The following is a 72,089-nucleotide window of genomic DNA, read 5'->3' as shown; positions in this document are numbered from 1 at the left end:
GCCTAATTCTGCTTCAATAACAGGAACTTAGGAATTTAATTGGCTCGGATGGACAGATGGGATGGATAGCCTTGCTCTATGCTCAAAGTGTCTTTGATTCTATATTTGTATATGTTAAATATATTCAACCAATAACCTTTAAAGATTTTAAGCCAATTTCCACAAAATCGCAAATGCAAAAACAAAAAAAGTCTGGATTCAGAAAATAATCAATCGTTTTGTTTAAAAAAATGGAAGATCTAAAATAAGCAAGTGAAGCTAATGTGCAATTAGATGTGCGTAACAGCTATCCCTAGTAATCTGAGATGTTTTTTTATTGTGCCACGTATGTGTTTCCATGGTGTTCTGGAGACTTTGGGTCAGTTAGAAAAATTTCCGCAAGGGATCATTCTTATGGCTCGAATTATTGGAAGCAAAGATCTTTTTTATTTGCAGCAGGGGTGTGAAATGATCTCACCTTTGTTTTCCCTATGGTGATGGAGACCTCAAAACAATATCGCTTCTCACCAAAGGTCCTTACCAGTTTAAATGATGGCATCTTTTTATATCTCCAAGTGCACAAATTAATTTGTTAGGAAATCGTTGCCTTTGGATTATATTTAGGCGATGCCATTTAGAAAATGAAACAGCTCGTTGTTTAATTAATCACCGGTAAATAACACAGTTTACATATATTTTTGTACCCTGTATCTTTTTCTAATTATATAAAATCATTAATAATTCAGAATAAAAATGTTATGTATTTTGACACTTTTATTTTTGAGGTGACTAACACTTTTCATTTGTGGGGCTTTGACTTTATTGGTAACTTCTGATACTAAACTGCTTCATAAATAATATTCCCTCGTCCAATAGCCTGCTGGGTTTTATTTTCTCAATTTCGTTGAGCTTAGTTTCGAAGTACAGCATGGAAACAGGTCCTTCGGCCCACTGAGTCCGTGTTGACCTCACACTAGCACAATTTACTATTTTTACCAAAGCCAATTAACCTACTAACCCACGCGCCTTTGGAGTGTGGGAGGAATCTGGAGCACGAGGGGGAAATCCATGTGGTCTCAGGGAGAATGTACAAAATCCATACAGACAGTACCCGTACTCAAGATTGAACCCAGGTCTCTGCCTGCCTCCTAGTGACCAACACTCAGGAAAGTCTGACAAGTCTAATCATTTTCTTTTCCCCCAGTTAGTTTAGAAGAGCATGAAGCTAAGAGCAGCACAAAGCACCCACAAATCATGTGATTTTTAATATATTGATTTAATTGATTTATTAATTTCCAAACAGGGCCTGGAATGGCCCAGAGATACAAGAGACAGCAGATGCTCGAATATGAGTCTCAACTGAAACATCAAACATCCCTTTGCTTCCGAGAATGCTATTTCTCAGTGGGTTAACACTGTGTTCTTCCAACAAAAAAAGAGACACAAAATGCAGAAGTAACTCCGTGGTTTGGCAACATCTCTGCAGAACATAGATACGTAACATTTAGGGTCAGGGAGATAGACACAAAATACTGGAGTAACTCAGCGGGTCAGGCAGCATCTCTGGAGAAAACGGATGGGTGATGTTTCAGACTGCTGGACCACAAACCGCAACAAAACATCGGCACGGTGGCGGCACGGTGGCTCAGTGGTAGAGTTGCTGCCTTACAGCGAATGTAGCGCCGGAGACTCAGGTTCGATCCCGACTACGGACGCCGTCTGTATGGAGTTTGTACGTTCTCCCCGTGACCTGCGTGGGTTTTCTCCGAGATCTTCGGTTTCCTCCCACACTTCAAAGACGTACAGGTATGTAGGTTAATTGACTGGGTAAATGTAAAAATTGTCCCTAGTGTGTGTAAGATAGTGTTAATGTGCGGGGATCGTTGGGCGGCGCGGACTCGGTGGGCCGAAGGGCCTGTTTCCGCGCTGTATCTCTAAATCTAAATCTAAAAAAACGCTGGAAGAATTTAAGTTTGAAGAAGGATCCCGACCTGAAACGTCACCCATCCATTTTCTCCAGAGAGCTGCCTGACCTGCTGGGATACTCCAGCACTTTGTGTCTGGCTTTGGTGAAACCAATTTCTGCAATTCCTTTCTATACATTTAGGGTCAGGCCATTTATTCAGGCTTAAATTCTTTCAGCGGGTTGTTATTTGCTGCAGAAATGGCGCATTTGCCCCAATGCGTCTGCTTTGCTTTTGAGTAAACACCATTATAAATCTTGTGCCTCAACATCTACATTGCTATCAATTTGAGCATAGAACATAACATAGTAGTGCTGGAACAGGCCCTTTAACCCATGAAATCTGTGCTGTCCACAATGCCAATCTAAACTAATCCCAAATGGGCAGCATCTCCAGAGAACATGGATAGGTGATGTTTCAGATCGAGACTCTTCTTCAGATTATCATCTCAACCCGAAAAAGGCATCTATCTATGTTCTCCAGAGAGGCTGCATGACCTACTGAGTTACTCTAGCATTTTATGTTCTTTTGTGTATTAACCAGCATCTGCAGTTCTTTTTTCCACATAAACTAATCACATATACCTCTATATGGTCCATATCCCTCCTTGCTCCTTCATCTGGCTGTGTAAATGCGTCTTAAGCATTGTTTTCACATCTACTTCCACAACTTCCCTCGACAGTGCATTTCCGGCACCTACCACAACACTGGGGCCTGGGAGGAGACTGAAGCACCCAGAGGAGACCCACGTGGTCACAGGGAGAAAATGCAAACTGCACATTGACAACATTAGTCGTCAGTGCTGGCATATATCTACTGCATATATCTACTGCACATGTCTCTGCATTGGCCTTTAAGCCAGAAATGTATAGAACCACAGCTGATAAGCTGCAAACAAAAAGGTAGGCAACGGTTGTATAGAAATAGATTAGTGCACAGATAAGCATATATATCACAAGAGATAAAGGCAGGAAGGTGAATGAGCAGATAGAGAGATAAATGGAAGACTAAGTACATTATAATCATCGTTCATATCTGTGATGTAGAATCTCTGTTTTAAATGCTCCTTCTGTGAAACAAGAATCACAAGTGGTTTTCTTTCAATGTTTTTTCAACATCAATGGCTCTATGGTTCAATGGTGCTTTATCATCACATATGCTAACGCACAGTAAAATTCTTTTCTTACATTCAGGATGGCACAGTGGTGCAGAGAAGGTGTTGCTGCCTTACGGCGCCAGAGATGCTGGTTCGATCCTGACTACGGGTGCTGTCTATATGGAGTTTTGTAGGGTCATAGGGACTGGCTGAGAGAGTTCGAACCCTCGGATTGGCTAGCGATGTCACGGGGTGTGCCAGCGCGGGAGGGACAACCAGTCTAGTGTTGAACTCCGTCTGATGAAGACATTTTGTTGGTTGTCTACAGTTTTGGGTGTTGCGATTGTCACGGAGGTTTTCCCATGCAATAAACTCTGTCTGCAACACACATCCGCTTCCAGACTCGCCACATTGGTGACCCCGACGTGATCAACGATCACAAGAACATGTCGCAAGAAGGAGCGAGCAGCGGGCAGCCGAACGTGGTCGGCGTTCACCTGCCCCCGTTCTGGGCCCACCAACCGCACCTATGGTTCGTGCAGGCAGAGGCCCAGTTTCACCTCAAGAAAGTCTCGGAGGACCAAGATAAGTTCCACCACTTGGTAAGCTGCCTACAGCCCGAGGTGGCCGCGCGGGTGGGACGGTACCAGACCAGCCCCCCCCAAACTGAGAAATACGAGGGGCTCAAGAAGCTCCTGCTGAGGACTTTTGGTTTTAGCCAAAACCAGCGGGCTCTGAAGCTCCTGCATTTACCAGAGCTGGGGGATCGGCTACCGTCTGTCCTGATGACCGAAATGCTAACCTTGATCGGCGAGCACCAACCTTGCATGATGTTCGAAGCGGCATTCCGGGAGAAATTGCCCCGGGACGTCAGGTTAGTTTTGGCGGACGTGTCCTTCGAAGACCCGGTGGCGTTCGCGGAGAAGGCTGACGCGCTTGTAACGGAGGACTCCACGGGAGACGACTCGGTAAATTGGATTTCAGGGCCTAGGAGCGACCGGCCGCGCGGCCAAGATGGCGGCGCATCGGCCGCCATTTTACAAAAAGCCCGCCAAGACGGAGCTGTAGCGCCCGCCATTTTGCAGCGGGCCCAAGCAACAGAGCCGCACAGTTCCACAAGCGGTGGGGCGGTGAAGCCCGAAATTGCAGGCTTGTACCTTTTCGGGAAATGCCTCGGCCGATCGAATATAGAGGCAGTCTCGATCGTCACGGATCGAGGTACCAGCACCGTTTTCCTGGTCGATACGGGAGCGGTCGTTAGCATCGTGCCTCCCTACGGCCGCGAAGTTCGAGCAGGTAGGAAAGGTCCGTCCCTCATTGCGGTCAACGGCAGTCCCATCCGCACCTACGGCAAGAGGGCCATGTCCCTGTCCTTCGGGTCCGAGACCTACCATTGGGATTTCATCGTTGCCGACGTGGGCCAGGCCATCCTGGGCGCAGATTTCCTCTGGGCTTTTTCGTTTGTCGCAGACGTCCGCGGGAAGGGCCTGCAACCCTCGGCTAGCAGCGTGGAGCCTGCTACTCCTCCACCTGCCACCCTACCCTGCCCGTCGATCCGGGCCATCACCACGGCTCCCGATCAGTTCGCTGCGGTCCTCGCCAACTTCCCGGAGCTCCTCATACAACGGTTCGATGCCCCTTCCGCTAAGCACGGTGTCGTCCACTTCATCCCTACCGAGGGGCCGCCTGTTTTCACCCGGGCTCGGCGCCTGCCTCCCGACAAGTTGGTCATGGCTCGGGAGGAGTTCCTGAATTTGGAACGGCTGGGGATTGTTCGTCCTTCAGACAGCCCGTGGGCCTCCCCCTTGCATATGGTCTCCAAAGCATCTGGGGGGTGGAGACCATGTGGGGATTACTGGCGTCTTAACGCTGCCACCCGACCTGACCGCTATCCGATCCCTCACATACAGGACTTCTCAGCCAGCCTCGAGGGCGCTACGGTGTTCTCGAAGATTGATTTGGTGCGGGGATATCATCAGATTCCCGTCCACCCACCGGACATTCCCAAGACGGCTACGATTACTCCGTTTGGTTTGTTTGAGTGGTTACGCATGCCGTTCGGTCTCAAAAACGCGGCTCAGGCATTCCAACGTCTCATGGATCATGTGGGTCGCGGGTTGTCTTTTGTGTTTATTTAACTCGATGACATCCTGGTTGCTAGTCGTTCGGTCCCAGAGCACCTGGTCCACCTTCGCACTGTGTTCCAGAGGCTGCTGGACCACGGCCTGATCCTCCACCTGTCCAAATGCCAGTTCGGCCTGTCCTTGGTGGATTTCCTGGGTCACCGGGTCACACCGGCCGGTGCTACTCCCTTGCCCGCCAAGGTGGATGCCGTCTGCTCTTTTCCCCACCCTACCACCATCAAGGGCTTGCAAGAATTCGTGGGCATGGTGAATTTTTATCACCGGTTCGTGCCTGCGGCAGCTCGGATCATGCGCCCCCTTTTTCAATGCCTCGCGGGTAATCCCGCTGAGTTGGTCTGGTCCGCAGCTGCAGAGGCGGCCTTTGATGCGGTCAAGCTGGCCCTCGCCAACGCCACCATGCTCGTGCACCCCCGCTCCTCTGCCCCCACGGCCCTGACGGTGGACGCCTCAGCCGTGGCGGTGGGTGGGGTCTTAGAGCAACAGGTCAATGGTCACTGGCAGCCTCTGGCATTTTTCAGCCGGCAGCTTACGTGACCTGAGCTGAACTACAGTGCCTTCGACAGGGAGCTCCTGTCCCTCTATTTAGCTGTTCGTCATTTTCGCTATTTTTTGGGGGGCCGTGTTTTTGTTGCCTATAAGGATCACAAGCCCCTCACGTTTGCTTTTTCTAAGGTTTCTGATCCGTGGTCGGCCCGCCAGCAACGGCACCTCACCCTCATTTGGTTGCCCATTTCGGCGTCCCGGCCATCATCACTACCGACCGGGGCGCCCAGTTCACCTCGTCCCTGTGGGTCGCGCTTGCGCAGCTGTATGGGTCTCGCATGCAGCAGACTACCGCCTATCATCCCCAGGCTAACGGGATGGTAGAACGCTTCCACCGACAGCTGAAGACATCCCTCTGTGCCCGCCTGACCGGCCCTGACTGGGCTGACCAGCTGCCTTGGGTCCTCCTCGGTATTCGCACGGCCCCTAAGTCCAATCTGGGTGCTTCCTTGGCGGAACTCGTCTATGGTTCGCCCCTGCGGGTGCCGGGTGACATTTTTCCTCCATCCTCCGCCCTGCCGTCTTCCGTGCCGTCAGTTTTGGCTTCTCTCCGGGCCCGGGTAGGTTCCCTGGCCCCAGTCCCGGCCTCCCGTCACGGGAGTACCGCAGCGCGTGTACCGGCGGACTTGCATGACTGCGAGTTCGTTTTCCTCCAGTGGGATTCCCACCGCCCCCCTCTGCAGCCGGTCTACCAGGGCCCGTTCCAGGTGCTGAAAAGAGGGACGGTCACCTTCACTTTGCAAGTGGGCACCCGACAGGAGCTGGTCTCTGTCTCCCGGCTTAAACCTGCCCACTTGGACCAGGACCGTCCCGTTCTGGTGAGTCAACCTCCTCGCCCGGGCCGCCCTCTGGCCGGCCCACCTGGCTTCACAGCTGCGCCTCTTCTCCCACCGCTCGGCCCTCCGCGGCCCCAGGTCGTGTTTCCTCTGCCCCCTCCAGCTGCGCCCCCATCGCCTCCTCCTGCAGAGCCCTCCCTGCCTTCCCTTCCAGCGGCGCCCCCATCGCCTCCAGCTGCAGGGCCCTCCCCGCCTCCTTCGTCGCCGGGGGTACAGGCCTCCCCTCTCCGTACTCGTTCAGGTCGGGCGGTCCGGCTGCCCATTCGGTACCGTACCGAGGGTTCTGGGGGGGGGGGGGGGGGGGTCATGTAGGGACATAGGGATTGGCTGGGAGAGTTCGAACCCTCGGATTGGCCAGCGATGTCATGGGGTGTGCCAATGCGGGAGGGACAACCAGTCTAGTGTTGAACTCCGTCTGATGAAGACGTTTTGTTGGTTGTCTACAGTTTTGGGTGTTGCGATTGTCACGGAGTTATGCCCATGCAATAAACTCTGTCTGCAACACACATCCGCTTCCAGACTCGCCACAGTTTGTACGTTCTCCCTGTGACCGCGTGGGTTTTCTCTGGGTGCTCCAGTTTCCTCCCCCACTCGAAAGACTACAAGGTTGACTTTGGTACAATTGTAAATTGTCCCCAGTGTGTAGAATAGTGCTAGTGTATTGCTGGTTGGTGCAGACGCGGTGGGCTAAAGGGCCTGTTTCCGCGCTGTATGTCTAAAATCTGAAGGTCAGTAAAGTATTTCCATACCTAAGCCCAACCTCCGATTAGCAAAGTGTACAGAAATAGTCCACTGAGACCGCATGCGAGAGGCAGCAGGTTTTGCTGCCATTTTCAGCATCTGGACGGTGCAGGTCTTACAAGCAGTGCACAATCCAGGCAAGCCCCAGGCTGCTGGAGGGCCTCCAGCCATCACCTTATAAAGAAATATAAATATAAATTTATAAATAAGAAAAGAAAATCAAGTTATACAAAACTAAATTTTTCACACTATCTCCAAAGATTCATTCCCCGATTAAATTTCAGTCATTTGGCTGAATGTTTTCTTTATCGAAGTGCAGAAAGTTGTGCAGTCTAGCAGAGTTCCAATCTCTGTCATTCTCTGTAAGGTGCTGACAGTAACTGATTTCAATTTGAGTTTGACACTCCTGTCATTCACCAGCACTATCCTACACACTAGGGCCAATTTTACAAATGTTTCACCAAAGCCAATTAACTTACAAACCTGCACGTCTTTGGAGTGTGGGAGGAAACCGGAGCACCTGGAGAAAACTCACTTGGTCACAGGGAGAACGTCCAAACTCTGTACAGACAGCACCCATAGTCAGGATCGAACCCAGGTGTCTGGGGCAACTCTACCGCTGTACAACTGTGCCGCCGTTGCTCGACAGTGCCGCACTTATGCACTCCTTACACACTCAGGAATGTTTGGCCAAATTCTGCTCTAACTCCATTTACAAATTTGCAAATTGCATTGGTGCAGTGGGCTGGATCTCAAACAATGACGAGATAAGAGTTCCAGAGAGTTGGCTTTAAGGCAACAACCTCTCCCTTAATGTAGACACAAGGAACTGTATTGCTGGTTTGCAACAAAAAAAAGACACAAAGTGCTGGGGTAACTCTGCAGGTCAAGCAGCATCTTTGCAGAACATGGATGGGTGTCGTTTCGGGTCAGGAACCTGGCAAACACTGTTCAGACTGCCAAACCCTAGCGAAAGGAGCTAGTCACCAGCAGGGTGGCAGACACGCTCCTGTCTGTGTTAGTGGTGCTGAGGTGGAGACGGTTGAAAATGTCACCAGCTATTTGTTTGGGTCCAACATCATTGATCCTACGGCCAGGAAACCACGTTAAAGCCTCTACACGTTCAAAAGGTGAATGAAACTCCATTGACTCTTGCCAATTTCCCACAGACACACTGTAGAAAGCATCCCATCCACATGCCCCACTGCACGGTATGGCATCTACACTGGTCGACATTACAAGAAAGGGCAGAGAGTTGTGAATGTCTCTGGCTGCTTCAGTTTCCTCCCACATTCCAATGAAGTACAGGTTTGTAAGTTAATTGGGTTCGGTAAAACAAATTGTGAATTGTCCCTAGTGTGTAGGATAGTGCTGGTGTACAGGGTGGTGATCGCTGGTCGGTGTGGACTCTTACACTGCTGGTCGGTGTAGACTCTTACACTGCTGGTCGGTGTGGACTCTTACACTGCTGGTCGGTGTGGACTCTTACACTGCTGGTCGGTGTAGACTCTTACACTGCTGGTTGGTGTAGACTCTTACACTGCTGGTTGGTGTAGACTCTTACACTGCTGGTCAGTATGGACTCTTACACTGCTGGTCAGTATGGACTCTTACACTGCTGGTCGGTGTGGACTCTTACACTGCTGGTCGGTGTGGACTCTTACACTGCTGGTCGGTGTGGACTCTTACACTGCTGGTCGGTGTGGACTCTTACACTGCTGGTCAGTATGGACTCTTACACTGCTGGTCGGTGTGGACTCTTACACTGCTGGTCGGTGTGGACTCTTACACTGCTGGTCGGTGTGGACTCTTACACTGCTGGTCGTTGTGGGCTCTTACACTGCTGGTCAGTGTGGACTCAGTCGCGAATGTAACTTTAGTTTAGTTTAGAAACAAAGAACTGCAGATGCTGGTTTACACCAAAGATAGACGCAAAGTGCTGGAGTAACTCAGTGGGTCTGACAGCATCTATGGAGAACAAGGATGGGTGACTTTTCAGGTTCTTCAGATTTTTTCAGTCTGAAGAAGGGTCCTTACCCAAAACATCACCCATCCATTTTCTCCAGAGATGCTGCCTGACCCGCTCAGTTACTCCAGCATTGTGTTTATCTTTAGTTTAGTTTACTTTAATACTGTAACGTGTACTGAGGTACAGTGAAAACATTTTTGTTGCATGCTATCTAGTCAATGAAAAGACTATACATGATTACAATCAAGCCATCCACAGTGTGCAGATAAAGGATAATGGGTACAACATTTAGTGCAAGATGAAGTTCAATGAAGTCCGATTAAAGTCAAAGGTCAAAGGTCTGCAAAAGAGATAGATGGGAAGTCAGGACTGTTCTCTAGTTGGTGAGATGACAGTTCTGTTGCTTGATAACAGCTGGGAGACTGTCCTCAGCCTTTCTCTCAATCTTGCCTCCCCCACCATTGGCTCTGCCTACTCTCGGGAAAGCAGCCAACATAATCAAGGACCACTCATATCCTAGTCAATCCCTCTTCTCCCCACTTCTGTCGGGCAGAAGATATAAAAGCTTACAGGCACATACCACCAGATACAAGATCTGCTTCTTCCCCACTGTTTTCAGTCTTATGAACAGTACACTCATAAACTCAGGATGAATTCCTGATCTTCCAATCTACCTTATTATAGCTGTAGCACTTTTTTTATCTGCACTTTCTCTGTAGATGTAAAACTATATTCTACATTCTGTTTCCTTTTTTTCCTTTGCACTACCTTTATTGTTCTCATGTGTGGCATGATTTGTTTGGATTCCGCATTGTTTTTCACAGTTTCTTGATACATGTGACAATAATAAACTAATACCAATATTAAGATTCCAGCATCTGCAGGCTCCTGTGCCGCTTGGTTTGTGAATCAAATAAGATCTTAAGAGGTACATAGATCAGAGAACAGTACAGCACAGGAATAGGCTCATCGACCAACAAAGTCCCCGCCAAGTTAAATGATGCCAAGTCAAACAGGTCTCCACTGCCTGCACATGATCCATATCCCTCCATCCCCTGCATTTCCATGTGCCTATTTAAAAACTTCTTAAGTGACACTATCGTGCAGGGAGTGCAGCGTAGGTTCACTAGGTTAATTCCCAGAATGCCAGAACTTTATGACAAGAGGAGTTGAGTATAGGAGCAAAGAGGTCCTTCTGCAGTTGTACAGGGCCCTCGTGAGACCACACCTGGAGTACTGCGTGCAGTTTTGGTCTCCAAATTTGAGGAAGGCCATTCTTGCTATTGAAGGAGTGCAGCATAGGTTCACTAGGTCCCGGAATGGCGGGACTGTCGTATGTTGAAAGACTGGAGCGACTCGGCTTGTATACACTGGAATTTAGAAGGATGAGAGGGGATCTTATTGAAACATATAAGATTATTAAGGGATTGGACAGGCTAGAGGCAGGAAACATGTTCCCAATGTTGGGGGAGTCCAGAACCAGGGGCCACAGTTTAAGAATAAGGGTAGGTCATTTAGAACGGAGATGAGGAGAAACTTTTTCAGATAGTTGGAAATCTGTGGAATTCTCTGCCTCAGAAAGCAATGGAGGCCAATTCTCTGGATGCTTTCAAGAGAACGTTAGATGGAGCTCTTAATGACATCGGAGTCAAGGGGTATGGGGAGAGGGCAGGAATGGGGTACTGATTGTGGATGATCAGCCATGATCACATTGAATGGCAGTGCTGGCTCAAAGGGCCGAATGGCCTACTCCTGCACATATTGTCTATTGTCTAATGTATCTGCTTCCACCACCACCCCTGGCAGGGCGATCTAGGCCCCCACCAACGTCTCTGTGAGAAACCTTTCCCCGCACTTCTCTTTTAAACTGTGCCTCCTCTCACCTGAAAGCTACGCCCTCTAGTCTTCGATATTTTCACCCTGGGGGAAAAAGTTTTCCGGCTCTCTAAGCAATCAGTGCTTCTCATCATTTTATATACTTCTATCAGGTCTCCCTTCAACCTTTGGCATTCCAGAGAAAACAATGCAAGTTTGTCTAACCTCTCATTAACAAGAGAGAGTCAAGAGTGTTGGGGTCATATGTCCTGAAATGGAACAATGAAATTCTTACCAGCGGCAGCAGAACAGATATATGAACACAGTACTCTGTAACACCTTGTGATGTCTTGAGAGGTCGGAAGCTTTTCTCTTGAAGGTTGGGAGGTGTGGGTGCCGGAAATGAAGACAGAAAAGTTCTTGTTTTCAAACTTAAATTCCATATATTTAGTCTTTTCCAAAAACAGGTAAACTTAATTGTTTGCAGACAGGTACGCAAAACCAAAACAGGTAGTTAAATCAAAACTGTAGCTTGCTGCCTTCTTACAAAATATAACTCAAACACCTCTACCTCTCTCTCTCTCTCTCTCTCTCTCTCTCTCTCTCTCTCTCTCTCTCTCTCTCTCTCTCTCTCTCTCTCTCTCTCTCTCTCTCTCTCCCTCTCTCCCTCTCTCCCTCTCTCCCTCTCTCCCTCTCTCCCTCTCTCCCTCTCTCCCTCTCTCCCTCTCTCCCTCTCTCCCTCTCTCCCTCTCTCCCTCTCTCCCTCTCTCCCTCTCTCCCTCTCTCCCTCTCTCCCTCTCTCCCTCTCCCCCTCCTCCCTCCCTCCCTCCCTCCCTCCCTCCCTCCCTCCCTCCCTCCCTCCCTCCCTCCCTCCCTCCCTCCCTCCCTCCCCGCTCCAGTCGTTGTCTCTCTCTTTATATACACTGCTTCCCTTCCCTTTTAGCTCTCTCACTGAGACAATCAGCTCATCTGGTTCAGCTGGGCAGCAATCAGTGTCAGCAGCAATCAGTGTCAGCAGCAATCAGTGTCAGCAGCAATCAGTGTCATCAGCAATCAGTGTCAGCAGCAATCAGTGTCAGCAGCAATCAGTGTCAGCAGCAATCAGTGTCAGCAGGGCAGGCAGCCCTGCTGACTATGGGTTTTGGAGTCTTTTGCTGGCAGCCATGATGGTTTGTAGTCCTTGTTGCATCCACCGGGAGGAAATGTATCTCCCCTCTATGACTCTACCTCTCATGATATCACAACCTATAATAAACAACAACAAACAATCAGTATATCTCATATTGTCATATTGATTTAAAGTGAGGGGGGAAAGATTTAAGAACCTGAGGGGTAATTTTTTCACACAAAGGGTGGTGTGTGTATGGAACGAGGCGCCAGAGGAGGTTGTTGAGACAGTTACTATCGCAAACTATAAGAAACATTTAGACAGGTACATGGATAGGACAGGTTTAGAGGGATATTGGCCTAACACAGGCAGGAGGAACTAGTGTAGATGGGACATGTTGGCCGGTGGGAGCAAGTTGGGCCGAAGGACCTGTTTCCATGCTGCTTGACACTATGACTATATTAAAAAAACAGACAAATAAATTGCAAATGGACAATAAGCTGATACCATCTGACCCTAGTAAAAATAGTGGTGATTACGAACCCCTGCTGTCTTTGATCTTCTCAAGGCAAGATCCACTTGTGTGGGAGGTGTTGTCAAAGAGACCTCATCCCGATAGTTGTTACAGTTCTTACTCACCACCTGCCCACTCCCATTCTTAATTTGTCCGCAGAAGGATTTATTGACTAAATACTCATATAACAGAACATCCACGACACATCGGAACAATAAATCCGATTATTTTTCTCAAGGTTTGGATAACCTTAAAGTAGGCTGCACCAGTTTGTTTTGGCTATAATTTGATTTTAGAAATTAAATGTCAGCTTATCGCTGGCTCCTTATCACCATTTTTCTGAAGTAATACTGCTACGTTAAAAGACCAAAAGTGCTGGGGTAATTCAGTGGGTCATGCAGCATGTTTTTCCCCTGTCTTCCCTCTGTACGCCCATTTCTCCCTTCCTGTATCGTCTTTCCGCTGAGTGGATAACATGCAACAAAAAGCTTTTCACTGTACCTCAGTACTCGTGACAATAAACTAAACCTAACTAAACTACACTAACGTAAACAACACTGAATGAAACTATAAATTAAAGATGGACAATAAATGCTGGCTTTGCTAAAGATGTCCATATCTTTGCCACAATGATTGCTTTAGACTCGATACTTTAGATTTTAGACTTTAGAGATACAGTGCGGAAACAGGCCCTTTTGTCCACCGAGTCTGTGCCGACCAGCGATCACCCTCTACACTAACCTACGCACTCTGGGGACTATTTTAGAACCTACAGAAGCCAATTAACTTACAAACCTGCACATTTTTGGGGTGTGGGAGGAAACTGGAGCACCCAGAGAAAACCCACACGGTCACAGAGAGAATGTACAAACTCTGTACAGACAGCACCCGGAGTCAGGGTCAAGCCCGGGTCTCTGGCACTGTTTGGCAGCAACTCTACCGCTGCGCCACTGTGCCGCACGACTGTGATGTTGTGATGCCCCTATGGTTCAACAGCACACCAAAACTCATTGATCATTTGTTTAGGGGGCAGCTACCAATAGAACCAATCCCCTCTACCAGTTTGAGACATTGAACCAAGGCACCAGTCTGGTGTTTGTCAAATTCAGTGAAGTTTAATATAAATTCAATCCCCTGCACAGAGTTTGTTTCGCCTGGTGTCTATTTGCACACACTGCACATTTTTATACACACTTGGTTCCCTGTAGTTATTGGATTTTTAATTAGCTGCCATGATTCCCATAGGAAATTTGAGTTGAAAGAAAGATGTATTTTATTTATCTGTTTAACTTGCGAGTATTAATGTAGAACTTCCAATTATCATGAAAGTCCTGGGTATTATCAATGGGGAATATATTGTTGCTTATTGGCTTTAGAAAACCTTTGATGGCCGCATTTGGAGTCTGTGTGCGGTTCTGATCGCTTCATTACAGGAAGGACATGGAGGCTTTGGGGAAGGGTGCAAAAGAGGTTTACCAGGATGTAGAAGCAAGGAACAGCAGATGCTATTTTACCTAGGAAAGACACAAAGTGCTGGAGTAACTCAGCGGATCAGGCAGCACCTCTGGAGAACATTTCGGGAGAGGACCCTTCTTCAGACTGATTCACATCAGATGACGACAGAGCGAGAAGAAAGTTGGAAGAGGGGAGAGGCAGAACCAATCATGGTGGGTAATAGGTGGACGCACGCAGGTGAGGGGAGTTTTTGATTGGCAGATAGTTGGAACAAAGGTCGGAGACAGGATTGAAGAGTTGCAAATTGTAAAGCCAGAGGAAAGTTGCAGGGTGGGGGCTGGCTGGTGGAGGGGGGGGGGGTGAAATAGATGGGGCCAGGAGGGCCACAGAGGAAGGATGAAAGGGGAGATAAGGTGGGAAGGGGCGTGGGAAAGAAAGGGGGAGGGTTCTGAGGTGGTTAGTTGGAGGTTACCTGAAATTGGAGAATTCAATGCTCACTGTGTATACCTTCACAGTGGAGGCTACAGCAACTTGTAAAGAGACTTTAATTGCATTCTCTACTTTCACACTGGTAGGTTAAAAGTCCTCCAGGGTATCTGGCAGTGTGTAATAAATAATGGTCAGGATAGCCAACTCCATATCCCAAAAAGGAATCAAAATCATACCATCCTTTTAGTTTAGTTCTGAGATACAGCGCTGAAATAGGCCCTTCGGCCCAGCGAGTCCACGCCGACCAGCGATCCTCGCACACTAACACTATCCTACACACTTGGGACAATTTGCCAAAGTCAATTTACCTACAAACCTGCATGTCTTTGTAGTGTGGGAGGAAACCGGAGCTCCCGGAGAAAACCCACACGGTCACAGGGAGATTGCACAAACTCCGTACAGACAATACCCGTAGTCAGGATTGATTCCGGGTCTCCGGCGCTGTAAGGCAGCAACTCTACTGCTGCGCCACCGTGCCGAGAAACTTTAATTATGTTTTCTACTTTCACAAGTGAGTTGAACTTTCTCCAAGGTAACTGGCAGTACGTGATATATTGTGGCCTTCACAGCCAACTCCCTATCCCAATAATCAATGAAGATCATACCATTGTTTTACTCGTTGAACAATCTCTGTCCTTCTCTGCCAAAACGCTGTTATCCTACTTTTCATACATTAGAGATAAAATCGGACACACAAGCACCACAGTATTTAAACGGCACTCATCTCTACACTGTCCTTGGGTATTACAATAACCATTGGATCGTCAGTGTGTTTCAACCCCTCTGAGGTTACATTATACACTTAAGAACTAAATAATGATTGTAATTTAAAAGAGTCGACTCAATTAAATGGATCCTTTCCAAGACACTGTTCAACAAGGCAGACATTTGTCAAGAGTGGGGGGAAATTATTCACTTGACCTTCACAGTGTGAACCTCCATGGTTCTAATGAATATTCTGGATTGTGTCTCTGCCCTTTGTGTTGCTCAATTCTTTCACTGCCTCCTTCTCTCCCACTTACATTTTTAGTTTTAGAGATACAGCATGGAAACAGGCCATTCAGCCCACCCAGTCCGCACCGACCAACTTTCACTCATACACTAGTTCTATCCTACACATGAGGGACTATTTACCGAAGTCAATTTACCTACAAACCTGCACGTCTTTGGGGTGGGGGAGGAAACCGGAGCACCCGGAGAAAACCCACACGGTCACAGGGAGGATGTACAAACTCCGTATGGACAGCACCCGTATTCAGGATTGAACCTGGGTCTCTGGCGCTGTTATGCAGCGATTCTACTGCTGTGCCACTGAGCCACCCAAGCCTCTTCTGTCAAGAGGCTGCCCAGTGCCGTTCAGCACTGTTATAATCTGGTGTTAAAGTTAATCAAAGAAGTAGAATGCAAGCATTTTCTCATCAAGTCGAAGATTGGGGGTAGTTTTTCCTTATATCTATGTCAGTACTTTTGGCACACATGAAGGCACAAAACAAATAATACTCTGAATAAAGATAATTTTCATCCACATTTTAAGCTGGCAGCATTGTAAGCCATTGGTCTCACAGTCAATAAGGTCGAAAGTGGTTTCTGTTGACAATGGTTGAGCAGGCTGGGACTGTAGTCCCTGGAGCGTTGGAGGATGAGGGGTGATCTTGTAGAGGTGCATAAAATCATGAGAGGAATAGATCAGGTAGACGCACAGTCTCATGCCTTAGTAGAATCGAGAACTCGAGGGCACAGGCTTAAGGTGAAGGGAGAAAAATTTAATAGGAACCTGAGGGGTAACTTTTTCAAACAAAGTGTGGTGGGTGTATGGAACGAGCTGCCGGAGGAGGTAGTTGAGGCAGGGACTATCGCAATGTTTAAGAAGCAATTAGACAGGTGCACGGATAGGACAGGTTTAGAGGGATATGGGCCAAACACAGGCAGGTGGGACTAGTGTAGATGGGACAACTTGGTCGGAGTGGGCAAATTGGGATGAAGGGCCTGTTTCCACGCTATAACTATGAGTTTATGACTCGAGGACTCAATAATCCAGGTATTGATAACTAAAATAATTGTTGTGGAAGGAGGCAGCGTGAGACCTCAACACGAGCGTGCATTCAGTCACACAGGGGATGATTAGATCTTAGCTGCAGCTCCACTTTCCTGCCTGTTCCCATTACCCTCGACCCTTTCAAATCCTGTCTGTCTCAGGCTTGGATAGATTCAACGGTTCAACCTCCAGAGTATTGCCAGCATTTTCTGTTTTTGCCATAATGATGACCGCTAAATTGGTGACTGTAACTTATTCCAACCTTGCAAAGGGGGAGTTGATGGGCATGTGTGAGGAAGAAAATATTAACAGGGTAGAGAGAGATGAAGGGTGGGAGGGGGGAACATGGGAGTGGAGGGAATGGTCTTGATGGGATTGTTCTGCTGGGAGCAATATGGACCCCATAGACCAAATGGCCTAAACCCTAAAAGAACACAAAGTGCTGGAGTGACCCAACAGGTCAGGCAGCATCTACAGAGAACGTGGATAGGAGACATTCTTCTTCAGCACTTTGGTTTCTAGTACTTCCTCCCTCACCTCCATCCAGGAACCCCAGAAGTCCTTCCAGGTGATTCAGAGGTTCACGTCAGTTTAGTTTAGTTTATTGTCTACTGAGGTACAATGAAAAGTTTTTTTGTTGCATTCTATCCAGTCAGCGGAAAGACTATATATGATTACAGTCAAGCCGTTCACAGTGTATAGATACAGGATAAAGGGAATAACATTTAGTGCAAGATAAAGTCCAGTAAAGTCTGATTAAATATAGTCTGAGGGTCTCCAATAAGGTAGATGGTAGGTAGGACTGCTCTCTAATTGGTGGTAGGACGGTTCAGTTGCCTGATAACAGCTGGGAAGAAACTGTCCCTGAATCTGGAGGTGTGCGCTTTCACACTTCTGTACCTCTTGCCTGATAGGAGAGGGGAGAAGAGGGAATGTGCGGGTTTAGAGTGGTCCTTGTTGTGGGCTTGCCGATGCAGTGTGCAATGTAGGTGGAGTCAATGGAAGGGAGGTTGGTTTGCGTGATGGTCTGGGCTGTGTCCACGTGCACCTCCTCTAACGTCAAGATAGACCAAATAGCCTCATCTGTGTTGCTCTGAACAAGGAATTTAATGCTTGGCTGGATGGAACAACTGCCTGGGAAACTCAGTAATTGACAATTGAGTAATGGAGGCTGGCAAACTTTCTGGCTTCCTACACTTTTAGCAGATAATCAGGGAGACATTTCTAAGGATTTTATTAGCCTGGAAGATATACTTCCAGTAATTAATTAAAGACATGGGTGTAATTTGTGATGGAGTAGATTATATTTGAACTGTGAAATCATTTATCCTGATGACTACAGACCTACTTTATACTCCAGCTATTTGGCAACTCCAAATCACGATGCCACCGTGCTGTACGGCAAGTTTGACTCAGTTGGTGACTCATGTGAGTTATGTTCCCAGACATGCAGGACATGAAGTACATAACATGGTACTGAGGGAGCAATGGGCTTCAAGTTGTGGACTCAGAGAGTGCCTTGTAAGCTAATGTTAGCATTTATTTCGAGAGGATTAGAATATAAAAACAGGGATGTAATGCTGAGGCTTTACAAGGCCTTGATCAGTCCACATTTGGAGAATTGTGAGCAGTTTTGGGCCCCATATCTGAGGAAGGATGTGCTGGCATTGGAGAGGGTCCAAAGGAGGTTTGTAAGAATGATCCCAGGAATGAGTCGGTTAACATTTGATATGTTTGAAGGCACTCGGCCTGCATTTGCTGATGTTTAGAAGGATGAGGGGAGACCTCATTGAAACTTACCGAATCGTGAAAGGCCAGGATAGAGTTGATGTGGAGAGGATGTTTCCAGTAGTGGGAGAGTGTAGAACCAGAGGCCATAGCCTCAGAGTAAAAGGTCATTCTTTTAGAATGGAGATGAGGAGGAATTTCTTTAGTCAGAGGGTGGTGAATCTGTGGAATTCATTGTCAGTGACGACTGCAGAGGTCGAGTCAATGGATATTTTTAAAGTGGAGATTGACAGTTTCTTGATTAGTGCAGGTATCAGGGGTTATGGGGAGAAGGCAGGAGAATGGGGTTGAGTCAGTAAGATAGATCAGCCATGGTTGAATGGCGGTGCAGAATTGATGGGATAAATGGCCTAATTCTGCCCTTAGAATTTATGGACATGAACTAGTCGTACAGCACAGAAACAGCCCCTTCAGCCTACCACATCCATACCAGCTCCTATACACCAATCCTGTTCATCTGCATTAGGACTGTATTTTTCTATTGCCTATTTATATATATGTATATATATGTATATATATGTATATATATATATATATATATATATATATATATATATATAAATGCCTCTTAAAATTAGTAATTATATTTGATTTCACCACCTTCTCTGGCAGCGTGTTTGACGTATCAGCCATGTTCTATGCAAAATAACTGACTAATCTTCTAATCTCTCCTCTGAAATGCTAAATTGGCTAATTTAGGTATATGTTTGGAAATCTCATAGGAATATTCAATGATTAGGATAATTTACACTGGTCCACATTTTTCCTGAAGCAATCCTAACAAAATTACTAGGGACAAGGTTCTCCCATTGCATTGTACCAGCAAATATTACCAAGGACTCCAAAGTTTCTCTTGTTTCCCTTTCCCCTGACTCTCAGTCTGGAGAATGGCCTTTACTGAAAACATCACCGATTCCTTGTATCCAGAGATGCTGCCTGCCTAACCTGTTGAGTTACTCCAGCTTTTTGTGTCTATCTTTGGTGTAAACTAGCATCTGCAGTTCCTTCATACACTCCAAAGTGGGCTTTGGCTATTGAGTGTAGTAAGGTGTGTGCAGCATACCAGAGTTGAATAGTAGGAATGTTTGAACAAACGAATGAATGATCTAGAGTTTTGCTGAATGTTTTTGTCTCTATGGAATTTAGGGTAGTTGGAAGCAAAGTCAATCAGGGTTTGCCAAAAGCCACTGGATAAACACTTGGGGGAGAATAGTTTGTAGGGTTTTGGGAACATAACAAATCCCTGGGAAGCTCAAGCGGAGAGAAACTCTGAGAAAAGGGTTTTGGTGGGACTAGTGAAGATGGGGCATGTTGGCCGGTGTGGGCAAGTTGGGTTGAAGGGCCTGTTTCCACGCTGTATGATTCTATGACTCTATAACAGGGGATTGGGACTGAAATAGGCTACAAGGAGCTGGCGTGGACCAAATGGGTCAAATGGCCCCCATCTAAACTACAATGATTTTGTGATGGTGTTTTACTTTGGGCGGGCCATTTTGCCCTTTGCACCACTCGCGCTACTCAACAAGATCTCTCTCAACTCCATTTACTCTGAAGAAAAAGACACCACTGAGGCTGACCCACTGAGTTACTCCAGCAATTTGAGTCTTTTTGTTTGCAAACCAGCATCTGCAGTTCCTTGCTCTTCCAATTTCTCTTATTCCTCCCTTGACAGCAGAGTTAAGTGTTTGCAAATGGGTTCTAAACCCAAATGAGACCACGGTTATTGTGTGTAATTAGCACATTATTTTGATGCAGGAACTACAAAATAAGATTATGAAATGTGCCTGTTGATAATCCCCATGGGCTGTGTGCCATGAATCACAGGCACCGGAGAGCGAAAATGCTCCTGAACAAAGGCATGATGAATTGCAATGTGCAAATGCATGAAAGCAGCAGCAAATGTTTCATCCCAGGGCAGATAAGGAGGGAGCTAAATGGAGCCATTGTGCTTTAGTTGATGGGAGGTCAATAAGGGCAGATACTTATTGCACTGGGCTGATCATTTTCTGACTGCAGCTACTAATGGACTTCCCTAGGCAGAGTAGCTCTGTCTGCACAGTACTGCTCATGCCTTTCCTTTGTTGTTTAGCCCCGTCATCTCCTTTTTTTTTGATCGATTTAAAGTTACAGCATGGAAACAGGCCCTTCGGCCCACCAATCGATCACCCGTTCGCACCAGTCCTATGTTATCCCACTTTCACATTCGAGGCAATTTACAGAGGCCAATTAACCTTGAAACCCATATGTCTTTGCGATGTGGGTGGAAACCGGAGCACCTGTAGGAAAACCCACACGGTCACAGGAAGAATGTGCTACATCCACACAGAGAGCAGGATCGAACTAGGGCCTCTGGCGGTGTGTGTGGCAGCTGTACTACCAGCTGTGCCACTGTGCTGCTGGTATTTATTGGGATTTATCTGAAAGAGAAGATACAGAAAAGGAATATAACCCTGCAGCAAAGTGCCAGAACTAGAATTCTGTCTTATTATGAGAGCAAAAAGCTTCACTATCTAACTGCCTCCATAATGGCAATGTATTGTATTTTATTATGACATTGTGCTGGAGCTACGATAGAAACGTCTTCAATTTATACATAGAAGAAGATGTTCCGGCGAGCCAGATGCGGCAGAAGGTCCCAGCGAGTACTGGTAGGGGGAATGCGCCGAGCCCGGCCCCTGGTCACCCCCGAAGATCAGGAACTGGAGAGCAGGGTGGAGGGAGTCGGTGATGGCGATGGACGCCGGACAAAGGGGTGGCAAGGAGAATCAAGGGGTCTTACTTTCCACGCCCTCAAGGACGGCTTCAGGAGGAGGTCCTGGGGCACGAAGGTCGAAGATGGCCGGACGGGGAGAGGGACGATTGTTCACGCGACGACCAGATGGAGGCGACGGCTGCAACGGGCCTTTAGGGCCTTTGTGCAACTGGGACATTTGAAAATGGCACCAAAACAATGACGACTCTTGCATATTGACTCAGTGGGCTGTTCCCATGCATTTGGTACTTAATCGTGGGTTGTAGTTATGTGTGGCAATTATCTCACTGATCTGTCGACCAAAAAAAGAATTTTATTGTACCTTGGTACACATAGTAATAAAGAACCATTGAACCGTTGAACCATTGGATCTAGTGATTCATGGACTGAGGCAGAGTTTTCAAACCTATGATTCTACAATAAGCAGTCTTCGATCATGACAGGTACTACAACAAATATATCACACTGTTTGCATGATTGCAGGATAATTTTCCCTACAGAAAAACAAGATGGTTGCAAAATACAATTTGTGTGCAGAAAGGCAGTCCTAATTTCCTACAGAGGTATGATTTGGTTGTGTAAACAAACTGCTATAGGAACTCGGTGGGCCAGGTAGGAGGGAAATGAACAGATGATTCATACCTCTAGTTTCTCTATCCCCTGGCTCTCAGTCCAGAGAACGATCTCGACCCAAAACGTCACCTATTCCTTTCTCCGGAGATGCTGCCTGACCCGCTGAATTACACCAGTAATTTGTGTCGATATTCGTTGTGCACCAGCATCTGCAGATCCTTCCTGCAGATGATGTTTCGGGTCAGGATCCTCCTTCAGGATGATTGGTGAGGGTATTACCAAATTGCACTTGAATTGTTGAATCATTGAATGATGCAGCATGGAAACAGGCCTCTCATCCCACCAAGTCCACGCCAACTATCGATCTCCTGTTCACCACAGTTCTATGTTATCCCACTTTTGCAACCACTGGGCCCAATTAAACTGTCAACCCACACGTCTTTGGGGTGTGGAAGGAAGCCGGAGCACCTGGCGGAAACCCACGCAATCACAGGGAGAAAGTGCAAACTCCACACAGACAGCAGCCAAGGTCAGGGGATGTTTCGCATCCACTCCCTAAGAATTCACTGTATTTATTCTGTCAGTACTGACAATATTCCGCATTATATTTATCAAGCGAAGAAAGAAAAAAATACACTCTAATACCACTGATAACATTATTAAGTAGGAAGTTAATAAACTCACTAATGACAAAATTACGTGTCAGCAAGAGGCAAATCTTCCCACAGAAATTGCATTGCATTTCAAAGAATCTCTGATACCTAACTTTGAAAGAAAAGTAGCCGTTCAACCTAAAGAGGTTTTCAATGGTAGAAACAAAGAACGGCAGATGCTGGTTTATACCAAAGGTAGACACAAAGTGCTGGAGTAACTTAGTGGGTCAGACAGCATCTCTGGAGAAAAAAGTTTGGGACCCTTCTTCAGATTGTTCTTCAATGGTATTGAAAAAGGGTCCCAACCTGAAACGTTGCCAATCCATGTCCTCAAGATTCTGCCTGACCCCACTAGTAGTAGGGGGAAGAAAGCTGGAAAAAAGAGGTGGGGTTGGGAAAGCCTGGCGAGTGAAAAGCAAGTGATAGAGGGTTTGATCAGTAGATGGGTGGAATAAATGACAAAGGAAACAAAGGGTGTCAGGTAAGGAGGGAAGATGAGTGAAATATAAAGACAGAGGAAAGGATACCCATGGAAGGGGGAAACGGGAAGGGACGAGAAGTGGGATGGACGGAAAATGGGACAGTCGGGGATGGGAGATCAATAGTCAATAGTCAATAGACAATAGGTGCAGGAGTAGGCCATTCAGCCCTTCGAGCCAGCACCGCCATTCAATGCGATCATGGCTGATCACTCTCAATCAGTACCCCGTTCCTGCCTTCTCCCCATACCCCCTCACTCCGCTATCCTTAAGAGCTCTATCCAGCTCTCTCTTGAAAGCATCCAACGAACTGGCCTCCACTGCCTTCTGAGGCAGAGAATTCCACACCTTCACCACTCTCTGACTGAAAAAGTTCTTCCTCATCTCCGTTCTAAATGGCCTACCCCTTATTCTTAAACTGTGGCCCCTTGTTCTGGATTCCCCCAACATTGGGAACATGTTTCCTGCCGCTAATGTGTCCAACCCCCTAATTATCTTATATGTTTCAATAAGATCCCCCCTCATCCTTCTAAATGGGCGTACAGATGCTCCCTGACCTATGAATCTTCGACTTACGATATTTAGACTTTGCGATGGCGCAAACATCAGCGACCCTTAGCGCCCCGCAGCTCGCTACCGCTCACGTGATCACATGTATTCAATGCATTTTCGACTTACGGTATTTTGGGTTTACGATGGGTTTCTCAGAACGTAACCCCATCGTAAGTTTAGGAGCACCTGTGCATGGAGGATAAAGGAACTGGAAGGGGGGAGAATGGAGGGGAAATGGGCGTGCACCAGGGTGGGGGGGAGGGTCACAGGAACGAGAGAGGAGGTCGAGAGGCATTACTTGAAATTGGGGAATTCAATGTTCATACCGTTGGATTGTAAGCCCAGGATTTTCATTGCACCTGTACCTCACTATACTTGTGCATATGACAATAAACTCGACTTGTAAAATCGCTGGCTGTTCATGTACCCAATATAATTTAACTATAAAGACGTAAATAAATCTTTAATAAAAATGCTGCTTTTATGAAAATAAACGATTCAAAGGCATTACGATGCAATGTTGTATTTCAATGCACATCGGGAAGATAAATTGCTTTTCTTTTTTGTTTCAGCGTTCGAGATATCGGAATGTCTATGGACGAACAACTATGTTTATCGAGGCAATTTTTAACTTTAGTAGTAATTGATCTTCTGTTCAGAAGATTTACCCATTTCTTTACGAACATATTTCATGTTCTGCAACAACGGGACATGTTCCCAGTGCCTGGTTTGTTTGTTCACTGGACGATCTGACTCACACATATTCCCGGCCGTTCGGAAGTCTACAATTCCCTCCCTGCCATTGAGCTTACACGATCTCATCTCAGGTTCTGGCCTCTTGCTGTCCAAAATTTCCTTTGTTCTCAAACTTTGGTGGCCTTGTCTCCAAATTCCACTGATTTCTCACCTAACTTCTGTATTTTCTTCATCTTCCCATTCATTCCATAAATGTTCTTTGCTAGATTTTGGTTGCCTGCCTTCTGAAAGATGTTGCAACAGTTCATGCTACCCCAGTTCGTGGGGTAGGCCATTTAGAACTGAGATGAGGAAAAACTTTTTCAGTCAGAGAGTTGCGAATCTGTGGAATTCTCTGCCTCAGAAGGCAGTGGAGGCCTATTCTCTGAATGCATTCAAGAGAGAGCCAGATAGAGCTCTTAAGGATAGCGGAGTCAGGGGGTAAGGGGAGAAGGCAGGAATGGGGTACTGATTGAGAATGATCAGCCATGGTCACATTGAATTGCGGTGCTGGCTCGAAGGGCCGAATGGCCTCCTCCTGCACCTATTGTCTATTGTCTATAGTCTATTGTCTATTCGATCATTACAAAGTTGATATTTTCACGCAATGAATAGCTCAAGTATACAGCACCAATTAATCTATAACCTAACTTTCACCGTATTAAAACTGAGCACACAGGAAGTACAACGCGCTCTGCAAAGGGTCAAAAAACGCAAGGCTGCAGGACCGGATGGAGTTCAAGGAAGGGTACTGAAGGACTGTGCTGAACAGTTAGCTGAGGTATTCACCAGGATCTTTAACCTGTCATTAATGACTTAGACGAAGGGATTAAAAGTACCATTAGCAAATTTGCAGATGATACTAAGTTGGGGGGTAGTGTGAATTGTGAGGAAGATGCAATAAGGCTGCAGGGTGACCTGGACAGGTTGTGTGAGTGGGCGGATACATGGCAGATGCAGTTTAATGTAGATAAGTGTGAGGTTATTCACTTTGGAAGTAAGAATAGAAAGGCAGATTATTATCTGAATGGTGTCAAGTTAGGAGGAGGGGGAGTTCAACGAGATCTGGGTGTCCTAGTGCATCAGTCAATGAAAGGAAGCATGCAGGTTCAGCAGGCAGTGAAGAAAGCCAATGGAATGTTGGCCTTCGTAACAAGAGGAGTTGAGTATAGGAGCAAAGAGGTCCTTCTACAGTTGTACCGGGCCCTGGTGAGACCGCACCTGGAGTACTGTGTGCAGTTTTGGTCTCCAAATTTGAGGAAGGATATTCTTGCTATGGAGGGCGTGCAGCGTAGGTTCACTAGATTAATTCCCGGAATGGCGGGACTGTCGTATGTTGAAAGGCTGGAGCGATTGGGCTTGTATACACTGGAATTTAGAAGGATGAGGGGGGATCTTATTGAAACATATAAGATAATTAGGGGATTGGACACATTAGAGGCAGATAACATGTTCCCAATGTTGGGGGAGTCCAGAACAAGGGGCCACAGTTTGAGAATAAGGGGTAGGCCATTTAGAACGGAGATGAGGAAGAACTTTTTCAGTCAGAGGGTGGTGAAGGTGTGGAATTCTCTGCCTCAGAAGGCAGTGGAGGCCAGTTCGTTGGATGCTTTCAAGAGAGAGCTGGATAGAGCTCTTAAGGATAGCGGAGTGAGGGGGTATGGGGAGAAAGCAGGAACGGGGTACTGATTGATAGTGATCAGCCATGATCGCATTGAATGGCGGTGCTGGCTCGAAGGGCTGAATGGCCTACTCCTGCACCTATTGTCTATTGTCTATTGTCTATTGTCACTATCTCTGGCTACGGTCCCCAAGTGCCTGAAGTCGGCTACCATAGTGCCAGTGCCGAAAAAAACAAAGATCACCAACCTGAACGACTACCGTCCGGTTGCCCTAACTCCGATAGTCATGAAGTGCTTTGAAAGGCTGGTCCTCTCACACATCAAATCCAGCATCCCTGCCTCACTGGACCCACATCAATTTGCATACAGGGCAAATAGATCCACAGAGAACGCCATCTCTCTGGCTCTTCACACTGTCCTGACTCACCTGGAGAGACAGAACATGTACGTGAGGATGCTATTCATTGACTATAGTTCTGCTTTCAACACGGTCATCCCCACCAAGCTCAGGTGTGGTGCTACGGAGCTCTGTTTCAATCACTCGAACGAGTGAGTTCTAAACATTTTTGGGAATTCGGAGGAGGTACAGCGGTACTCTAAACATCTTTGGGTATCGCTGCGACGCTACAGAAATCTTTTTAAAAGGTTTCTGTGTGTTTTGGGGCTGCGAGCGGTGTTATCAGCTGACTGCTCAGCTCCCACTACTGAGGCTGGCAACCTGCCAGGAAACTGGCGCACAAAAAGGGGGAGAAAAACCTGTCTGGACTGTTACACCTGCGTCCAGAACAACCCCCCCCCCTACTGCCTCGTCGCTACTGACCGGACGGGTCTGGTTTTCGTGCGGTGTGGGAGTTTTTCTACACCCTCGACCTTCTTCTGTGGCCTTGAGACCTGGAGCTGAAGGAGCCTTCTCTCTATCAGAGATAGGCTTCCAACAATAACAGACTGCAGGTGAATCCCTTTCATTGCTGCAGGAGCAGCGAAGACCAGCGGGGATTGCTTGAGAAAGTCTGCAGCTCACCAGGGAACGCAGGAGAGCCGAGATACCAGGGCCAAGAGGCCGTGACGCAGCAGTTTTTAGTGGGAGCCGCCATTATTGACGTTCGAGGCAACACCACTCGCCTCCCTCCCTTGAACTGTTCTACACTTGTTTGTGTGTTTGGACTTGGCCCCGTGCCTTTTGGATTGTCTTTGTCTTTGTGTATCAGTGTTTTTGTTTCACTGTAGTGCCTGATACCATGCAGGGTCAGCGTTCTGGGGGATCGGGGCCTTCGGGGAGTTATGCTAAGGCGGCTGCTTCAGCTGCTTCGGCTGCTCCTCTGGGGGCCCGGTTCCCCATGAGGAACCTACCCTTTGAACATGGGGTCAGGTGCTACTTGCCCCCCCAAATGAACCTGGAGGACTGTGCGGCTGCTGTGGCAGTGGCAGCCAAGCCTGCAGGCATTGTGTATGTGGGAAAAATGTTTGGGAAGGGCGTGTTCTTTCTGGAGTCCCTTGAGGGGGTGAACGCGACTGTATGTAAAGGGGTCACAGTGGGTGGACTTTTCTTACAGGTCGAGCCCCTGGGGTCCACCGCGCAGCGGGTGGTCCTATCCAACGTCCCCCCCTGCATCAAGAACGAGGCCCTCCTTCCCCACCTTCATACCCTGGGGAAGATCCTCACCGACATCACCCCAATACCCATGGGGTTCCGCAGGAAGGACTTGCAGCACGTTCTCTCCCTCCGGCGCCAGTTGACAATGTTGCTGGACCGGGAGGAGGTGGTCGACGGGCGCTTCTGTGTCCAGCAGGATGGGCGAGACTTCACCATCTTCTGGACATCGGACCACCCAAGGTGCCACGCCTGCAAGGAAGTGGGGCATATTCGGAGGAATTGCCCCAAATCCTGGGCGGAGGCGTCCGCCTCCGGTGCCACTAACCCCCCTCCCCCCCCCACTCCCACTCCCCCAGTAGTTGAGTCAGGGAACCCTGGGGATCGGGAGGGTCAAAAGAAGGGGGGCAAGGTGGCGAAGAAGATAAGGCACCTGGGGAACAAACCCCCCGGGGATAAGACTTTGCCACCCATCCCGTCACCTCCCGTTAGGGAGTCCGCAAGCCCCACAATCCAGCCGGGGGCGGAGGGGATTGGGCGGGAGGAGGGGGAGCCGCAGACTAGGGTTGCTCAGGTGACCCCAGAGTCTGTGAGCTCCTCCCCTTCGAAAAAAAGAAGGAGGAATCTCTCCAGGGAGGAGCAGAAGGGGGACATAGGGGAATCTTCCAGTGGGGCGGGGAGTGCTGTGGTGGAGGATGACTCCTGCCCTCTGGTTCAGGCCCCGGTTCCATGCTCTGAAGGGGTTTCTGGGGAGGTGGTGATGGGGACCACTCGGGTGTAATGGAGCAGGGAGAGATTCCTGTTGGGGAGGGAATCCCGATTCATGCACCCGAGGAAGCCCAGGAGCAACCCACCCAGGACGAGGTGCAGAACAAGCCTGTGGAGTTAGGGATAGTAGGCGGGGAGGGGGAAGGGGAAACCAGCCCTTCTCTCCCGCAGGACCTGGCTCCAGAGGGACTCCCTGAGTCTGGGGCACCAGAGTCCACTCTGGGCCCAACTGGTGGAGGGATAGACCCCACTGTCAATGGTCTTGACTGCCCAGGTACACCCGAGGAAGGCCCCTCTGCCACTGGCCCCACGGTGGGGACTGAGGTGGAGGTGAGACCAGAGGGTGGGGAAGAGGCAACCGCTGCGCAGAGTGGGGCGGGAGTCTCAAGCACAGAAGGTGTGTCCAAGGATGGGAATGGTGACTCCATCTGCAGTGGGGGGGTGGAAGGGGACTCCTCAGACAATGAGTCAATGGATGTTCTCGCTGCCCCCGACGCCACTCCTCTCATTCCAGTGGAGGAGATCCGCGAGTTCATCGCGGCCACCGAAGGAGCCCAACATCGGCCCAAACTGGCCTCCCTCCGGTGGCCGAACTTACAAGGGGTCACCAGCTCCCTGAACCTCATCCTCAGAAGGAAGGGGAGGGGAAAGGGAGGGACGGGGGTGAAGGGAGGGACGGGGGTGAAGGGAGGGACGGGGGTGAAGGGAGGGACGGGGGTGAAGGGAGGGACGGGGGTGAAGGGAGGGACGGGGGTGAAGGGGAACGACCGGCGTCAGCTCAGGTCTTTCTTGGACGACCTGGAAAAGGACGCCGAGGCCCAGAGCAGCGTCGTTCCTGCTGAGGGTAGAGGGATCAGTAGAGCGTCCCTTGTTGCCAAGATCCGGAAGGTGAAACGCACTGCCAATCCATCTAGGGTCCGTAGCGGCAAAGGCGACTCTGCTGTCAGTGACCAGGGGACTGGTGAGGGGATCTAGTGTACTCCTGACATGGCGATCACCATAGCCAGTTATAACATAAACGGCAGCAGGGGGCCTCTCCGCAGGTTTAACCATCTCTCAACCCTGAGGGATGGGAAATATGCGGTGAGCTTCCTGCAGGAAACCCACACCATCCCAGGAGACGAGTCCACCTGGCTCCTGGAGTGGAGTGGTGAGGTCTTCATGAGCCACCTCAGCTCCATTTCCAGTGGGGTGGCCATTTTGCTGGCCCCGAATTTCCGGCCAGAAATCCTAAAGGTCCAGGAATTGGTGCCAGGCCGCTTGCTTCACCTGGCCGTGCGCCTGGATGGCGTGCCGTTGCATTTTGTCAACGTGTACGCCCCCAAGCCCGCCGTGTTGCAGACGTGCCTGTTCCGGGAGGTGTCTACCCTTTTGAGCTCCATCGACCCTGGCGACTGCGTGATCCTCGGGGGAGATTTCAACTGTACCCTCGAGGAAGGAGACCGTTCTGGTATCCAGCGCGGCCAGGGGTCGGTGAAGAAGTTGAAGGAGCTCCTGGGCTCCTTTGACTTGGTAGACACCTGGAGGAACCTCCACCCCGACTCCAATGCCTTCTCCAGGAGGTCAGAGGGGGGTGGTTCTCGCATTGACCGCCTGTACATTTCTCTGCGTACGTCTCCCGCGTCTCGGCGGCCTCCATGCGGCCGATGCCTTGCTCGGACCACCACCTGGTGTGGGCGGAGTTTACCCCGCTGCGCACGAGGGGAGGGTCCGCGTACTGGCACTTTAACAACCGGCTGCTGGAGGATCACCGCTTCCGGGACTCGTTTGTGAGGTTCTGGACCACTTGGAAGGGGAAGAGGGGAGGATTTCACTCCCCGCGGCTATGGTGGGACGTGGGCAAGGCCCACATCCGGCGTTTCTGTCAGGAGTACACTAGGGGGTCTACCAAGAGACGCGATTCCAAGGTCAGACAGCTCGGGAGTGAGCTGCTCGATTTGGATTCGCGTCTAAGTCAGACCGGTGGGGACCCGACCCTCTGGAGGGAATACCAGGAGAAGAAGGACGCGCTGAAGGAGCTGCAGTTACAGCAATCCCGAGGCGCGTATGTGAGGTCGCGGATCCAAATGCTCCACGATTTGGACCGCGGTTCACCCTTCTTCTACTCGCTGGAGAAGTGGCGGGGAGTCCGTCAGCAGTTAGTGGAGCTGCTCGCTGACGATGACTCCCCCATCACCGAACCAGAAGACATCAACGCGGCGGTTCGTTCCTTTTATGGGACCTTGTTTTCACCGGATAGCTCCGGCGTGGACGAGTGCAGTGATCTGTGGGAAGGTCTAATCACGGTCGGCCCGGAGGGTGCCGAGCGTCTGGACGCCCCCCTGACACTAGACGAACTGACCGTGGCCCTCCATCAGATTCAAAGGGGCAAATCCCCTGGCCTGGACGGCCTGACAGCAGAGTTCCTCCGCACTTTCTGGGGGACCCTGGGGGAGGACTACACCATGGTCCTGAGGGAGAGCCTGGCGACCGGGGAGATGCCCCTGTCTTGGCGGAGGGCTGTAGTGGTCCTTCTGCCCAAGAAGGGTGATCTCCGCCTACTAAAGAACTGGCGCCCGGTCTCCCTCCTCTGTACCGATTACAAGGTCTTTGCTAAGGCAATGGCCAACCGTCTGGGCCCAGTGCTGGCCCAAGTGATCCACCCTGACCAGTCTTACACAGTCCCGGGCCGGTCCATCCAGGACAATATCCATCTGGTCCGGGACCTGGTCTACCTGGCTCAGGAGACCGGTGTACCCACTGCCTTTCTCTCCCTTGACCAGGAGAAGGCTTTCGACAGGGTGGATCACGAGTATCTGGTGAGGACTCTGCGGGCGTTTGGGTTCGGACCGCACTTTGTGGCCCGGATCCGACTTCTATACACCACTGCGGAGTGCCTCGTCAAGGTCAACGGATCCTTGACGGCCCCCATTCCCTTCCGCAGAGGAGTACGTCAGGGCTGCCCCGTGTCAGGCCAACTGTACGCCATCTGCGTGGAGCCATTCCTTAGTCTGCTTCGGAGGAGGTTGACGGGCTTGGTTCTACGCGAGCCAGATATGGAGGTGGTCCTCTCGGTCTATGCCGATGACGTGATCCTCATGGTCACTGACCCCGCTGATCTGCAGAGGATGCGCGAGTGCCAACGAGTCTTCTCGGCCGCCTCCTCTGCAAGGATCAATTGGGGGAAATGTTCTGGACTCTTGGTGGGTCCATGGCAGGTGGACTCCCTCCCTGAGGAGATGCGGTTTTTCACATGGAGCACCACGCACCTCCTTTACTTGGGAGTCTACCTGAGTCCCGTCGCGGAGACCTGGCTGGCGAACTGGCAGGAGCTGGAGTTGAAAGTCGTCGCCCGGCTTGGGCGCTGGTCAGGTCTCCTCAGCGTGCTTTCCTACCGGGGCAGGGTGTTGGTCATTAACCAACTCGTGGCTTCCCTGCTCTGGTACAGATTGACCACATTGGTCCCATCAGCCACTTTTGCTGGGATCATCCAGAAGAAGTTGGTGGACTTCTTCTGGGGCAACGGAAAGCACTGGGTCTCTGCAGCGGCCCTGAGTCTCCCGATTGAGGAGGGCGGGCAGTCGCTGGTGTGCATCCGCACCCAGTTGGCGGCTCTCCGCCTCAGGACTCTGCAGAGATACCTGTACTCGGAGCGTCCTCCCAGGTGGCACGTGCTGGCGACGCACTTTTTCCAACGGGGCCGCTGCCTTCAGGCAGGTACGCGGATCCCGATGGTGGGCGTCAGCCGTGCTATCCTGCTGGGAATGCCCGGTTTCTACCGGGACTTGCTGAGAGTCTGGAACCTGGTTGCTGTCGACCGGGCCCCCCCTCCGCTGACGGAGGGCGGCGGCCCAGGCGTGAGAGCAGCCGGCCCTTGTCCTGCCCCGCTGGGTGTCGGAGAGGCTCAAATGTGTGGAGCACCTGCGGCTGAGCAAACCCCCGCTCAGCCGGAAGTACTCGTCGGACCGAGGCGCCGTAATCCTTCCCGGGAGCCGGTCCCACACAACATGAGTCGCATTTCCTCGACACCCTTCATCTCCCTCCGAGACGCAGGGAGGCGTGTCCTGTACGGGCTCCTCCTCCACACCCTGCACTTCCTCGCCCTGGTCCACCGTCCGGTCACTAAGTGGCGGTCGGTGTTGCCTTCCGGTCGCGAGGGGGCCCCGCGGTGGGGGTCCCTCTACGCAGGAATTCTGCCCCTCTCCATCGGGGACCTGGGGTGGAAGATATTGCACCGAGGAGTCCCCTGCAACCTGTTCCTCGCGCGGTTCACAGACTCGCCAGCCGCCTGCCACTTTTGCGGGTTGGAAGAGTCTGTGTACCACGTGTACATGCAGTGTGTGAGGTTGCAGCCCCTGTTCCAATATCTAAAGGGGCTGCTCCTTGCTTTTTGGCTGCATTTTTCACCCACCATCCTCATCTTTGGACACCCTGTGCGTAGGGGAGAGGGTAGGGCCGAAGATGTCCTTGTTGGGTTGCTCCTGGGCCAGGCCAAGCTGGCCATCCGCGACTCACGGCGCCAGGCGGAAGAGGGCTCTGCCCGAGCCAGCTGCCTGCCCCTTTTCCGGGGTTACGTCCGTGCCAGGGTGGTGTTGGAGAGGGACTACGCGCTGTCCACGGGCGCCCTGGAGGATTTCCGGGACCGCTGGGCACCGCGGGGGATTGGATGTATCCTGGATGGGGATTGTAATATAATTGTATAATAGTTTCAATAGGTATATTTGTTTGTATAATATTCTGGTGGTGGGTTCTGTTTTGGTTTTATTGTATTGTATATATTATTTTAATATTTGAATAAATATTTTTGATTTAAAAAAAAAAAGAAGAAAAAAAAAGAAAAAAAAGCTCATCACCAAACTCCACCAGCTAGGCCTCAGCTCGTCGTTATGCGACTGGATCCTGGACTTCCTGCTGGAATGACCGCAGGCAGTGAGAATGTGCCCGCACCTGTCCTCCACTATCACCCTGAGTACCGGCACACCACAGGGCTGTGTTCTGAGCCCCATGCTCAACTCCCTCTTCACACACGACTGTGTTCCTGCATTCGACACCAACACCATTTTCAAGTTTGCAGATGACACAACGGTGATCGGGCTGATCACCAACGGTGATGAAATAAAATACAGAGCGGAGGTGCAGAACCTGGCGGACTGGTGCTCTGATAACAACCTGTCCCTAAACATCTCCAAGACCAAGGAGCTGATCATCAACTTCCGTAGATCACACAACGGGGAATACGCCCTGATCTTTATCAATGGGGTCAGTGTGGAGAGAGTGTCCAGCTTCAAGTTTCTGGGCGCTCACATTTCGGAGGACCTCACATGGTCCAATAACACTGCTGCGCTGGTCAAGAAGGCACAGCAACGACTGTTCTACCTAAGAACACTGAAGAAGTCTGGTCTACCCCAACAGCTGCTGACGACATTCTACCGCTGCACCATAGAGAGCATCCTAACATATGGCATCCCTGTGTGGTACCTCAGCTGCACGGAGGCAGAAAGGAAAGCTCTTCAACGGGTAGTCCATAGAGCTCAGAGGACCATCGGAACACAGCTAACAGCCTTGGAGGGCATCTACAACACACGATGCCTCAGAAAAGCCACCAGCATTCACAAAGACTCTTCACACCCCTGCAACAGTCTGTTCAAACTCCTTCCATTGGGCAGACGATACAAGGCCTTCTACGCCCACACCTCCAGACTCAGGAACAGCTTCATCCCCAGGGCCATAGCTGCTATGAACCGGTCCTGCTGAGCCGGATGGTCACAATGCACAGTGATCCGGCACAGATCTACTTGCACTTTATTCTGTCTTAAAATTGTTGCAATTTGTTTCGTTGGGTTGTTGTTGTTTAAATTAATACTGACTAGCTAATTAAATTATTGCATCGTATGGGAGGCGCATTCCCAATCTCGTTGTACCCTGTACAATGACAATAAAGATATATTGTATTGTATTGTATTGTATTGTATTGTATTGTATTGTATTGTACGGGGTCCTCGATGAAACAATTGGTGCGTATTAATTGAGAAGAGGCACAATGACGCAGCTGGTAGAGCTGTTGCCTCACAACGATAGGGACCTAAATTTGATCCTGACTTTGGGTGCTGCATTTGTGGAGTGAACCACCGCTGTTCAGATTATAACTAAAGCATTCCTAACAGAATTTACGATGTGCTGGCATTTTAATCACCTGCTAGAACAAATAGATTTCTAATCTTCAGATCTGACTAACATCAATTGATCACAAAATGGTGTTTTCCAACTGTGTTGTGGGATTCAGATTCTGAATATAATTTATTTGGCAGCAGTGTATATTTTGCTTCAGCTTGAAAAGGAAAATCACAACAAATCACAGTCCTGAGTTACTATCTACCTCATTGGAGACCATCGGATTATCTTTGATTGGACTTCACTAGACTTTATCTTGCACTAAACGTTATTCATGTTATTCCCTTTTATCATGTATCTGTACACTGTGGGTGGCTCGATCGTAATCACATCTAGTCTTTCCGCTGTGTTTTTAGAATGCAACAAAGGTTTTTCACTACCTAGGTGCACGTGGCAATAAACTAAACTGAACTAAACTAAACAAAAAGCTGACAACTCAGAACCAGTCTGAATGACAACTCTTCCTGTCAGTCTCTCCTACTCTCTTGCCTTGCTCAGGCTCAGTAAATCCCATGTCATTAATCACTTGGAACATCTTTAAAGCCTAAGAACTAACTCCATGGCTGTCCCATCATTCAATCCAGTTGTAGCTGTTCTTTAACCTCAGTGCTACTAACCCAACATCCCATCATTCAGAGCTGGCACAGTGGCACAGCTGGTCGAGCCGCTGCCTTACAGAGCCTGACACGTAGTTTAGTTGAGAGATTCAGAGTGGTGCAGCTAGTAGAGCCGCTCCTTCACAGTGCCAGAGACCCGGGTTCGATCCTGACATCGGGTGCTGTCTGTATGGAGTTTGCACCTTCTCCCTGTCATCACGTGGGTTTTCACTGAGTACTCCGATTTTCTTCACATCCCAAAGACGTGCAAATTTCTTACGGGCGCCGTCTGTACGGAGTTGGTACGTTCTCCCCGTGACCTGCGTGGGTTTTCTCCGGGATCTTCGGTTTCCTCCCACACTCCCAAGACATACAGGTATGTAGGTTAATTGACTGGGTAAATGTTTAAAAAATTGTCCCTAGTGTGTGTAGGATAGTATTAATGTGCAGGGATCGCTGGGCGGCGTGGACTCGGTGGGCCGAAGGGCCTGTTTCCACGCTGTATCTCTAAATCTAAAAAATTGTAGGTTAATTGGCCTCTTGAAGAGAGTGAATGCAAAAATGGAATAAGATAGAACTAATTGAGAGATACAGTGTGGAAACAGACCCTTCGGCACACTGAGTCCATGCTGACTATCGATCACCCACACACTGGTTTTAAGTTACCCCACTTTTGCAACCTACACACTAAGGGCAATTTCACAGAAAGAAATGAGCCTACAAACCTGCAGGTCTGTGCAGTGTGGGAGGAAAGCGGTGCACTGGGAGAAAATCCACGCAAACACAGAGAGAACGTAAAAACTCTGTAAGCTCAGCACCCATAGTCAGGATCAAACCCAAATCTCTGGTGCTGTAAGGGAGTAACTCTATCGCTGTGTCACTGTTCCGCCGCAAGTGTGAATGAATGATCGATGGTCGTCATAGATTTGGTGAGCCGAAGGGCCTGTTTCAATGCTGCATCTCTAAAACTAAACTAAGATGGGGAATAATAATATATTCCTTTATTCGTCCCACACCTGGGAAATTTCCAGTGTTACAGCAGCAAAGTGGATAGCAAGAGAGCAAGAGATCATTCATTATAAATAAAAGATACATAAATTGTCATCAGTTTTCTGTGTGTTCTTAGCTGTTATTGTTGACTCGTCTGCTGGGAGCAGTGCTGGTTGTGCAGTCTCACAGCAGCGGGAAGGAAGGACCTCCTACATCTCTCCTTCACGCACTTGGGGTGAAGGAGTCTGTCACTGAAGAAGCTACTCAGTGCAGTGACAAGTGTCCTGCATGGGGTGGGAGTGGTTGTCCAGCAGCGATGTTAGCTTTGCCATCATCCTCCTCTCTCCCACCACCTGCACTGAGTCGAGGGGGCAACCCAGGACGGAGCTGGCCTTCCTGACCAGCTTGTCGAGTCTCTTCCCTTCCTCCGCTGAGATGCTGCTGCTCCAGCAGACCACTCCATAGAAAATGGGCGATGCAACCACCATGTTGTAGAAGGTCCTTAGGAGTGCCCCCTGCAAGGAGGTTATCCATCCATTCAAATTCCTGGATGAATTGCTGCTGCGTTATCCCTTTTGTGGGCACTACATGTAAAGAAGAATGTCGAGGCTTTGAAGAGGGAGCAGAGATTCACTGGTATGGGCCGAGGGAAGTGGGAATTCATATATGTGGACAGACCATAGAAGCCTGAAGGGGCCTTCACAGTGCAGAACTTGACTGCAGGTGAAATGACGCTGACTTTTAATAACTAGGGATAAACAAGTACCACAGCAGCTGGCTCATACATTTGCTAGGTTCCATAAGCTTATAAGTCATAGGAACAGAATTAGGCCATTTGGCCTTAGGGTGGCACAGTGGTGAAGCGGGAGAGCTGCTGCCTTACAGTGCCAGAGATACGGTTCGATCCTGACCAAGGGTGCCGTCTGTACGGAGTTTGTATGTTCCCCCTGTGACCGTTTGGGTTTTCTCTAGGTCCTCCGGTTTCCTCCCAAACTCCAAAGACATGCGGATTTGTCGGTTAATTAGCTTCTGTAAAATTATAAATTGTCCCTAGTGTGCAGGATAGTGCTAGTGTATGGGGTGATCACTGGTTGGCACGGACTCGGTGGGCCGAAGGGCCAGTCTCTGCACTGTATCTCCAAAGAGTCTCCGACATTCAATCATGGCTGATCTATCTTTCCCTCTCAACCCCATTCTCCTGGCTTCTCTCTGTAATCCTCGATACCTTTACTAATCAAATACCTGTCAATATCCACTCAAAAAATACCCAAAGACTTGGCCTGCACAGCTGCCTGTGGCAATGAATTCCACTCAGTGTTTAACTCATATAAAGTGAGGCCAATGTATCTATAATCTCATGTAACATAGTTCTGTTTTGGATGATAAATGGGTGCGGCCTCGTCTTCAGGTTGATGATAGAATTGTGGGGGGAGGTGGGGGGAGGAAAGCTGGAAAAGAGAGAGGAGGTGGGGGGGTTTGAATGGCAGATGGGTGGAGTAAGTTACAATGGCTAGAGATGAAAAGGAGACAAATGGGTGTCAGATAAGCAGAGAAGATGAACAAAATGTGAACCCAGAGAAAGAATATGGGTGAAAGGGGACAGTGGGGAGGGGAATGATGGGGAATGTTCATAAGAGATAGGAGCAGAATTAGGCCATTCTCCTCCTTCTTCCCATAACCCCTGACATCTGTACCAATCGATAAAAGGAAATAAAGGGAAATTAGTGGATGGGGATTGAGTGTACAAAGGAGTACAAAAGAGGATCAGACAACAGATCAGTTTGTTTTTGTAGAGGAAACAACAGTTAATGTTTCAGATCAGGAAAGTGCACGAACCAGAAACATATTAATGTTTTTTTTGTAGCAGATACTGCCTGACATGCTGAGCATTGGGTATTCTGTGTTCAACTTTCAAAGAAAAGGTTTTTCATCAAATTCTATTCATGTGCATTAAGTACTCCATGCCACACCGTTTTGCAAACTATGTGTGGAATAGTTAATGCTCAAAGAGAGCAAGAACGTCACAGAGCAGCCAGCATTTTGGTAATTGGATTGCTTTTCCAAGAGTTTCGCTGCTGCTGACAACATCTCAGGACCATAAAACACAGTTGGAGCCACAATTAGCAGGCTGAACACAGTCAATTTTGCAGCATTCAGACATTTTAGTGGATTTCAAGACAGCAAAGCAAGAGAAAACCATGAGAGATGCCTCAGCAATATCAAAATAGCTTGAAGATTTAAAATCCAACGCACTTCACAATGGATAAACAAGGAACTGCTGATACTGGTTTACAGCCTCCTCTGGTGCTGCCTGACCCACTGTTCCTCCAGTGGGAACAGGCTGTTTAATACACAAAGGGACACAAAGTGCTGGGGTAGCTCAGCGGGTTAGGAAGCATCTCTGGAGCGTGTAGGAAGGAACTGCAGATGTTGGTTTATACCGAAGACAGACACAAAATGCTGAGTAACTCAGCGGGTGAGGAAGCATCTCTGGAGAAAAGGACCAGGCAACATTTCGGGTCGGGACGCTTCTTCAGACTGATTGTGGTGGCGGTGGGGGAGGGTGGGGGGCAGGGAAAGCTGGATGAGAGGAGAGGGAAGGGTGAAGCCTGGTGACTGATAGGTAGATACAGGTAAGGGTGGGGTTGATAGGCAGACAGTTGGTCAAATGCCAGATATGAAAAGACAAAAGGTGTGAGATAAGGATAGAAGTTCAAATTGTGAAGCCAGAGGAAAGAATGTAGGTGAAAGGGAAGGGGAACGGTGAAATGGATGTGCAGACAGGTGGGGCACAGGGAACGATTGGCGAGGGGAAGGGGAGAATTGCGGGGGTGTAGGTTATAATTGTAGGTTAACCTACAACCTAAGTTAACCTAAGTCCATCCATCTGCCAATCCAACCACCTTCAGATATATTCACCCGTCACTTGCCGGACTTTGACCTGCTCCCACTTCTCTTATTTTAATTTACTTTAGTTTAGAGATACAGCGTGGAAACAGGCCCCCTGGCTGCACCGACCAGTAATCCCTGCACTCCAACATTATCCTACACACACTAGGGACGATTTTACATTTATACCAAGCCAATTAACCTTCAAATCTGTACGTGTTTGGAGTGTGGGAGGAAACCAAAGTTCTCAGAGAAAACCCACGCAGGTCACGGAGAGAACGTACAAACTCCTTACAGACAACACCCGTGGTCGGGATCGAACCTGGATCTCTGGCGATATAAGGCAGTAGCTCTACCACTACGCCACAGTGCCGCTCCTGCTCTCTTCCAGCTTTCCCCCTCTTACATCAGTCTGAAGATGGGTCCCAGCCCGAGATGTCACCTATCCATGTCCTCCAAAGATGCTGCCTGACCCAGAGTTACACCAGCACTTGGTGTTTTTCTTGGTAAACCAGCACCCGCAGTTCTGTGTGGCTTCACCTGACGGAATCATGAGTAGCCCTGTCTATGAAGTTGAAATAATTTAGTACTCTACACGAGTTTGCATTAATTTTAGAGTGGAGAAAGGAGATAAGGAAAGTGTTCAAAGTTGTGCAAGGTTCTGACAGAGTAATTTGACTAAAGAGGTGATAACCTTGGGATACGTTGAAGCTTACTAGTAATAAAAAATGGAGGGGAGAACTTTTCATTATATGCAATAATGTTTTTGACCTGAAATACACTGCCCGAAAGGGTGGCAGAAGCAGACACAAAGGAGCTTTCAACTAGGAAATGAATAAACATTGCAATGGAAAATAAATCTGTGGGTTGCTGAGGAATTGGGCAGGCCTTTCAAAAGTGTTGGCATGCAATATCCTGCAGCTATGTTGTGTGATACCAGAGTACTTTGGGAAATCATGGCCAGTTCAATACATTTATCCTTTTCTTCTATGTATTAAATATATATTGCCTACTGCCATTTCAGTGTATAAACAGGGCAATAATTCAGTGCTGCAAGGTGAAGGCACAAGGCCCGCAGATAATGGAATCTGGAGCAAATATCAACCTACACGACAAACTCAAAGTGCTGGAGTAACTCAACAGGTCAGGAAGCATTTTGTGGAGGACATGCTTAGGTGATGTTTCAGGTCGTGACTCTTCTTCAGTCTTGTTCATTTCCTCCAGGGATGCTGTCTGACCCAAGTTACTCCAGCGCTTTGTGATTTTTTTTTGTGAACCACCATCTGTGGTTCCTTGTGTCTCTGCAAGATCATCTGGTCGAAACGTCACCCATTCCTTCTCTTCAGAGATGCTGCCTTTCCCACTGAGTTCCTCCAGCATTTTGTGTCTATCACCAACTATCTCTGTATCTGCCTCAACTACCTCCACTGGCACCTCGTTCCATATAACCATCGCTCTCTGAGTGAAAATGGTGCTCCTCAGGTTTTTTTTTTAGAGATACAGCGCGGAAACAGGCCCTTCCGCCCACCGAGTCCGCACCGCCCAGCGATTCCCGCACACTAACACTATCCTACACACTCTAGGGACAATTTTTACATTTACCCAGTCAATTAACCTACATACCTGTACGTCTTTGGAGTGTGGGAGGAAACCAAAGATCTTGGAGAAAACCCACGCAGGTCACGGGGAGAATGTACAAACTCCGTACAGACGGCGGCCGTAGTCAGGATCGAACCTGAGTCTCCGGCGCTGCATTCGCTGTAAGGCAGCAACTCTACCGCTGCGCCACCGTTTGTATTAAATCTTTCCCCCCTCACCTGATCAGATCATCTGAATAAGGGTCTCGACCTGAAACGTCACCCTTTTTTTCTCTCCAGAGATACTGCACTGTCCCACTGAGTTACTCCAGCTTTTTGTGTCTATCTTCAGTGACCTATGTGACTCTTGATGGAAGTACTCCTAATATTGTAGCAGCAGTCTGTGTGGTGTGCTGCAGCCAAAGGGTGCAAGCCCTTAAAAGACATGGTACCCAAGACTCAAAATAAACATAAAGACTGTGTGACAGTTTGTTTAAGTATATTTTAAGTAAATAAAATATATTTTTTTATTTTGTTGCATGTGTAACATACATATTTGATTAAACAAGATTTTCCTCAGGGTTCATATCAATATACAGCGTATCATAAAAGATCCTAAAACACTGTGGTAACATCTCCAAAGATTCAATTGAATTAGTTGTTGGTTTATAGCACACCACCAACACAGAAAGCCAAACTTGAAACCTAAAGAAGCAGAAATTGAGATGATAATACAGAAATTAGATGTTGAATTTAATAATTAGAATGCCTAGTGATGGGCTAACTTACATGTACAACAAAAGAATCTCTTAAAAATATTAACTCACTGAAGACAGAATGAGGAAACATACCAAAACCGCTCATAGCTTGCTCGTGGCATATTTTGTCAACAGATATTTATCCATACTTATGGATGGGTTATCAAGGTCAAAATCAACCTTAAACGAAGGGTTCTGGCCCAGGGCTAAATAGCCCACGATAACACAGATTTGTGCAGTGAGACCCCAGATAGTGAATGACTTTGACATCTGCAGGTCTTTAAACGTGAAGAAGTGCACCAACATTCCCGTTTCGTAAGTCGTTGAGGTGTGTTCTTCTGACTTTAAGAAGTGACGCATTGGGAGGATAAACACGTCACTCACTTCATTGGCATTGGGATGTGGCTGGAATGTATCTGAGATAAATGCTACTACTGGTGTCACCAAAATGTCATCCTGTGGTGGGGTGAAAAATAGAAGTTTAGGTTTAGGTTTATTGTTCACACGCGGTACAGTGAAAAGCTTTAATTTGCATGCTATTCAATCAGAACAAATAATACGATTGATCAATCCAATCAATTCAAACTCAAGTACAATAGATAGAGCAAAGTGCAAGATACAGAGCACACAATATCGTTCTCAGCATTGTAGAGCATCAGTTTCATTTCCAAAGTCCAATGTCCGCAATGGGGTATAGATAATAGACGATAGACAATAGGTGCAGGAGTCGGCCATTCAAGCCAGCACTGCCATTCAATGTGATCATGGCTGATCATTCACAATCAGCACCCCGTTCCTGCCTTCTCCCCATACCCCCTGACTCCGCTATCTTTAAGAGCTCTATCTAGCTCTCTCTTGAAAGCATCCAGAGAATTGGCCTCCACTGCCTTCTGAGGCAGAGAATTCCACAGATTTACAACTCTCTGACTGAAATTATTTTTCCTCATCTTCGTTCTAAATGGCTTACCCCTTATTCTTAAACTGTGGCCCCTGGTTCTGGACTCCCCCAACAATGGTAGAGGTGGACAGTGCCCTAGTTTAAGGAAAGATCATTTAGAAGATTAATAACAGAAGGGAAGAAGCTGTTTCTCAGTCTGGTGGTGTGCGCTTTCAAGCTTCTGAACTTGTAGGAGCGGGGAGATGGAATGGCCCGGAGGGAACAAGTCTTTGATTATATTGGCTGTTTTGGAGTTTAGATGGAGTTAATGGTGGGAAGTCTGGTCTGTATTACAATTATGTACAACATCAATGTGGAACATATGGGACACCGCTTCCCTATAACACTGTCCATGTTGATGTTATTCCCCAAAAGCTGGCAAAACTTTAAAAATACAAAAATGTATTAAAAAAATAAAAATGTATTAAAACTTGATCAAACACTATGTAATGACACGTGAATTCAGCTGCCACCTTATGACACTCTTGATAGACCCCACATAACCAACACATACTCAAACACTGTTTGATACAAGGAATATAATCAATAGACATGAAGGCCAAATTTCTCGTGACTAACCCCTATCTAACTCCAATAAATTAGCAGTCTAAAGTAGGACTTACGCAGTACATTTAGAGCAGAGATGGACAGTGAAACCTTTCTGCTTTAGATGTGGAAATGAATCTGTCAACAAGGAGGCTTCTTCTGTTCAAATTTGCAAGGCTCATGAGCTTGTGGAAAAATCTGAAATACTTTGAGGACTTTTGATGCCAGCCCCCATGGCTGAAGCCTTTATGCTAACCCTCTCTGTAGCTGTTTTAGTTTAGTTTCCAAATACAGCATGGAAACAGGCCCTTCAGCCCTCTGAGTCCATGCCGACCGTCCATCACCCATTCACACTAGTTCTATGTTGTCCCATTTTCTCATCCACTCCCATCACACTAGGGGCAATTCACAGCGGCCAATTAACCTACAAATCTGTACGTCTTTGGGACGTGGGAGAAAACCGTGGTTAGATACAAGTGCACACTGTCAAGGATTATTGCCCCATCAAATTCAGTTGACCTGATTAGATTGAACAAAGTATTTCAGATTATACACCCAAGCCAGTGCACAGAAGATTCCTTGTTGACTGTTCCAGTACCACTACATATCTTGTTCTATAAATGTTGATACTCATTAACACTCAGCATTGAAGATGCCTCACAGATGAAGACTTCTTATGATGAAAGATATATATCTCCCTAAAGTGCCTTATATTATTTTGATCCCACAGATTAAAAAAGTAACTCCTTACTTCAAGAAATCAATCTTTAATAATCATCACTACTGAAGGAGTCACCCAGTGCATAGCAAGAATTATTTAGAAATTCTGGCAAATGCTTAGGAATGCGTGGGAATTATTAGTTTGACCTGTCAGTTCATCCTCTCTTCCAGGAGGAATATTACTGAATGGTGATTTACAAAGAACTGAGTCATGGTTTAGCCATGGTCCAGATTTGTGCTGACTTTTGACTTGAGATATTGCGTGAAAATAGGCCCTTCAGCCCAGAGTCCGCGCGGTCCAGCAATCATCCTGTACACGAGCACTATCCTACACGCTTGGGCCAATTTACAATTTTACCGAAACCAATTAACCTACAAGCCTGTAGGTCTATTGTTTATAACCTCTATTGTCTTTAGAGTATCGAAGGAACCTGGAGCACCCAGAGAAAACCCACGCGGTCACAGGGAGAACATACAAACTCTGTACAGACAGCTTCCGTAGTTAGGATCGAACCCGGGTCTCTGGTGCTATAAGGCAGCAAGTCAATCACTGCACCACTATGTAATCAGTGCCGTGTTACCTTGTTGATTATAGGGACCATCTTGCAGATAACTTCCACCTGATCTGGAGGAAGGCCGATTTCTTCATGAGCCTCGCGGAGGGCTGTATCTATGTCACTTCTGTCTTTCGAATCCTGTTTTCCGCCAGGAAAGCAAACCTCCCCTTGGTTGCTGTGTAACTTTAAGACCAAAACTAAGTTAGAGAGGAGAATCACTGAGAAGTACTTTAGCATTTTTCTTTTCAGTACAATGATTATTACAATCTACCCATCTGCACAATGGCATTTTGTGCAACGGACTACATCTGCGTTCTTCTCATTTATTACCAGTGACATACAAATTTAACTGCATTATTTCTCGCTGTCACTCATTCCTGAAATTCATTTAATCATACAGGGGAATGTAACTGAGCATTCAGACTTAATGTTTGAACCAAGCAGGTGCAACATAACCAGGGCAACATTGTTCATTTAGACTTTACTTTAGATTTCAGAGATACAGCACGGACACAGGCCCTTGGGCCCATCGAGTCCACACTGACCAGCGATCACCCTGTACACTATCCTACACACTTGGGACAATTTACAATTTTACCTAAGCCTAATCAACCTAGAAATTTTTGAAGTATGTCTTTGAAGTGCGGGTCACTTCACGCCACGCAATATCTCAAGTTAAAAGTCAGCACAAATCTGGACCACACCAAAGCACCCAGCGAAAACCCACGCGGTCACAGGGAGAAGGTACAAACTCTGTTCAGATAGCACCGCAGTCAGGATTGAACCTGGGTCTCTGGTGCTGTGAGGCAGCAACCCTACTGCTGTGCCACTGTGCCTTTCTCTTCCAATGTTTGTAGCTGTCTATTTTTCTCTCCTTGGAAATGGAAATTAAATGTTCTCCATTGCTGTTTCGTGACAACTGATGCAAAGTATATCAACCCTAATGGTATTTCATTCCAGACCAACAAATCAGCAGAGGCCAGGAATCATACTTTGAATTTTGCGGACCAGTCTGACTTCACTTGACAATGAAGAGACACACTCTGTGACTTGAGAGCTGCTGGAGTGCTTTTGCAGAGTTTAAAGACAAGGATTTTTTTTAAATGGCTTAATCAACCATGAATGATCTTAACCTCAACTTGACTATATATACTGTTTCTCCCCATTTGTTTATATGTTAAATCAATAGAATTCTGGCCTTGACATGAAAGCAACAACTTACTAATATCCAGTTTTTAAAATTAATTTAGAGAGGAAGGGGGTAATTAGCAAGTTTCAGATGTCTGTCTGACTTTAATTTTTAGATTATATTTTGTTATTCTTAATGCCCGACCAGGAAAATAAGTTGCTATGTGTTTCACCAATTGGGAACTTTCAACACTGTAAAAATAAAATGCTAAATGACTAATAATCCCTGGAATTAATCCTAAGGGCAGGTTCTATGAGCATTTGGATATACAAGGATGGACTAGGGAATGGCCACATAAATTTGTGTGTGTCTGCTGGGAAATCGTGTCTCACTGATCTGTATGACGTTTGTGAAAATGTTACTAAAACAATTGATAAGGGCACAGTGGCGCAGCAGTAGAATTGCTGCCTTATAATGCCAGAGACTCGGGTTTGATCCAGACTGTCTGTAAGGAGTTTGGATGTTCTCCCCGTGACCGTGTGGGTTTTCTCTGGGTGCTCCAGTTTCTTCCCACCCTCCAAAGACATACAGGTGTGTAGATTAATGGGCTTCGGTTAAATGATAAATTGTCGCTTGTGTGTAGGATAGTGCTAGTGTACGGAGTGATCTCTGGTTGGCATGGACACTTGTGGGCCGAAGGGCCAATTTCCAAACTGTATCTCAAAAGTAAAGTCTAAAAGTCGAAGGGCAATGGATGCTTTCTGCAAGGCCTTTGACAAGGTCTGGAGGCTATTCTAGAAGGTTAGATTTCAAGGGATGCAGAGATAGCTAGCTAATTCGATACATAATTGGCTTTATTGTCGGAAGTAGAGCTGGTGGTGGAAGGTTGCTTATCGGAGTTGAGGCCTGAGACTAGCGGTGTGTCAAAGGGATTGGTGCCAGGCCTATAACTCTCTGTAATGCCTCCATAGGGTACTATATTACCCTATAAACTCTCTGTGACACTCTTAAGATAAGTTCTGTTATGGGAAATCAGAAACGGTAGGTGATAAGCAGCTCTGTGGAAATCTAAGGATATTATACGCTGTAAAGGGAATAGTAAAAAAAAATTTAATAGGACAGCAAGCTTATATTAAGCAATGTCTAATGGAGATTTAAAAAAACAGACAGTATGCTGAAGCAGAAAAAATATAAAATTCAAAACAGTGGTGAGATATTTGGGAAAGGACTGCAAGAAATACATTGCCTGGTATTTCTTGGGAGTCTTGCACAGTGCATTTTGTATTCCCATTTGACAAGAAAACCAGTAAACAGGACAAAAAAATACATCTATTTATACATCACATTTATGGGGCATTACAGCATATGTATTGAACCAGTATGTGAGAGAGTCTACGTTAATAGGCCAGTTACACCAAAGTTCAAATCTCACCATGGCAACTTGTGAATTCAAATTCAGTTAATTCAGCAGCAGTGACACATATGTCATTAGCTTCTTGAAAATAAATATCAGGTACGCTAGTATCTTTCAAGGATGGAAAACCTGCTGTCCTTATCAGGTCTGCTGTATTTGCGAGTTAAGATGTTGGTTTACTAATGAAAGTTAACTGCAGATGTTGGTTTACTAATGAAAGCCACAAAATGCTGGAGTAACTCAGCAGGTCAGGCAGCATCCCTGGAGAACATGGAGAGATGACGTTTCGGGTCAGGAGCCTTCTTCAGTCTTGAAGTATCACCCATCTGTGTTCTCCAGAGATGCTGCCTGACCCGTTGTTAGTCCAGCATTTTGTGCATTTTCTAAAGATTACTGCAATATAGGTGACTTGCAACCACAATTATTGAGCCAAGTTCATGCACAATAGATATTTTCCGCATTATCCATGAAGGAAAATAGAAAAGTCTCTTTTTCTACCAATTTATTGCCTGTTCCATATATGAGAAATTTTACTACATCATGCATTCATTTTCTGAATCTGTCGTAAATAACGAGTGTGAAATTATGATAGTTACAAGGGATTACTGTTGGTTACACAAAATGGCTTCTGCACTACGCACAGCGCAGAGTTCAAAGGAGCACAGTGAGAGATTGACTGATGCTCCGGCTATTAGCATTCTGCTGCAGAACTTTTATGATATTGTTCTACAGGACCAATAGGACATTTTGAGCAGAAATATTCACTGTACAGCTGTTCGCCTTCCTCAGATGTGGAACTTGAACTCCATTTATTAAATTTGAAAACCTAAAATAACTTTTGTTTGTTGAAAATTTGGACTAAAATGTAATTCTGCAAAGAACTGCACAGAACAGTGCAGCACAGGAACCACAATGTTCATGCCAAACATGATGCCAAGTTGAAGTGATCTCATCTGCAGTATTAGGCAGCAAAATGTCTTATCACCAGGGAAAATAAATCAGGTGGGCACCGCGTTACTTCAGATTGCATTGAATCATGCAAGCTTTCTCCTTTGCCCTAAAAACCACTATCATCAGCAGAAAGCAGTCCCAACTGTACACCTCCTGACTACACAATGTAAAATGTACATTTCAAGGACATAGTGCACATTTTGATTCAGACACCATCTGTAATTCTCAATGTGTTGCTACCTGTAAATGTCTCCAGCCTGCGAGCCATGCAGTTTATAGTGAGATGATTAATGCGCCAGGTTAATGAATAAAGGCAACAAAGCCATCACCATATGTAGTCAACCAGCGGAAGGGGCAGCAGTTTTTGGCTATCGGCTTACATGGTTGCAAACACAGAGATTCTGATTTTAGATCAGAGATACAGCGCGGAAACAGGCCCTTCGGGTCCACCATGTCCGCACCGACCAGCGATCCCCGCACATTAACATTACCCTATACACACTAAGGACAATTTTACATTCGTACCACGCCAATTAACCTATAAACCTGTACGTCTTTGGAGTGTGGAAGGAAACTGAAGATCTCGGAGAAAACCCAGGAAGGTCATGGGGAGAATGTACAAACTCCGTACAGCACCAGAGACATAGGTTTGATTCTGACCTACAGTGCTGTCTGTGTGGTGTTTGCATGTTCTCCCTGTAACTATGTGGCTTTTCTCCAGGTGTTCTGGTTTTCTCTCACATCCCAAAGACATGTGGGGTTGTAGGTTAATTTACCTCTGTGTAGGGAGTGGAGGAGAAAGTGGGATAACATAGAAATTATGTGAATGGGTGATCAATGGTCAACGTGGATTCGGTGGGCCGAAGGGCCTGTTTCCACGTTGTCTTTCAATCAAACAAAAAACATTGGCCAAATGCCCACCACTCATGATCAAACATGCCAGAAATTTCTGCTCTGGGTCCAAAAATAAGCAAAAAATATTATGCCAATGATTTTAATAGACTGTGGGAATCTGATTTTTAGATCGTTCATTAACTTAAGTTTCAGGAGTTTTATTTACATTTCTAATAGTTTATTACGTATAACAAGGTCACGGATCTCTGAACATGACTGCACAGGTCGATTAGGTGGTGAAGAAGCCATGTGGGATATTTGGGCTTCATTGCACAAGGCGGGGAATATGAGACTAGGAATTTTATGGTATATTTTTATGAAAAATTGGTTTGACCATAGTTGGAATACTGTGTGTAGATCGCCTGCTACATTTTATGTGGTGTGATTGCATTGCAGAGATTAATCAGTCGGTTGCCTAGACTGGATAGTCTAGGTTTACTCTCCTTGAAGCAAAATAGAATGATTGTGAACCTGATAAAGGTATACAAAATTGTGAAGGCTAGAGATAAGATAGCTATAAGAAACCTTCCCCTGGAGCCGAGGTGTCTAAAACCAGAGGGTTAGAGGTGTAAGGATTTCAGGAACAATTGTTTTCACCTGGAGGGTCGTTGGAGTTCTGGAACACACTGCTTGAGAAGGTGGTGCAAGATTTAATGTCTCACAACATTTAAATACAACCTGGATGAGCAATGAAATCATCAAGGCATTGAAGGTTTCAGGCTGAGTGCTGGAAAATGACATTGGTTAGTGATAGTTATTTGATGGTAAGTATAATCGTTATTTGATATGACTATTATACATCTATAAAATTATAAGGGGCATAGATAGGATAGGAGGTCAGAATCTTTTTCCAGGGTGGAAATGTCTAACACTAGAGGGCGTAGCCATAAGGGGTGAATGGGAAAGTCGAATGGAGATGTGCAGTGCAAGTTTTTTACATTGGGAATGGGGGGCACAGAATGCATTGCCAGGGGTGGTGATGGAGGCAGATACAATAGTGACGTGTAAGTGGCTTTTAGATAGGCACATGAAGTGCAAGGTATAGAGGGAATATGGATCATGTTCAGGCAGATGAAATGAATTTAACTTGGCATTATGTTCAGCACATACATTGTGGCCTAAGGGGTCCGTTCCTGTGCTGTGCTGTACTGTTCTATGTTCTCTAAGTTCTAAAGTCATCATGGTCATGGTGGGCTGAAAGACTTGTTTGAGGGCTGCATGACTCGATTAGATTAGCGTTTTCAACATTTAAAAAATAAAAAGTGTTTTCTTCCCAGTTACCAGGAGAAAGCTGGTTCTAAATTATTGGAAAACCAATCACACATTTTAACCCATGATTCAAATCCATCAGGGCATCCGAAAAATCTTATGATCCAATGGAAAATAGTCTCCAGCACATAACATTCCTCACCCATTTAATATGCACATATATAACTACATATGATCATCGAACTGACTTAGGTAATTTAATTTCTGAGTTAAGATTGAAACCACCACTATCATCTTAATGGGATTACATGCTGATTTGTATGCACTCCTGAGTGGTTCTAGAATGTAATACTTTATATCTGAAATGTTCTGTTAACATTTCTCAGCTGTCTCATCCTCAAGTTAAAAATCCAACCATGTTATTAATATGGATTATTTTAACAATGCTCTCTATTCAAATGTCTAAACACATATTAGCCTGAATAGCATGTTGGTCATTGTAAGTCAGAACACATCCTGCATGTAAAGATCTCATTTTTCTTTGATATTAATTAGACGTTAAGAATTATCGAACACTTGCTCATCCTCTCCATTAATCAATTTACATAACAAAGCCTCTGCAAATTAGAGAAAACTCAGCCTGATTGTTTCCTGCTCTGCGAACACTGATTCTTGGAAGAGCAAAAAACAAACTGCTGGTGGAACTCAGCACAACATCTATGGAGGGAAATGGACAGACAGCGTTTTGGGTCTGGTTTCCTTCTTCAAGGCTGGTATAGAGGGGAGATGGCTGGTGGGAAGAGGTGAGGAGAAGGGGTGGGGCAAGAAATTGGGAGAGCCAGGTAATGAGGTGTTGACTAGCAGATGACTCAGGTGGGAGCAAGAAAGGTGGAGAGTCGCAAATGGCTGGAGATGGTGCAGAAGGCAGCAGTAGGTGGAAGAGGGGAACGGAAATGGGAGTTGGGGAAGTGGAAGGAAAGTTGTGTGAGGGGACTTGGGGAGATCAGGACAGTGAAAGAGGGGAGGGTTAAGTGAAATTGGAGAATTAATTGTTCATGCCTTTGAGTTATAGATTACCCAAGAGAAATATGAGGCACTGTTCTTCCAGTTTGCATGTGGCCTCACTCCAGCAGTGGACAGACAGATCCATATGAGAATGTGACAGGGAATGGAAGTAGCTTGTGACTGGGAGCTCCAGCTGGTTCAAGCTCTTAATCAGGAATATCTCTAGGTACATTGACAACACTCAGCCTTGATGTACTGCTTTTTTTAAAGCCATGAACTGAAAGGATACTTTGCATTTTCAAACTATGGAACTTCTCATAGTAAGTCAATAACTTAAAGCATTAATTGGTATCTCCCTTCACAGATACTGCTTAATCCACTGAATACTTCCAGCAATTTTAGTTTTATTTTAGGTTTCCAGGAGTCGCAGTAAGTTCACTTTACTTAATGGTTTTAGTTTAGTTTTAGTCTTAGACATACAGTGTGGAAAAAGCCCCTTCGACCCAAATCTGACCAGCAATCACCCTGTGCACTAGCACTATCCTACACACAAGGCCAATTTACAATAGCCCATTAGCCTACAAACCTGTACGTCTTTGGAGTGTGGGAGGAAACCGGAACACCCGGAGAAAACCCACGCGGTCACATGGAGAACGTACATACTCCGTCAGACAGCACCCGTAGTCAGGATCGAACCCGGGTATCTGATGCTGCAAGGCAGCAACTCTACCGTTGCGCCACCGTGCCACCCCTGTTAGTCTATCCTGGTGTACTTACGCATCTTTAAACAATTCAAATACAATGAAAAATAAATTGTACATCTACAACCAAGGAGTCACTCAGGGATTAAAAGGCTCGCTGCCCATCATCTGTCCATCCATTACAACTGATGGAAAAAGCAGAGGGTCCTGAACCTGTGAATCCCTTTGGCCAATGGTAATACCCTCCCATCGTAATAACTTAGATCATGCTTACACTCTCTAAGTACTCAGACATTACCTGCATGGATCGGACTGTGAGCAGTACATGAAGCTCATTGTTTTTTATCAACAGAGGCACAAGCACTGAAGCTCTGGGAAGGGCCAAGTCTGAGTATTTATTTCCTACATCATGTGCCTTCAAGCCATATTTGGCCTTCTCTTTAATGGATATTCTAATGAAAAACAAAAGAAGATATGTCATGCTACATTCTATTGAGTTTTAAGTGGTACATTGATTTCCCAGTTGTAACTGACTGAAAGTATCACAATTCTTCATTTAAATCCCTGACACTGTGAAGAAGACAATCAACCAAATGAAAGGAGACACTTTTTTTCCTGGATCCATTGATAGATATGATTTAATTCAAGAATATAAAAAAAGGATTGGGTAGATCTGCAGTTGGAGAGATGGGATTGCTCGGAGAACTGGCAGAGACCCAACGGGCCAAATGGCCTTCGATGTCATAGAAAAAATGAGGGAAGTGAAATATGATAGCTGACAAAAATCCATTCCGTTTTCGATATGGCATTCAGACAGAAAGTCACAGATAGTACTCACACTAGTACGAATGAGTGTGTTTAGTTTGTCAGAACACTATTTGAAGGGAGTATTTTCATGGCTCGCACATCATTGCAGAGCGGGGGTGTTCAGCTAATTGGTCCGGAATGCAAACATTTTGCTTTAAGCATTTATTATCAAATAAACTCATCGGTTAATTATATGGTAACAATTACCCTGCTGTTTTCTTGCATTTCAAATAGACAATTAGAGACAGCATTCTGGAACGTTAGTACACTTTGCAATATTATTTTACAATTTTTCCTCTAAGTGTTAATATTGTGTTTAATGGTTAAACCTGCGAAGATTAAATGTTGGGTGTATACTTTGGAAATTTAGTTTAGTTTAGACACAGCATGGATACAGGCCCTTTGGCTCAGCGAGTCCACGCTGACCATCGAGCGCTCGTTTACACTAGTTCTGTTATCCTACTTTCTCATCCACTCCCTACACACTAGAGAACATTTACAGAGACCAGTTAACCTAAAAACCTGCACGTCTTTTGGGACATGTGGGTGGAAACCGGAGCACCCGGAAGAAGGAAACCCATGTGGTCAAAGGGAGAACGTGCAAACTCCACACAAACAGCACCATCAATCAGGAGCAAACTTGGGTCTTTGGCGCTGTGAGACAGTGGCTCTACAGCTGCACCACTGTGTTTCCCTGAATTGTTTATTGAGTTTACACTACTTAAACCATTTCCCATCGCTTGCATGCATCAACATATTTTCATTCTTTTCACAGCCATCTGTTTATTGATTTTGCTTGTACTTCTATGCTATTTGCTTTAAATATTCCCAGTAGCAGCGAGTTCTACATTGTCAGTGCACTCTGGGTGAAGCGCAAAATTTGAGAATTAAGTAAAATGTATCCATGCAGCAATGAGCTATTAATCTTCAGGACTGAATATTGCCGTAGCTGGGACATGGTATAATAGAATAATGCAGCAGCTGCTGTTGTACAAAAACAGAATGCAGATCGGCTGAAATAAGTAATATAAAAGACTGCTCTCAAACTAAAGGTTTGACAGGTTCCCATGGCAGGATCACCAATTTGTAATGTTCGCTCACAGATGCTGCCTGACCGATTTCGAAGGAAGACTGGGTTATTCTCTATGGCCGGGATTGACAGATTCTTGATTCGTAAGGGTTATCATAGATTATGGGGAGAAAGCAGGAGAATAGAGTTGAGAGGGAAAGATAGATCAGCCATTATTGAATGGAGTAGACTTGAAAGGTCGATAGGCCTAATTCTGCTCCTAGAACTTCTGATCTTATGAAGGTCAGTTGCAATGAACCAGTCTTCCAACTCTTTCTCCCAACCTGAATGCACAGCACTTGTATAATTCACAGTCGACATACTGTCATGGTTATACCCCCCGGTTCTTTGCATTGCTCCTCTCTCTGCAACTTAATGTTTTCCGATATTTTTCTAGTTCTGATGAAAATGAATCCATCTAAAACATTATTCTTTATCCAGAGTTCACGTACAATGTAGAACTGCTACTGGGAATATTTAAAGGAAATAGCATATATGTATCTATAAGCAAAATCAATAAACAGATGGCTGTGAAAAGAATGCAAAACATGTTGATGCATGTAAGCGAAGGGAGAAGGTTTAAGTGCAGCGTAATCTCAATATAATGGTCTGACGTAAGCAATTTCCTCTAGTGGAGAACTAAAATTAGACCTAGGTCATTCAGAGCTAAAACCAGGAACTACAATGGGTAAGAAGGAACGGCAGGTGCTGGTTTACACTGAAGATAAGACACAAAATACTGGTGTAACTCAGCGGAACAGGCAGCATTTCTGAAGTGAAACAATGGGTGACGTTTTGGGTCGGGACCATTCATCAGGAACTGCAATCTTGCACAAATGGTTGCAGATATGTGGGGTTTTATCTCTAAAGTTGTAGATGCTTAATGGATAAAAATGCACGACATTGAGATTAAGTCATTTTTGTTTAGGAAAATGATAAATAGACTAAGGAGCAAAAGCAGTGTGTAAGAAGGAACTGCAAATGCTGCTTTAAACCGAAGATAGACACAAAAAGCTGGAGTGACTCAGCGGGACAGGCAGCATCTCTGGAAAGAAGGATTGGGTGACATTTCAGGTCGAGATCCTTCTTCAGAAGCAAAAGCAAATTGAGTTAAGTACACCAAAGGGGGCAAATGGTCTACTTCCAACAATTTAGTTTTGGAATTAATAGTTTTGTGATTCAGTCTGCATTTGTTCATATTTGTATGCCTTTACTATAATTTCTCCTTATATTTCACATCATGACTTTTCAACCATTCCTTCTGCCTCCAAAGCCAGTGTTTACATTTTTCAACATTACCCTTGTTCAAAAATGCCAATTAAAGGAACTTCCCTTTCGCTCTGTTGCCTTGAAGCATATCATTGCCGTATTACAATCTCATCCTATTTATTTATTCTTCCATCAATTCCATTCCCCCAGAGGGTTTTTGATGCATAACTGCAATATTTGATCAGCAAATGATGCCAACAAGCTAGGTACAATGATTTGTCATGGGATGTCTTTACATAAAGTAGGAAAAGGCTATTTGACCCGCCAAATGTATTATCAGGCATGTGAGTGAGGTAAAAGAAATAGAGGAAAAGAGCCGATCGCTTGTGCAAGGGGGGTCAAAAATTTAGAAAATGTCTGAACATTTATACACAAAATTACCAGTTTCAAGCCTCTTTTAGTGCATTTCACAGTAAAAACAGATATTACAAAACAATGTGAATATATCACTGTACACTAATAACATTTTGAAGTAAATTCGCACATTAATTGGTAATCAGCCCAAAAAGGTGGTAATTGGTTTTTCTGCTGTGTTTTATATTTTAATCCTGTCTTAATTAATTTAGTTATATAATCTTGCACTTAAATTTAATGTTTCCTCATTACAGTTCCACCACTGATTTTCTGGAACTACTGGTTCCAGAGCTTTGCTGGTTTACCCAGCAGGCCAAGGAAGTCGGCAATGCGGATAGATGTGCTGGCTCCAGCTGGGCTGGAGTTCCAGAGCCTCGGACGCAGGTTGCAAATTCAACCCACCGATCGGCTGTGGAAGTCCCGGTGAGGTCAAGATTGACTGCCTTGCCCAGCCTAGGTGCCACATTTTCAAGGAGACTTCCAGGGCTCGCGGGAGGGATTTCTCGCGGAACTCCTAGCGATCTTTAGTGGAACCCTAGTGTTCGTTACAAGTCTGTATATCGTTTTGTTTTCTTTCTTTCTTTCGATCCGATTTCTCCGTTTATTTGGCAAAGTGAAAAATGCAGAAACCATGCAAAAAGCGCGGAAAATGGATTTTAAAAACGCGGAAATCTGCGGAAACGCGGAAAAATTGAAGGACATTTTAAAAACATTTGGATAACCACTTGGATAGGAAAGGTTTGTGGAATATGGGCCAAACATGGGCAAATGGGACTCGCTGAGATGGGGCACCATGGCCGCGTTGGCAAGTTGGGCTGAAGAGCCTGTTTCCGTGTTCTATTACTCTATTCCATCCAATTCCTATTCTTTCTCTGTAACCCTTATAAATGATCCATTTCAAACATGTGCAAATCCACAGGCAATTGCAACATAATCTATCCTTTCAAGCAGTTTATTCTACATATAACATTGTTTAAATAAAGAACTTGATCCTTCTCTCCTAACTGCCCTTTGTCTATTTTTGGCAAGCTATGACAATGTGCACTTCATCCAAGGCTGAAGACTGTGCAGATTCATATTATTCATATACATTGATGAACCAAAACATTATGTCATCATGGGCACTGCGGCAATGCAGCCACATACACAGCAGGGTGCGATCCACTGTGTATGGCACATTCCTCCCGTGACCACCATTAACATTTTCTGTGACTTGTGCCACTGTAGACCTTCTACAGTCAGTTCGGACCAGATGGGATAGCCTTTGTTGCCCTCGCGCACCGATGAGCCTTGGGCGCCCAACACCCTGTTGCCAGTTTGTGGTTTGTCCCTCCTCGAACCATTGTCGGTAGGTACTCACCACTGCTGACTGGGAGCACCCCACAAGCCTTGCCGTTTCAGAGATGCTCTGACCCAGTCGTCTGGCCATAACAATTTGCCCCTTGTCAAAGTCGCGCAGGTCTTTACTCCTGCCTATTTCTCCTGCATCCACATCACATCAACTTCAAGAAATGACTGTTCACTTGCTGCCTAATATATCACATCCCTTGGACAGGTGCCATTATAACAAGATAATCAATGTTATTCACTTCACCTGTCAGTTGTCATAATGTTTTGGGTCATCGGTGTATTTTTATATATATATACTAGCAAAGAGGGCCCGTTGGGCCCGTTCCCACACTCCCCATTCTCTCCTCCCCCAGCCCAACTCTTACTCTCCCCACACCCCCCCCTTTCCCCACGACCTCCCCTTTTCCCAGTACCCCTCTTTCCCCCACCACCCCTGTTGTCCCCCTCCCCAGTCCCCATACTCAGACCCCCCCCATTCTCCCTCCCCCAGACACACTCTTACTCTGCCCCCCCCCCATTCCCCAGCACACCCCTTTCCCCTACTCTCTCTTGCCCCCAGCACCAACAGGTCCGGGGGAGGCATCAGTTAAAGGTCCGGGGGCGGGGAGCGCATGTTAAAGGTCCGGGGGGGGGGGGGGGGGGGGGGCGGGGAGCGCATCAGTGAAAGTTCCGTGGGGGGGGGGGAGGGCGGGGGAGCGCATCAGTGAAAGGTCCGGGGGGGGGGGCGGGGCGATAGCGGGGAGTGGGTCTCCCGGGTGTGGGAGAGAGGAGAGAAGCAAGGGGAGAGAGGAGAGGGGAGCCGGTGATCGCGGGCGGGCGGCTCCGCTAACGGCGTCCATTTTTTTGGTGCGAGTGAGGAGATTCCGCGCATGCGTGCTGAGCACAGAGTGAGGAGATGCCGCGCATGCGTGCTGAGCACAGCCGCACAACAGCGCCACCCTGAAAACCTTCAATAAATCAGGGGGGGCAGCGCTTTTAAACCTCTGTAACTTAAAAAAATATGCGACCAAATCAAATGAAAATATCACGGCCGGTCGTCCGGGAGATTGACGATTAAGGCGGTGCAAAACCCTTGGCGCTACGGTTCACCGTTTTGCCGCAATCACTGTTATCTATCTATATATATATATATATATATATATATATATATATATATATATATATTCATTTATTCATACATTCATATACAAGATCATATATATATATATTTACCCAACATATTACTTATTTAATATTACAGGCAAACATATTAACTGTTTACTGATCCCTCTATTTAAGAAATCATTGAAACTACAATGGATTGTGAATTTGTTTTGGTTTGTTTATAAAAACAATACAAGCATTGGTACTCACATACCAGGAAATGATTGGATTTACATGGATTACACTCCCAAGTGTCAATCTTAATTCAAATATTTTCCAGAAATTCAAAATACTGGTGGCCTAACTACATCACACTAACTACATCCTTGGACAAAGCACACTCGTAAATTCCAACCCCAGAACTGGCAAATGAGGCAGAAAGTTGAGTACAATTCTTTTGGTGTAATAATAGTACCTAATTTTTAATCCTGATCTCTCGGTTGCCATGAAGCTGAATTGAAGTATTGTGCTAATTCTTTCCTTACTAATTTAGTTTGACGTTAGCTTATGCATAATTCACTTCTGGCAGCATTAAATCAATTAAAAATGTAATGGTTTCTCCAAAGAACAAAGTTTATAAATGGCTTCATCTCAACAGCCACAGCCATATTTCAAATCTCCAGATCAAAAACGCGTTGCTTGAATACTGAGGTAAAGTATAATTTATGTATTTTGTGACTAAATAATTAGGGGTATTTCATCAATGATATTTCACATGAGTGAATAAAAGTATAAATTATCCAGGCATTATTCCTACTTTACTTGGAATGTTAGTATATACAGAGGCTCCCCGGGTTACAAATGACCTGACATAGAGAATTCTGACTTTCTGCAAATTCTACCACATATCCTTATGGCATTTTTAAGCTAGTGATAATAATATGCTTCTGGTATTTATTAATGATTCGATACAGAATATAGTTAATTAGTTTAATTATGGATAGTATTAGGGTGATTATTCACTGAAATGATGATAGCAGATGTATGCAGAGTAATATAATATGGAAAATAGAATTAGGATGAACACAAAATGCTGGAGGAACTCAGCGGGTCAGGCAGCATCTCTAGAGAAAATGAACAGGTGACATTTCGGGTCGGGACCCTTCTCATCGTCATTAGTTTATTATCACGTGTACGAAGGTACAGCGAAAAGCTTTTGTTGTGGCAAAATATCCTGAGGTCTTTCCCAGAAACATTTTCAACAGGTTGACACAATGCCACACCAGCAAATGTTAGAGTGATTGATCAAAACCTCAGTTTGTTTTAAGGAACAAGGTGGTGAGTTTTTTGCTAGAATTAAATAGCTGCCAATGCCATCTTATGTCGTAGCTAATTCATAAGACAAGTGACTTTGAATATCATTGTCTAGCATTTGTCTTCCTTTATTAATTGTCTTGATCAGTCCAAGCTTGCATGTTGTGCAGGGTCAAATATGCATGCATGGGCTGCTTCACTACCGGAGGATCCGCAAACACATTACAATCTTCAGCGACATCCCTCATTTGATTTTGTGATGTAGCAAGCTCATTGATGAAGCAATTTACGACGATGGGTACTGTTCAATTTAGCTGAGTAGGTTGCTAGGCTACTTCAGGTTAAGACAAAATCTTTGGTCTGAAGTCATTAACAAACCAGCAACGGTGGACATTGTCTATATGAACTATATTGACAAGGTGCCACATGGTCGGCTGCTCTGGAAGGTGAAATTGCATGAGGTCCAGACAGAGCTAATTGGAGACATAATTGGCTTGATGGTAGAAAACAGAGGCTGATAATGCTTGAAGGTTGTTTTTAGAATTGGAGGCCTTGTTGTTCGCTATTTAAACAATTTGGATGAGAATGCACAAGGTTTGGTTGGCACGTTTGCTGTTGACACCAAAATAGGAGGTATCCAGAAGGTTGTCAAACATTACAGCAGTATCTTGATCAGTTGGGTAAATTGGCCAGTGAATGGCAAATACCGTACAATTCAGGTAAGTGTGAACTGTTTTTGCAACGTCAAACCTGGATAATGTGAATGTTAGGGCCCTGGGGAGTGCTGCAAAACAGAGAGATTAAGAAGTACAAGTATGTAGCTCTCTAAGAGTGGCGTCACAAGTAGTCAGGACGGTGAAGGCATTTGGCACACTGGCCTTCTGAGTAAGGGCATCGAACACTAGAGATTTTGTAGAGATATCTCTCGTTTCCCTTTCCCTTGACTCTCAGTCTGAAGAAGGGTCTCGACTTGAAATGTCACCTATTCCTTTTCTCCAGAGATGCTGCCTGACCCGCCAGAGTTACTCCAGCTTTTTGTGTCTTATCTTCCATTGAATACAAAAATTGGGACGTTAAATTGCAATTGTACAAGACATTGGTGAGGCCACACTGGAGTACTGTACATACTATAGTTTTGGTTACCCTGCTGTAGGGAAGGGATCAGAGTGTAAAGAAGATTTATTAGAATGTGGTAGGTCTAGAGGACCTGAGTTATAAGGAGAGGTTAGGCAAACAGGTGATCGATGGTCAGTGTGGACACGGTGGGCCTGGGAGGTTTTCCATGCTGTAGCTTTCAACCAATCAATCAATCAAGCTGGATGTTGCCCCCTGGAGCGTAGATTATAGGGTGACCTTATAAAGAGTGGGGCAGGCTGGATGGACTAGGTGCCCTTTTCCACTCATCATTTCATTTGAATGATCTCATGTTCCTCAAGTTTAAGTCAAGACAAGGAAGCCAGAAGTGGTACATTCGGGTCCACAAGTGACCAAAGCAGGGATGATGGCAGCAGCAGGAGGCTTATGCAGAGATCAGTTATCAAGGGATATAAGATCATATTGGAGCAGAATTATGCCATTCGGCCCATCAAGTCTGCTCCACCATGGATCACGTACAGGAAAAGGAGATTAGTTGGCATCATGTTTGGAACAGGCACTGTGGGTCGAAGGACATATTCTTGTGCTGCACTATTCTAAGTTCTATGACAAAGGTGAAATAGAATCAGTCATACAGTATGGAAACCGACCCTTCGACTGAATTTGCCCATGACCAACATGCCCCATCTATACTAGTCGCACCTGCCTGTGTTTGGCCCATATCCCTCGAAATCTATCCTACCCATGTACCAGTCCAAATGCTATTTAAACATTGTGATAGTACCTGCCTCAACTACCTCCTCCGGCAGCTCGTTCCATGTACCCACTATCTTTTGTGTTAAAAAGTTCCCTCTCGAGTAGCTATTCAATACATTATACATGGTGCAGGTATCTGTTCTAAAGCTTGCCTCAGGTTCAAGTCTAAGACCAAGCTTGCCAACATTCTCAATGTGTATTTAATATCAACAAGGAATTGTAAGCAGCTATACTGAAATATTAATATAAAATGCAAGAAATGTTCAGCAGGATTAGGTTAAGGGATTAATTGCCATATTGGAATTGGAGAAGGAGAAATGTTGCTAAACAGAGGATTATATTCTCCAACCCAGATGGCTGTGAGTATTCTGCTGGTCTGCATAATCAAGGATGAGAAGATTTTTTGGAAACTTGGTTTCACGGGATATTGAGATCCGTCTATGTAATGTAAACTTGAGGCATAAGACCTACCATGAGATCTTTTAAAATAATGCAGCAGAATTATAGAGCTGAATAATCCCCAGCACTGACGTTTTATGTTCTTAAATGAGGTGCAACGTGATCATGTTGTGCAGGGAGTTTGTTAAAGACTCCCTCTTACCTCCCTCCATCCCTTCTCATTCTTTCTCTCACCTCCCATCCTTTATCGCTCCCTCCACCTCTCCCCACTCCCTCCCTGCCGACCACTCGGCCGCCCTCACAGAACAAACAGCACACAGCGAGAGGAGGGAGGGAAGAGGAAGAGGGAGAAGGGAGGGGGCAGTAAGTAAGGGAAGAGAAGGGGGAGAGAGTGAGGGAAGGGGGAGAGAGTGAGGGAGGGGGGAGAGTGAGGGAGGGGGGAGAGTGAGGGAGGGGGAAGAGTGAGGGAGGGGGGTGAGGGAATGAGGAGGGAATGAGTGAGGGAGTAGGGGGAGTGAAGGGGGAGAGAGTGAGGGGAGGGGGAGAGAGTGAGGGGGAGGGAAGGGAGAGGGAGAGTGAGTGAGGGGGGAGTGAGTGAGGGGGGGTGAGGGAGAGAATGAGGGAGGGGAGGGGAAGAGAGTGAAGGGGAAGGGAAGTGAAGGGGGAGGGAGGGGGAGAGTGAGTGAGGGGGGGAGTGAGTGAGGGAGTGAGTGAGTAGGGGGAGAGAGTGAGGGGAGGGGGAGAGAGTGAGGGGAGGGGGAGAGAGTGAGGGGGGGAGAGAGTGAGGGGGGAGTGAGTGAGGGGGAGTGAGTGAGGGAGTGAGTAGGGGGGAGTGAAGGGGGAGAGAGTGAGGGAGGGGGGAGAGTGAGGGAGGGGGAAGAGTGAGGGAATGAGGAGGGAATGAGTGAGGGAGTAGGGGGAGTGAAGGGAGAGAGAGTGAGGGGAGGGGGAGAGAGTGAGGGGGGAGGAAGGGAGAGGGAGAGTGAGTGAGGGGGGAGTGAGTGAGGGGGGGTGAGGGAGAGAATGAGGGAGGGGAGGGGAAGAGAGTGAAGGGGGAGGGAAGTGAAGGGGGAGGGAGGGGAGAGTGAGTGAGGGGGGAGTGAGTGAGGGAGTGAGTAGGGGGGAGTGAAGGGGGAGAGAGTGAGGGGAGGGGGAGAGAGTGAGGGGGGGAGAGAGTGAGGGGGGAGTGAGTGAGGGAGTGAGTAGGGGGGAGTGAAGGGGGAGAGAGTGAGGGGGGGAGAGAGTGAGGGAGGGGATGAGGGAGAGAATGAGGGGGGGAAGGGGGGAGAGAATGAGGGAGGGGGGTGAGGGAGAGAATGAGGGAGGGGGTGAGGGAGAGAATGAGGGGGGAGTGAGTGAGGGAGTGAGTAGGGGGGAGTGAAGGGGGAGAGAGTGAGGGGGGAGAGAGTGAGGGAGGGGATGATGGAGGGGGGTGAGGGAGAGAATGAGGGGGGGAAGGGGGGAGAGAATGAGGGAGGGGGGTGAGGGAGAGAATGAGGGAGGGGGTGAGGGAGAGAATGAGGGAGGGGGTGAGGGAGAGAATGAGGGAGGGGGAGAGAGGGAAGGGGGAGGGAGTGAGGGGGATTGAGAGAGGGTCAGGAAGGTGGAGTGAGGGAGGAGGGGAGAGTGGGTCAGGGGGTGGGAGTGAGGACCTTGAGTCCGCCATCACCGTCGCCGCTCCCGCGTCTCCCCGGCAACAGCAGCAGAGGAGAAGCCCCCCGCCCCGCAGCGCCGCCCCCTGCAGCGCCCACAGGCGGCCGGGCGGAGCAGCCGCACCTCCATCACCACCACCCTCTCCAACAGTGTGAGCAAACACATCACATCATCATCATCAGGGGCACTTCTCACTTATCCTTCATCTGCCACTTTTCTATGGCAGATGAACAGTGCTGGTCATTATTTCGTAATGTAAAATCCAACGTTCAAAGCATCCTACAGCAATGCAGTACTTTCAAAGTATTGTCCCCTTGGAAGTGCACAGTGGAGGAACAGCACCTCATGTTCCACTTGGGCAGCTAACAATTTAAGCTTATGAACATTACATTCTACAATTTTAAGTAGTTAACCTACAAGCCCCCCACCCCTCTTTTCCCTGTGCCCCACCTGGGTGCACCCATTTCTGCCTTTCCATCTATTCTTTCCTCTCGCATAAAACTCTCCAATTTTAAGTAAATAACCTACAGGCCAGCACAATTTCTTGCCTTCCATCTACATTCCTTTCTCTAGGTTCACAATTCCTTCTATCCTCATTTCACACCTTTTGCCTTTTTAATCCCTGGTTATATGTCCAATCATCTACCTATCAACCCCCCCCCCCCCCTTTATCTGTATCCACCTATCACTCACCAGGCTTTGTTCTGCCCCTCTTCTCTTCCAGCTTTCTCTTCCCCATCACAATCAGTCTGAAGCAGGGTCCCGACCCGAAATGTCAACTATCCACGTTCTCCAGAGGTGCTGCCTGACTCGCTAAGTTACTCCAGCACTTTGACTTTGCTTGAAGAATATAGTTGTTAAAGAGTGCGCCATTTCATGCACCGCCATAATTTTGTTTATTCACCCGAGGCATTTAAATGAAATACACCTATAATGTACAATACACATTCACATGTCTTCATCACTGATGTTATGAGGCAATAATAAAGATCTGGCATTTGTAGTGTTTATTACACCCTTGTGTCTCAAGACAATAAATTGAAGCTACTGCTGTTATCAAGAATCGCTTTGCACAGTAACCCCCCAATGCAACACATACGATATGCAATCAGTTAATCTGGTGATGAGGTGGAGGTACTGAGCTAATTGGTCAGAGAGCTCTACAGCACTGAAACACGCCCTTCGGCCCACTCTGCCCATGCCGACCAAGTTGGCACACTAGGCTAGTTCCATTTGCCGCAAAGCCCTCTCAAACATTACTATCCATATATCTGTCCAAATGTCTTTTAAAATTCATAATTGTGTGTCCTTCTTTAACTCCCTCTGGCAGCTCTTTCCAGATATGGACCACCCTGAGTGAAAAAGTTACTCACGAGGTATTTCTTAAATCTCTCCCCTCTCACCTTAAGCCCATGCCCTCTATTTTAGAATCCTCTACCCAATATCCATTGTCTGAAATCACACTATTTTGATTTAGAATCATGTTAACATGTTAGTGTGCAGCTTTGGGGCAGGTTAAAAGTATGTAAAATCAGACATCTCCAGACCAAATGTAACAGTATGAGCTGTGTGCATTGCCCTGCTGAATCGATAAACTGGCAAATAATTAATGTAGGTTCCTGGGGTCAATGAGGGCTGAAAGGGAAGGTCATTTTAGTGGAGGCGTTTCACTCCATTGAACCAAGAAGCAAGCGGGGGCTATTTCATACAAACACAACAGCCATCTCAAAATTCCCAAATCCAATCAGATAGTAAAAAAGTGCTGTACGAACTCATGGGTCAGGCAGTATCTATAGAGGGAATGGACAGGCGATGTTTCTGGTCAGGACCCTTCTTCAGATGCTGCCTGACCTGCTGAATTTCTCCAGTTGTTTCACTCAATTTTCCAGCATCTGCAGTTCCTTGCCTCTCCAGTCACAGACATCATGCACTAATAATGAACTTATGAATGTATTACAGCTGTGATGGACTCATAAGTTCACAAGTTATAGGACCAGAATTAGGCCATTCGGCCCATCAAGTCTACTCCACCATTCAACCATAGCTGATCGATCTTTCCCTCGCAACCGCATTTTCCTGCCTTCTCCCCATAACTCCTGACACCCGTACTAATTAAGAATCTCATTCACTCATTCATTAGAAAGTGAATTTAACCTTACAAATTTAAGACATTAGAAATATTTTTATTCTGACAATAAAGTGATGACCATATGACCTCGCTCAGTCCGGAGAAGGGTCCCAGCCCGAAACATTGGCTGTCCACTTCCCTCCTCAGATGCTGCCTGAACCGCTGAGCTCCTGCAGCACTTTATATTTTTCACAAAAGGGCACAAATTGGCAGAGTAACTCAGGTCAGACAGCAACTCCAGAGAATGTTTGTATTTTGATCACATGCAGTCTCCAGTTCCATCACCTACACATCTTCAATTACACTTGTTGTGGGAAGGATTTAAAAAAATTGGTCACGAGCAACAGAGCGGCACAGCAGTAGAGTTGCTGTCAGAGACCAAGGTTCGATCCTGACCTCGGGAACTTGGCATCATGTTCATGTGTTGTACTGTTCTACGTTGGGCAGCACAGTGACGCAGTGATAGAATTGCTACTTTACAGTGCCAGACACCCGGTTTTGATCCTGACTACGGGTGCTCTCTGTATGGAGTTTGTATGTTGTCCCTAAGACCATGTGGGGTTTCTCCTGGTGCTCCAGTATCCTCCCACACTCCAAAGACGTGCAGGTTTGTAGGTTAATTGGTTTTGGTAAAATTGTAAATTGTCCCTAATGTGTAGGATAGTGCTAGTGTATGGGGTGATCACTGGTCAGCACAGAATCAGTAGGCCGAAGGGCCTGTTTCCGCACTATATCTCTAAAGTCTAAAGAAACTAGACGATTCTTCGCTCTTTATTTCAGATATGTCTGCTAGCCACCTTTCCACCAATGGAAGTAAAACTTCTGATTGACTTCTTTGGCAACAGCATCCTCTGGAGGTTGCATTCTGATAGTGCACTAAATTCCATTATCTTTTAATTCAGTAGCGCTATGGGACACTGAATATTGATCCATGCCTGTTTAGTCCAGGGTGTACTTGGCAATCACGCCTGGAAATAAACAAAAAGGGATGTGCAAAATCCAGTTCTAGCCATATTGTTACACTGGGATCAGAGGTTGAAGAGAGTGGCCAAGGTAGTTTCAAGGTGAAGCAGTCAAAATGTTGAAACAAAGAACTGCAGATGCTGGTTAATACACAAGATGCAAAGTGGTGGAGTAAATGAGTGGGTCAAGCAGCATCACTGGATTGCCTAACAGGTGGGCTTCTGATAAAGAGCAAAAAGTTGCCTAATTTCATAACCAATCATTTTGAGTCAGAGAAGGGTCCCGACTTGAAACATCGCCTCTCCATGACTTCCAGAGATGCTGCCTGACCCGCTGAGTTACTCCAACATCTGGTATTTTACTCGAGATTCTAGCACCTACAGTTCCTTTGTGTCTCCTTGAAACAGTTTAACACTGTCAATTTCACTGATATGGAAAGAGTGTCACAAGAGTGCATTAAAAAGTTTTCACATATTTCAATACAATAAAACTAAATGACCGCTACGTTCGAAACACTTTAATCTGAGGGCACGCACATTTTAATTCTTTCTCTCCTTAAAAAGCTCTATACAGTTCAACACTGGAACTGGCATTTAAAAAGTTAAGGAATGTTAAGTGTTTAAATGAAATACAGATGCAGCCTTCTGTGGTATTGAATATCCAAACAATTCAAAGACCATCACATTTTTGTGCGTTCCAACACTGTCACTTTTCCTCTCTCTCTCTCCTTCAACTTTAGCAGTCGGTGGCCACTAATAACACACAGCATTCAATTCTCAGAAAGTCCACAAGATTGTACATTCAAGATAACATCCACCCCAGTGACTCCATGGGGCTCAACGATTGACCCATGTCTGCCCGTAACTCACCTGTACTAATAGCTCCTTAAAATGGAAACGGAATATAATGCTAGTCATTGAATTGGGCCTGAGTAGTATAAGAAGATAACTGCAGATGCTGGTACAAATCGAAGATATTTATTCACAAAATGCTGGAGTAACTCAGCAGGTCAGGCAGCATCTCGGGAGAGAAGGAATGGGTGACCTTTCGGGTCGAGACCCTTCTTCAGACTGAGTAGTGTCAGACATACACGATGCATGTGCTTTTGGGGCTGAGTGTATGTTATTCTGTTCATAGAGGAAAATGATTTTCAAACGAGATTAGCGCCATCTCTTCACAAGTGTTTGTACAAGTGGATATAGAGGGGAGAGAGAGGTGGTGATCTCTGAGAACTTTTAGTGCCCCAAGATGAGTGATATGGCTACAGTAAAAAAAGCGATTCAATAACAGCTTCATCCTCAAGTCTCCTGATGAAAGATCCCCCCCCCCCACACAAGCCTACTAATAATAACTAAGGAAAAACAAATTGTTTGGTTCAGTTTAAAGATACATCATAGAAACAGGCTCTATGGCCCATCGAGTCCATCGATCACCTATTCATACTAGTTATGTTATCCCACTTTCGCATCCACCTCCTACACTATTTTACAATGACCAATTAACTACCAAACATGCACGGTTTTAGGATGTGGGAGGAAACTCACAAGGTCACAGGGAAATCGTTCAAACTCCACATAGCACCCGAGGTCAGGATGAAACACGGGTTTCCGGCGCTGTGAGGTAGCGGCTTTACCAGTTGCACCACTATGAGGCAGCAGTTCTACCAGCTGCGTCATTGTGCTCATGTTAAGTGTTTAAACAAAATACTGATGCAGCCTTTTGTCGTATTGAATATCTAAACTAATCAAATACCATCACACTATTTTTGTGCACTCCAGCTCAATGGCTTTTCCCAAGCCCACGAATAATTACAGACAAACGAAAAGAGATGAACCACATTCACTCCTCTCTCTAGCACCCCTCCCATCTGAGTAAACAGGCAGACCTAGTGCCTGTGTCTTAACCTGATCACGGTCAGTGCAACTTAACCATAACAATGCCTATCCAAGCTTTAAATGAAATCATATTTATCAGTGAAACACGGGAGAAATCAGCAGATTGTGCGGTTCTGGAGAGAGAAAATAAACAGGCTCAGGTTTGAGATTAGCATGGACAGGCAGCTCCTGTTGTGGATTCAGAGCACATCAGGAATGCTGGCTGGCTCCTGCTCATCTGTCTGATCCATGCAATTGTCACCCTGTTAATCTTGTCTCTGAGATACAGTCAGTGTTCCTCACTGGTGCCTTTTCAAGATAGTGCCCCACCCATCCAGCCAGTTAATTTGAGAAACTGACCTATAACTCTTGTAGCTGCAAACATTACCCTGTTCAGTGGCTGACTTGCCTGCTGCACGTTGTCAGCAGCTCCAAGTATCACCATTTGTATTCTACTGTAAGCAATGCAAAGAATGTCGCTCCCGGTCTGCTACCCAGAGAAGTTACATGGTGTGTAGAATATATTCTCTTTTTAAGGGGTTTTCTTTTTCGCTTATAGATGTGGTACAGTTCATTATCAATACCCTGAGGTGCTTGTGGACAATCAGTCTTGAGTAAAACAGAGCAATGGATGTGTCTGGTCCTGGGGTAGAAGTTCCTGGCCCACAACAAGATCTCCTCCATGTTCAGACCCATGCAATTCACGCACTCGCCGCAGTCTCCATTCGTTTTGGTCCACTCTCCGCTCCATTCTGCCGACACCTCTCCGCTCCGTCGCGCTACTTAGGAACGGCGGTAAATATCCTCAGTCCGTGCATGGCTTGGATTTCATCTTTCAATGCCTGGAATAAAGAAGGAAGAAACTGCAAACTGTAGCACTCTCCTCAGCAGAAAGACAAAATACGTTTTTTAAAAAAGAGACAAGTATCTTTGCAGGAGTATCTCAGTGGGTCAGGCAGTGATGCTGAGTTACTCCAACATTGTGTGTCATCTTGGTAAACCAGCACATAAAGTTCCTTAGAAAGACACAAAATGCTGGAGTAGCTTAGCGGGCCAGGCAGCATCTCTTCACACTGAAGGAGGGTCCTGACCCGAATGTCACCAATCCAGAGATGCTGTCTGACCCACTGTTACTTTGTGCCCTATTGTGCAAACCAGCACCTGCAGTTCCTTGTTTTTACATCTGAAGTTCCTTGTTTCACTATGTTACAGTCTACCTGTGTCAGCCACTCTGCACCCTACACAGTGATACTGACCAGACAGTCGGTGAGAGTGATGATGATTGAAGGAGAAACACTGGTATAGCTCACCTCAAGAAAGCACTGTGGGGTTTACAGGACCAGATGGAGCTAACAGGCTCTCCATTTCATTTGAAAGATAGCATCTCTCCCTTTGGTACCACCGTGAATGAACAAGCTATGGAACCAAGCATCAGAGCCAACTAATTACGACGGTTCTGAATGGGCCAGAAGGATCCTGACCCAAAATGTCATCTGTCCATTCCCTCCACTGATGCTGCCTGACATGCTGAGTTTCTCCAGCACCTTTGTGTTTTGATCAAGATTCCAACATCTGCAGTCCTTGTGATGTCAATTACTATGTTTTGTACACCAGACAGAGCACATTCATTACAGTAGTGACATTCAAATTATTTTTTAATTGGACCTTTTTTGACTTTACCTTGCACTAAACGTTATACCCTTTATCCTGTATCTGCGCTTGTCACTTTCCTAATAAATAGTTTACTGTTATCTTGTTTCAGCTTCATAAAGGCATGCCAGCTGTGATAGGGCAGCACAGTGGCACAGCTGGTAGAGCTGCATGCCTCACGGGCTTCAATCCTGATCTCGGGTGCTGTCTGTGTGGAGTTTGCATGTTCCCCCTGTGACTGTGTGGGTTTCCTCCCACATCCCATGGATACCCAGTACCTGGTTAATCATCTGGTGCTGTTGCACAACTCGTTTTCCTTTAAATTCCACTGATTCAACATGAACTTCATACATGGCTCCACAACCTCCTGTGTGGGGAAAATGGTGGGGAAAGAGGGGTAGTGAAAGACCTTCAGTATGTGTTTATCCAACCTCAGTGCAACATACCAATATCATGAGAAAATGTACATCGATCTTGTGGAATTAAAGAAACGCAAAGTATTGGAGTAACTCAGAAGGTCAGGCAGCATTTCTGAAGGACATGGAAAGGCAATATTTTGGGCCAGGACTCGTCTTCCAACACCTATCCATATAAGTCTTTGTATAAACCAGATTCTGCAGTTCTTTGTGTTTCTAATGGAAAGAAGGGCTGAAAAATCACCCCCATGTCCTAAAGTCCACAGAGGCAAAAAAAGATGCACGAGATCTTCCAAAATTTCCCAAAGTTTGAAAAAGTTTAGGTTTATTATTGTCACATGTACTGAGCTTTGTTTTGCATGCTATCCAAAGGTTCGCTGAATGATCCAGGTGAAGGCAACAGCTGGAAGACCTGCAGCAGCCTGGGGCTAGCCTGGAGGATGCGCCGCTCCATAAGACCGAGCACCTGGCCCTATTCACGTTCTGCAGAGATGCTGCCTGACCTGTTAGTTACTCCAGCACTTTGTCTTTTATTTTCAATACTTGCCTGAAATATCCACAACCTTGACCACTGAAGCTTGTGGAAATCTCTCCTTCAAAATATTTGCAATTCGGACCTCGCCATTGGGTTGTGTCGAAAAGTTCCTTCTCATCGTACCGGTGAGTACAAGGGTCTGGGAGGGGAAAAGCAGCCAGTTAATTATCAGTTCAGTTTCACGTTCGTGCATACAGCTATTATCAGAACAGGCAAAGAGTTTCACAATAGATGAGTTAATAAATACCCTTCTCCCCACTTCCCTACCACCTCCACTCCTCCCAAGCACACGCCCAACTCCGACTCCCAATCCTCTCTCCCTCCCCATTCCTCCCCTTCTGTCCCTCTTCATCTTCTTTCCCTTCCTCCTCCACCTCCTCTCCCTTTCCTTCTCTACCCTTCCTTACCTCGCTCCTCCCTCCCATCTCCTCTTCCCTCTCCCCACTTTACCTACCTTCCTTCCTCCCTCCTCTCCTTCCTTCCTTCCCCTTCCTCCTCTCCTACCTTCCTCCCCTCTCTCTCTCTTCTCTCCTCCCTTCTCTACCCTTCCCCTCCCTCCTCCCTTCATTCCTCCCGTCTCCCTCTCACCGTCCACCGGCCTGCAGTCTCTCCCCCTCCTCTCTCCCCCCCTCTCACCGTGCACCGGCCCAGCCGCTGGAGCCGCGCCTCCATTGTCGCCGCTCCTCGGGGTCAGGACGCTGCGGTGGCGGCGCACAGAGACGACGTCACCGCACGGCGGCGCGGCCTTCGGACGTCAGAGAGCGAGGCCTCCGGCGGTGACGGAGTGCGGTGCAGGGAGAGAGGAGGGGGGTCGTCAGTGACAGGGGGTCAGGGAGATGGGAGTAGGGGGGTCAGACAGTGACAGGGGAGAGGGGGGTCAGACAGTGACAGGGGAGTAGGGGGGTCAGGGAGAGGGGGGGGTCAGTGAGAGGGGAGGAGGGGGGTCAGGGAGAGGGGGGTCAGGGAGAGGGGGGTCAGGGAGAGGGTGGTCAGGGGTCAGTGAGAGGGGAGGAGGGGGGTCAGGGAGAGGGGGGGTCAGACAGTGGCAGGGGAGTAGGGGGGGTCAGGGAGAGGGGGGGTCAGGGAGAGGGGGTCTGGGAAAGGGGGGTCAGGGAGAGGGGGGGGTCAGACAGTGACAGGGGAGTAGGGGGGGTCAGGGAGAGGGGGGTCAGGGAGAGGGGGGTCTGGGAAAGGGGGGGTCAGGGAGAGGGAGGGTCAGGGAGAGGGGGGTCAGGGAGAGGGGGGGTCAGGGAGAGGGGGGGTCAGGGAGAGGGGGTCTGGGAAAGGGGGGGTCAGGGAGAGGGGGGTAAGACAGTGACAGGGGAGTAGGGGGGGTCAGGGAGAGGGGGGTCAGGGAGAGGGGGTCAGGGAGAGGGGGGGTCAGGGAGAGGGGAGGATGGGTCAGACAGTGACAGGGGAGTAGGGGGGGTCAGGGAGAGGAGGGGGTCAGGGAGGGGTCAGGGAGAGGGGAGGAGGGGGTCAGGGAGAGGGAGGGGGTCAGACAGTGACGGGAGTAGGGGGGGTCAGTGAGAGGGGAGGAGGGGGTTATGGAGAGGGGAGGAGGGGGTCAGGGAGAGGAGGGTCAGGGAAAGGTTCAGGGAGTGGGACACAGCAAAGTTTACTCACAAGAAGATAGACACGAAATGCTGGAGTAACTCAGGCAGCATTATTTTCATTTGGATAGAAGGAATGGGTAACGTTTCGGGACGAGGCCCTTTTTCAGACTCTGACCATTAAGATTTACTCACGCTACACTCGTCAAATTCATTAACACAGCTCCAATGAGACTATTAAAAGATGTCAAGAGCTTAGAGAGTGAATGGTTCAATGATGCACGACTGAATGGCTCAATGATGCAGGAGTCAATTGGTACAAGAGTCAATGGTTCAAGTGTGAGTGGTTCAAGAGTCGATGGTGTGAGAGACAATGTTACAATGGTACAAGAGTCGATGGTACAAGAGTCAATGTTGTGAGAGAATGTTACAAGGGTACAAGAGTTAATGGTTCAAGTGTGAGTGGTTTAAGAGTCAATGGTGTGAGAGACAATGTTTGCAATGGTACAAGAGACTGGTTCAATGGTACAAGAGTCAATGGTTCAAGGGTCAATGATTCAACATGACAATAATGTACCATTGATCTATCTTACACTC

The 72,089-nt window shown here is 46.8% G+C and overlaps 2 protein-coding genes across 2 annotated transcripts; both read right to left on the bottom strand.

Annotated features, from left to right (window-relative positions):
• Positions 1-40,891: 40,891 nt before the first annotated feature.
• nudt7 (nudix (nucleoside diphosphate linked moiety X)-type motif 7) lies at positions 40,892-62,455 on the bottom strand. The gene is made up of 4 exons (XM_078401738.1): positions 62,373-62,455; positions 51,523-51,676; positions 43,946-44,104; positions 40,892-41,617 (listed from the first exon to the last, which is right to left on the bottom strand). The coding sequence occupies exons 1-4, from the start codon at positions 62,384-62,386 to the stop codon at positions 41,264-41,266; spliced, it is 681 nt and encodes a 226-aa protein (XP_078257864.1). The 5' UTR covers positions 62,387-62,455; the 3' UTR covers positions 40,892-41,263.
• Positions 62,456-63,279: 824 nt separating this feature from the next.
• Positions 63,280-70,683, bottom strand: bola3 (bolA family member 3). The gene is made up of 4 exons (XM_078400726.1): positions 70,576-70,683; positions 69,952-70,078; positions 69,267-69,355; positions 63,280-68,180 (listed from the first exon to the last, which is right to left on the bottom strand). The coding sequence occupies exons 1-4, from the start codon at positions 70,609-70,611 to the stop codon at positions 68,118-68,120; spliced, it is 315 nt and encodes a 104-aa protein (XP_078256852.1). The 5' UTR covers positions 70,612-70,683; the 3' UTR covers positions 63,280-68,117.
• Positions 70,684-72,089: the final 1,406 nt, after the last annotated feature.

This window comes from Rhinoraja longicauda, chromosome 6 (genome assembly GCF_053455715.1).
Source record: "Rhinoraja longicauda isolate Sanriku21f chromosome 6, sRhiLon1.1, whole genome shotgun sequence".
In the NCBI taxonomy this organism is placed as follows: domain Eukaryota; kingdom Metazoa; phylum Chordata; class Chondrichthyes; order Rajiformes; family Arhynchobatidae; genus Rhinoraja; species Rhinoraja longicauda.
Note: the sequence above shows the minus strand (reverse complement) of the source record. Positions and strands in the feature narration are given on the sequence as shown.

Coding starts and splice junctions, on each gene's coding strand:
- nudt7 (XM_078401738.1), bottom strand. Junction 44,105..51,522: donor TCACAGTCCGATCCATGCAG/GTAATGTCTGAG, acceptor TTGGTCTTAAAG/TTACACAGCAACCAAGGGGA. Junction 41,618..43,945: donor TGGTCCCTATAATCAACAAG/GTAACACGGCAC, acceptor ACCCCACCACAG/GATGACATTTTGGTGACACC.
- bola3 (XM_078400726.1), bottom strand. CDS start 70,611: ATGGAGGCGCGGCTCCAGCGGCTGGGCCGGTGCACG. Junction 70,079..70,575: donor AGCGGCTGGGCCGGTGCACG/GTGAGAGGGGGG, acceptor TTCCCCTCCCAG/ACCCTTGTACTCACCGGTAC. Junction 69,356..69,951: donor CAAGGTTGTGGATATTTCAG/GCAAGTATTGAA, acceptor TTCCCCACACAG/GAGGTTGTGGAGCCATGTAT.